Source organism: Eumetopias jubatus, unplaced genomic scaffold, assembly GCF_037043125.1.
Source record: "Eumetopias jubatus isolate StellerSeaLion01/CBP00866 unplaced genomic scaffold, mEumJub1_p1.0 scaffold_9, whole genome shotgun sequence".
In the NCBI taxonomy this organism is placed as follows: Eukaryota; Metazoa; Chordata; class Mammalia; order Carnivora; family Otariidae; genus Eumetopias; species Eumetopias jubatus.
In genome coordinates, this window is record NW_028274815.1 from 16,859,288 (window position 1) to 16,931,148 (window position 71,861).

General features: G+C 44.4%; 1 protein-coding gene across 1 annotated transcript; it reads right to left on the minus strand.

Moving 5' to 3' along the window:
• Positions 1–16,644: 16,644 nt before the first annotated feature.
• On the minus strand, positions 16,645–54,238 carry APOB (apolipoprotein B). Its single transcript, XM_028099515.2, has 29 exons — positions 54,172–54,238; positions 53,881–53,919; positions 52,751–52,866; positions 51,589–51,734; positions 49,405–49,558; positions 48,413–48,568; positions 46,771–46,895; positions 45,998–46,083; positions 44,386–44,605; positions 43,339–43,566; positions 43,002–43,119; positions 42,749–42,895; positions 41,846–42,057; positions 41,316–41,553; positions 40,571–40,747; positions 39,023–39,214; positions 37,770–37,937; positions 37,093–37,304; positions 34,061–34,243; positions 33,094–33,215; positions 31,139–31,349; positions 30,207–30,382; positions 29,896–30,083; positions 29,273–29,418; positions 27,937–28,310; positions 20,235–27,404; positions 19,506–19,620; positions 19,219–19,402; positions 16,645–18,276 (listed from the first exon to the last, which is right to left on the minus strand). Exons 1-29 carry the CDS (start codon positions 54,236–54,238, stop codon positions 16,645–16,647), a joined length of 13,302 nt encoding a protein of 4,433 aa, XP_027955316.2.
• Between the last annotated feature and the right edge of the window lie 17,623 nt (positions 54,239–71,861).

Below are 71,861 nucleotides of genomic sequence, written 5' to 3' on the forward strand. Positions count from 1 at the left end.
GCCAGCTTCCTGGAGGCAGGAGCTATCCAGAAAACTGGCTCCCTACCTTGACTCCTTCAGTTGATGTCCACCTGGAGGCAGGTGGCTCAAGTACAAAGGTGATGGGTGGTGGGGAGAAGAACACATAAGGATTCAGGAAAAGAAAGGGTCTGAAACAGAGACCTTGCCTTCATTGAGCTGATTCTGCTGGAGGCAAACACAATCAGTATGTTTATGGGGTCATTACTCTTGTGCCTGGTCCTGCACTGCGTGTGAAGATGCTGTGGGACATGGCCTTGGCACACAGAGAGGGCACAAGGGCACTTTCAGGCTATAGGCAGGTGGGTGGGTGGCCCCAGTTGAGAGTGGCTTGGTCCAGTGGTGGCACCTCTAGTAAACAAATCCTGGGCAACAGAAATTTGGCTGGAAGTTCCCCCAAACAGCCCTGTGGGTCTTGGCAGTCAGGTCCTATGCCTTCCCTTTATCAGCATCACCTCTGATGTTCCCAGGGGCCACTCTACCTGGAATGAAACAGAGATAGCAGATGTGCAGCTTAAAAGTGAGTGAGGACCATGGACCAGCCTTTAGGTGAAGTTCTTTAGGTGGTATGGGTTTTGTTTCAGGGCATCTTACTAAAGGGAGATACTCCCTGGAGAAACCCAAGCCTGGTGCCCTGCTAGAAGGGAACGCTCGCTGACACTGTGCTCACCCTGCTCAGACACTGCAGGCCTTTCCTTGGAGGCTCAGTTGCTCTCCTGGCCATGAGAGATTAGATGTCTCTGGAGGTTACCCGGCTAGACAAGTTTAACTTAGAAGGGATATGAGAGTTTCTAAGACCCAAATACACTGTAGAACAGAAGGGGAGTTTGTGGCCCAATAGGAGAAGTCACAGAGGCCAACAACCAAAATGTCACTGTGTTACTTGGGGATAAGGGCTTGTAGACAGAGCTACTCCGGACAGAATCAAGAGATTTTCTTATTTTGTTCTCTCCTAGAAGGGCAACCGGCACGCAGCAGGTGCTCATTCATTTTGCTGGATGAACAAGTACAGCCCATCTCCACTCCTGGGCCTATCTCAGCACCATACTGGTTCTAGCCGGAGTGGAAGGCAGGGAGCTGAGGGAGGCCCCCCGCCCTGCAAATTTGTGCTCAAATCAAGAGGTGTGGGATGACCTGCACAGGAGTTCATTTGAGAGCAAAGTGCTGTGATGCATTCTTGGAGATTTCCATCCCTTCGACAGAAGGTGACAAGGCCACCTTCCCTGGCTGTCTCTGAGCACCCCCTGGACAGCATCAGGCCAAGTGAGGAATGCCCTCGTCCCTCCCTGAAGCTGGCGTTAAGCTGGGGCTCACCAGAAGCTGGTAGAACCAAAGCCTCCTCATTCCCTCTGTGATAAGAAGCTGAACGTGTGTACTTACTGGAAGCCTGCAGACTGCTGGCAAGAGCACCTGCCTGCCAGTAACCGGGCTACTTCCCTTCTAGTTGAGGTGACGTCTATCAAGCAGAGCACCAGCGTATGCTCAGTGCGCCAGGCCAGGCTGACAAAGCACTTGCTCTCGGCTCCCCTTCATCTGACCCTTGTCACTGTGCTCCTCTCTGCCTCCACGTATCAAGTGGCACAGCCCTGGATTTCAAGGGAGCGGCTGAAGGCACCATGGAGCAGGAAAGAGAGAATTTCAGAAGCAGAGGCTGGTAGTAAGCCTGGAAAGGAGTGTGTCTGGCAGCTACAGGGAGGCAGCAAGAGGCATGAGCTGGGCGTATGTATGAGGGAGGTGCACCTGCTCATTTGTGTGTGTGTGCATTCCCGCAGATGTGTGTATCTGTGTGTGTACATGTGTGTGCACGCATGTGCTTTGGTGTCTGTACATAGACGCTGGGCAAAGGCCTGGTGTTAAAAGATAAACTGAGGCATATTAAGAATTATAAGAGTTTATGTGAGCAAAATCAATTCAAATCGGGCAGTGCCAAAGCAGAAGTGCTTAGGAACACCGCACCAACAGAGCTGGGGGCAAGACTTGTAGAGAAGGCCTGGAAGCAAAGCAAGGAAATTGTCTGATTGGCTATAGCTGAAGTGATTGCCTTCTTTGGGAAAGCCTAGTTGTTTGTGATTGGTTTGCTTTCAGTTTCAATTTTTTAACCTTGAGGCATTTACAGGCTGGTTTTGGTTTGCTGATGTAAGCTACGAAGGCATTGGAACCACCTCAGGCTGATGACTTCCGTGTTTAATTAATTTAACATCGGCACTTCTGATTTAACATCGGCACTTCTGAGTTCCCGGGTCCCCTGGGTGCAAGTGCATAGGGCCGGGTGTGTATGTAAAGAATGTGCCCCACGTGCCTGTGGATGCACGTAGGTTGCCGTCACCAAGGGGTGACACCCAGCCCGATGTGGGCACTGACCAATCAGAACACAGCAGCACTGGAGTCCAGGGGAGGCCCACAGGTCCCCTGGAAGTGGCGACAATGACTTGGGGTGGGGTAGGGGAGCCTGCGGGCAGCTTGGGCCAGTGGCTGTGTACCAACTGGCTCGGATGTATTTCAATATTTTAATAACTGGTGTAGCTTTCCTTGTGCTAATGGGAAGAACATCAGTTCTGCTGTCACCAAAAATCAAGCTGGGTCAGTAATTAGGGAAATATGTTCTGGCCACCGGGAGCTCCATTTTCATTAAAGGGAGTGACAGGATCAGATTGCAAGGGACACTCTATTGGCTCTAGATAAGTTATGTAATGCCCTTGGAAAATTGGGAGAACCATGACCATACCTACCTTTACTTAAGGTTGGTGTAAAGACGAAATGAGATCACATTCATACGGTGTACTGGGCATGGAGTTGTTAATACCGCTGGTGTCATCATTGTTACTATAAAAATGACATAGTGTGTATCTTACCAGGTATGATTTTGGAGATCACAGAGATCTGGATTTAACCCACTTTGCTGTTGATAACTTGTGTAAGTGAAGCTACTCAGCCTCTCGGAATCTCAGTTTCCCCCGTCTGTGGTCCCCACAAAGACCACAAAATGTTACAATGGGCTTGTTCTAATGATTAACAATGCCTTGCACAAAGTAATTATAGATGAGTCCTGTTATTATTATTCCTGATGATGATGATGATGATGATGGTGATGACGACGATGACGATGGTAATGGAGGGACCCCTCTGCAGTCTGTCAGAACCCGAAGGGCTTTAGAAATCACCCGGTTCAACCGTTTCATTGTACAGATGGGCCTGTTGTGGCCTAGAGAAGCGTGACATGTGACTGACCTCAGGCCTCCCTGGGGGCAGCAGCCTGGGGAGCCAACTGAGGCATCAGGCCAGTGGGCCTCTGGCTGGAACTGCCTTCTTCACTTTGCTGAGCCTGGGCTCCAAAGCTGCCCTTTGGGCTTTCTGAGACATGGCACCATATACAACTTTCATTACTTTCAATAAACATGTGGATTGTTGCTCCCATTCTCCACGTACCCTCCCTGGAGCCCAGGCTCCCTAGTGACTTTGAGAGAGGGGAGAAGTGGGGGGCGGCATCGCTGGGCTCCTTCCCTGCTGGGAGCAGAGGTGGCCTGGCTGGTTGTGTGCAGGTCCGTTGGCTGCACTGGCCCCATCCCCTGCAAAACCTCCTCTCCACATTTTGAAGCCTGCGTAGATGCTGCCTTTGAGTTAGTGGCAGAGGAAGAAACTCAGGCAACACAAGGCCTCCCCGTACCCTGGCTATTAAACATTATAGAAATTTATTGCCACTTTCCAGGGTTGACGAGGGAGGTAGAGGCTGATGGCCCATGAGGTGTTGAGTTGGTTCTCAAGGAAGAGCAAGTTTCTGAAATCAGATTATTAGATAATACAAGTAGCAAGTCCATATATAACACTTCATTGTGTCAGACACCACTCTGAGCCATTGACACATATGAATGTCTACCGTTTTCACCAGAACTCTGTGAGGGAGGTCCTATTATCATCCCCACTTTACGTATGAGGAATGGAGATACAGTGCCCTCAAAAGGCCAGGAGGGAGCTGGAATGAGATCCAGGTGGCCGGGCCCTGGAGTTTGTTTTCTCCGTGTCGTCTGTTGGAAGATGGGACTGAAGACGGGACAAAGCCTCGTCTTTCCCCTGGGGGAGATCTGGGCTGAGTGCTGGGAGACTGTGAGCATGGACATTTCTCTCAGCAAAGTGGGAAGGCCTGAGCTGCGTGGCGTGGTTGGGCCGCTCCAAAAGGCACTTGCTCTGCATTCCACGGTGGCCCCATGCAGTTGCTGGGAGAGCCTCTGGGGAAGATCATTAATCATGGTGTGGCCCCTTGTGGGGACTGGCTGCACCTCGCCCAGCCTCTCCCCTCTCACTTGCTAAGTCCTCACCGAGAAAGGTACCATGGCTTTCCTTCGGTGGGTAGGCTTCTGGCCTTGAAGGTGTGTAGTTGGGACCAATTCTGCCCCAAAGTTGATCTACAGTGTCTTGTCCACCCCTCCCCCTCCCCCACCCACCAAGATCCTGGGCCCCAGCAGTGGGCTACAGAGGGGACCAGGTGTGTGAAACTCAGGCCAAACCACGCAGTCAGGAGAAGAGAGGGTCGATGCCTCAGAGGACAGGTAGGGCCCTACGGGTTGAGGGACTGGGGTCAGAGATGACTTCCCAGAGGAAGGGGATAGACAAGGTGTGGCATGTCCCTGGGAAGGGGGAGGGGAGGGGTGGTGCTGGCAAAGCCCTGGGGGCCACATTTGCTGAGCCCTTTTCCTCATGTGTCAGGAGGTCTGAACCCCACCCCCCGGCACAGGCTTGTGTCATCATCTCCTGTGCTTGGTTCACCCTGGCCTCTCTGTGTACCCCTTGGGGCAGGGCCCCAAAGCACATGGTAGGCACTTGAAGGAACACGAAAACTAAAGACAGGTGGCTCCCTACCCTGACCTCAGTGCCCCAGCAGAGCACCTGGAGCAGAAGGCTGGCCAAGCCTGGAGGACTTCAGGTGGCCTTCACTTTGCCTTAGGTATGTACCGCCTTAGCTCGCACAACCTCTGGATTGGTGTCTGGGGGTAAGCTGGCCTGCTCTGGTGATGCTGAATCCTCCAGGACCCCCCACCTGCAGCCTGGGGGCCTGGTCTGAGGCCCTGAGGGGCTCTCAGCCCCCTTCCTTCCCAGAGTCTACCACCACCAGGCAGGGTGCGGGAGACGCTGGGAAGTGTCAGTGGGAGGTCTCAGCCCTGAGCCGCACTGACCTCAGAGCAAACACATGGCATTTCCTGGGAGCCAGGCCATGGAAGTAAGAAAGTCTCTCTCTTTTCCCAAAGGAAAGACCAGAGAAAATTCAGGGTGCTGTCTGTCCCCTTCCTCTTCGGAACCTGGGAGTCTCTGGGGGAGGGGCGCCATCAGGATTTGCATCTCCTGAGAAATTTTCAGTTTCATCTTCTGTCTGTGGGCTTCTGAGAAAGACTCAGAGGAGTTCCTGTGCCTGTGCGCAAGGGGCTCCTTCCTCCCCGGCCCTGGAGGGAGCAGGCCTGGGTCCAACCTCACCGGCCTGCCCCAGCCAGGCTGGCGGCAGGTGGAGGGAGTGGCTAGGTTCTCAGGGGTCCCCAGGCTTGAATTGTAACCTCTCCTGGGGCTGTTTTATATTCTCACCTCCAGGTTTTTATTTTGTTTAGAACGGCTCACATTATACTTTAGCACTTAATTCAATAGCCATAGAAAATATGCTCTTTTTACTTTTTTCATCTTTTTGACCTAAGATCATGTTGGTGCCAATTTCCTTTAAAATAATTCATTACCTGCAGGCCATTGGCGTGAAATCCCAGCGGTAGCCCCCACCGATCCTCTCTCTGTAATTCCAAGGCCTCCCCTCGCTCACCCTCCCCTCGGGGAGCCTTGGCCTCTATGTTTATACACTAATGTTTTTTCTCACACATTCATTGTGCGGCTTTCCTTAATTTGGTGTCCCACCGGGCGCCGGCAGGAGGCCACTCAAACATTATGTCAGTGATCTCAAAATTGAACCCCAGGGCTTTCTTCTGCCAGTGGCCTGAGCAGATGTGTGGCACACTTTATTAACTCAAGTACCCACGAGTTGAAAATTTCATTAGTTTGAGGGGAGGGCTAAGTCCCATCCAGAGACCTGGTCTGGACAGATTCTTTGTGTCAACCTGACCCCTAGCAAAACGGATTATTGTTCTAAGTGAGACAAGTGACCTAATGTTCTGCCTGTTATGCACACATGGTCTGTAACCTTTTAAAATATGAGTGTGGGAAAACAGCACATTCTGCCACATCCCTGACCGCAAATTCCTGACAGGTGTCAGCCAGGCTCTTAGCAACCCACAAGGAGCCTGGAATGATCCAGGGGCCACGGTGGTTCCCTTAGGCCAGGTATGGGCCAGGTCAGGAGGCTGCCGGCTGGGGGAAAGGAGGCCTCAGAGGCAGAGCCTTGGCCACCAGTGCCACCCTGCGACAGGCCAGGGCACAGCCTTAGCCCAGTGGTGAGCTGGGAAGGGCGTAGAAACAGCCCACCTCCCAGGCCCCCATGGCATGGGTCCTAGGCTTTCCAGCAGCACTGGGGCAGTGAGGGCGGGGTTGGGGGAGGCTTTGCCATGGAATCCTGGAGACTAATGCAGAAATGTTGGTTTGTTTGTTATAAAAAGAGAGTTTGCCAAGGCTCCATGATGAGCGTTGGGTGCAGCCACATCTCTGCTGAGAACACTCTGCACAAATCCACCTGCTCACATGGGCCCCCTCCTCTCCCGCTGTTCTAAGTAACCTCATGTTCTGCCTGTCAGGCACACGTGCTCTGTAGCCTTTCAAAACATGGGTGAAGGAGAACAGCACCTTCTGCCACATCCCTGACCACAAATTCCTGTCCTGTACCAGCTGGGCTCTGTGGAGAGAAGGAAGGACATGCTCAGCTGGGTTCAGTGACCTCCTGTGGCCTCCCCAGCAAGGCCCTAAGCTGGGGCCTGGGGAGGGGAGAGAGGTGCTCTGACTATGGCCTGGGTGTGTGCAACGGTAGGGACGAGAGGGTGGATGAATCCCCGGGTTGGCCTGGGAGGGACCATCTCCATGCAGTATGTGGCTGGAAGAGAAAAGCAGTTATAACCAAGGGACTTGGGTAGGACCCACAAGGGAGAAGGACCCGAGTAAGGCTTTAACAGACCAGAAGAATGGGCTGAGGAGGCTCCTGAGTAGGAAGGGGACAAGGCGTGGGTCTTGACTGGAGTTTTGAGGGTGCTAAGAGGTGGCTAAGTGGGGCCTGTCACAGAGATGCACCCTTTGAGGATCCCAGCTCCTGTAGCTGCATAGGAATGCCTGGAGACCTAGGGACATGGCCCCCAGGCCTGGCCTCGGCTCTCCCCAAAGTCTCTGTGACCTGGCCTCCCAGGGAGCCGAGGAGAGCGCTGCCCTGGCCCCTACCTTCTGACAGACACAAAGCAGAGCTGGTTGTAAAAACTTAATTAAATGAAATATTTTAACAAGAAATTCCAAGAACAGAGTGCCCTGCTTGTAAGCGAGCCTTCACAGAAATAAAAGCTGACAGGAAGCGTGTGTTCTGTCTGACAAGAGAAAGTTTCTGCAAGAATCAAGATGGTGCAGAGAGCTGGCCTGAGCTGGACCAACAAGTGAGCCAGGCTGGTTCCTGAAGTCAGAGCCCAGAAGGGGAAGGGTCACTGCTCTGGGACAGTATGGACTCCTGATCATCCTTCATCCAGTCAGCGCACGTTCATGGAGCATCTGTCCCATGGCCGGCGGTGGGCAAGCCTGAGCGCAATGCTGTCAGCCTTCGCCAGATGTTTCTGTGCTCCTGTGAGAGGGATATTACAAGATGAAGAACAGGAGTCTCAGGGAGGTGAGGTGACTTCCTAGCCTTAGGTCAGAGCTGGGACTAGAATCTGGTCCTCTTGATTCCCACATCAGGCTTTTCTTGACCCGACTTGCCCTTTCCACCACAATGGAATTGCGGGCTGGCCGGAAGCAAGGCCACCTCTAGGGCTGGGGGGTGATGCCACTCTTGGTGGAGCACAGCCAAATTCTGTCCTCAAAGTGGGATGAGGGGGTGCAGGAAACTTCATCCCCACTCTGAGGAGAGGGCCTGCAGACCAGAGTGACGCAGGCAGGTGCTGCTGAGGTGCCGTAGCATGCCCAGGCTGGGTCAGGCACAGAGCTAACGTCAGGCCTGACAGGGAACGGTGGACTTCCACTGTGAGCAGACAGATGATCAAGGCAAGGGCTGTCTGGTCTTGGAAGACTTCCTGGAGGAAGTTGGACTTGAGAAGACCTCAACTCTTTCCACAGAGGGTCAGGGAGGGTGTTCTAGGCACAGGGAAGGGAGTGAAAAAAGCCTGGAGGTGGGTGGCAAGGCATGCTGTGTAGCCAAGGGGGCAGGAGGAAACCTTGCTCTCATGTATGTGTCAGGGATGATGAGGTCACAGGAAGCGTCTCCTGTTCCTCTGTCAGTCTAGGGCCTCTGTGAGGACAATGCACAAGTAACTTGCTTGATTTTTCTTGACTGATTATTCCCTGGACTAGAAGAATTTCTGTAACAATAGAACAAAATCCTTCTTTCTACGAAGGTGGGTTTACTGCATACAGTCTTCCAGTGGCCTCAGTAGGACATGGCTTGGTACCAAGCTGACTGAAGCATACTCCATAAAAAACCTGAAATCTGCAACGAAGATTCATTTTAGGTAGAATGGTTCACAGGATAAGAGGAAACTGCTTTATAAGAATATTCCCCACCAGGTTCTCGTACATTGTAAATTTCAAATATTCTTTGATTTATCAAAGGGAATACCCAAATTTTATTAAACCTAGTAAGTGTGTATGGAAGCTGAGACAGAGCTGTGATTGGCTCAGCAATCAGCTTACAACCTCAGTGACTCTTAGATAGAAAATTGCCTGCATAACTGAACATAATAATAATAATAATAATAATAATAAAAAGAAATTCTGCAAATACTCCAAATTCTCCAAATTCTATCCCCTACCCTCTCCCATCTATTTCCTTCCTTTAGGCCCAGAAAGGGCACAGGCAAAGAATGTGCTATCAGAAACTTGAATCCATAGGACCCGTCTCTTAGAACAAAACCAAAGACTTTACTAATTTCCCCTGAGCAAGGTTCCCATCTCAACCTCTTAGGAGAAGGCAAGTGCATGTGGGCCTCTCTTTACCAATCTACCGTGTCCCAGGAAAACTGTATGCAGAGTTTTAGATCAATAGATTCTTTTAAAAACATGGTAGGATGAGTCATTGCCCTGTTTTATTTTGTGAAAGATGAAAAAAAGTGTTTTAAAGCTGGCTGCATGCAGCTGGAGCCTGGGTCCTGAAAGGAAGGCAAAATGTTTCCTAGTAAGAAGACTGCGTGCTTTTTCTTAAATGAAAATAGGTCAATGGGCCTGTTGGTTATAAAACATGAGACCCCACCCCCTCCCTAGATATAACCATCGAAGAGTCAAATTGCTCTTCACTCTGTGGTGACAAGAGTCTTCCTCTGTTCGGTGGAGCAGACAGGGTTTGGGGACCTGGGGAAAGTTAAATGGGGGACGCACAGGGAGACAGACCTAGACAGACAGGAGCAGACAGCTCACAGGACAGTCATGTGTTAGGGAGCCTCAGGAAAGCCACATCCTCCTTGGAGGACCTGGATAGTCTCCCTTTGAAGGACCAAAGTCAGCCTCATGGATCCTCAGCTTCTTCCTCCTACCGTCCAAATGCTTTTGTGAGAGGAAAACCTTGAAGTACCACTTCGATGAAATGGTTAGTCAGTTAACAAACAGCACATGCCAGTGTTGAGTGAGTTGTTTGACCGGACTTCATAGAAGGGAATGATTGTTTCAGCAAACTCAGTGAACCCCCAAGAAGGGATGGGTCCCTCATCTCCCCAGCCATAAGGTAAAACTTAGAAGAAAACTGACAAGGCCCTAGCTGAAGCCCGTTGCACATGGCCTGGTTGACTTCAGGGTTTGGTCTGGGGCAGCAACATGAATCAGCAAGATATAAGAGACCAATGCAAGCACATGGCCTGGGTGTGCTCCGGAGATGATCAGAGAAGACTTGGAAGACTAAGAGACATTGTTTGCTGGGCCTTGAAGGATTTCCCTAGTGAGGATAGAAGAGCCGGTTGTGGAGATAAGAAAGTACAGATATTGCAGGAGTACCCAGGCTAATTCAGTGCATCTGGAGTGTATTACTGTGGAGTTCTCATTTTGCAGATGAAGAAAATGATGGTCAGAGAGGTAAAGTGACTGTCCCAGGCCCCTCTAGCTAGTCTCACTTTCTCCCTGCCTGTCCCCATGGTCACCCCAGGGTCCCAGGGTCCCTGTTAGTCCTCTTCATTTGGGTCCCTCCCACACTGAGGGCCTCCCCTAGCTTCCCCCAGCAGTGCCCCGAATGCCTAGGAGAGTACCTGGCCCAGAGAAGGGGCTTAATAAACAGCTACTGAAGATACGAGATGATTTTCTCTCTCTTTTTTTGGTTTTGATTTGATTTTATTATTTATTTATTTATTTTTATTTTTAAGATGTTTAACATGGAGTTCTTTGAGATGATTTTCTCTTGAAAAGAGGGTTTGTCCATCCAAAAATCCTAGGTTGATACCCTGAAGGGGAAAGGGAAACACAAGATAAATTAAGTGCTTAATATGTGCCAGGCACTTAAAGGTTTGTCTTTTCTGTCTTTTGTTTTACATAAATAATCAACAACATAGTTAAAGTAATTCATAACATAATAAACACCCAAAAACTCATGAGCCAGCACAAGAATAAGAACATGGCATAATTCATAATGTCCTCTCCCATTGGGATGGCTAATTGTAGATGTCACCTTGACTGGGCCAAGGGATGCCCAGATATCTGGTTAAGTATTGTTTCGGGTTGTGTCTGTGAGGGTGTTTCCAGAAGGGATTAGCATTGGAAGCAGCAGACTGAGTAAAGTTGATGGTTCTCTCCAGTAAGAATTGGCACCATCCAATCTGTTGAGGTCTGAATAAAACAAGGAAGGGTGAATTGGCTCCCTTTGCTTGAGCTGGGACCTCTGTATTCTCCTTCCTGCCCCCTTGGACATCAGTGCCCCTGGTTCTCAGGCCTTTGAACTCAGACCAGGACTTACACCAACAACCCCTGGATTCTCAGGCCTTCCGACTTGGACATCATCAGCTGAACAAAACCAGCTTTCCTGGTTTTCCAGCTTGCAGAGGGCAGATTCTGCACCTTCTTATCCTCCATTTCTTAACCAATTCCTGTAATAAATCTCTCATATTTTACTGGTTGCATTTTCCTGGAATACTCTAATATACCAATCCTTTCCCCTGCCTGTCTCCACCAGATATAACCTGTCCTGAGTCTTGAGTTTATCATTCCCTGTCTTTAAAACTATAATTCTAGAAAACAAATTGTTTGGTTTTAGTTGATTTTAACTTTATCAGAAGGGTGTTGTGCTGCGTTTAATCTTACCTTTTCACTCAATATTATATTTGTGAGGTCCCTTTACATAGTTGTGTATAATTGTAACTATTTATCATTCATTTTTACTTCTGTCAATATGACACTATTAATTTATCCACTGTTCATGTGCCAGGCACTTGATATACATTCCCTCATTTAACTTAATTATTTAATTTATTTACGAGAGACCGAGCATGGGGAGGAGGGGCAGAGGTAGAGGGAGAAGCAGACTCCCCACTGAGCAGGGAGCCTAATGTGGGGCTTGATCCCAGGACCCTGAGATCATGACCTGAATATTCATAACCGAATGAGCCACCCAGGCACCTCTACATTCTCTCATTTAATCTTCATTACAACCCTATCTAAGAATAAAAGGAAACCACTTTCTACTACTGCTCAGAGCGGCACAACCTATTCTTTCATGATTTCCATTTTAAAGATGAAACTAGAAAAACCAAGTAACTTTCCTGAGGTTACAAAACCACCCACAGTGAAGCCTGAATTTGGCCCCAATGCTTAGGCGTTCTTGTGAAAAGAGACGAGTACAGGCTGCACCAGGATTCCCTCCTTCAGCGAAGTGGAGCTACAGACAGCACCCTGTCCTATTCCTACTGTGAGTTGTTTTCTTACTGTGAGTGAGTTTCTATGATCTTCTAGTACCTCCTGCAATTCCAGAAGTGCTCTAATGACCACAGGTCCCATCAAGCTAGCCCAGGCCTGCTATAAGGCTCCTGGAGCTGTCCTGGCACCCGCCCTGCACTATAGGGACCAACATGCCAGCTGAGAGGGGGTGTTGTGCACTTGGGGAACCAGGGGGAGTTGGTGGAGCTGGGTTGTTCACCGATTACCCTTCCCTCAGGCTACTCTCTAGAGTCTTAACTCTCAACTCCTCCGCTCGGTGTAGCTTAGAGCTCATGCAGCACAGCCACGGTCCTACCCATAGCTTAAAAACAAGGGTGGGGACACAGATCTACCTCTCATGGACCAGAGCACCTCCCGGGCCTGAGTTATCCCTCTCACCTGAAACTGGGCCTCAGTGGTGCCAGTCGACGGTGTAAAATTGACACAGAGGTCAGAGCTTAGCGCCTGGTGTCCCAGGCATCACTGACCTGCAGCACCGCTCAGACTTGAAGAGGGCATGAGCCAGTTTGTGTAGGAGGAGAAGGCAGGGCCCTTTCCTCACAGAAACATGTGCACCTACCCCACTAACTTTTATGAGGAACTGGAATGTTATTTGTTGGTGACCACCCAAATAACTCGGAAGAGAGTTGTAGCTGACCTCTTAATGTGAAACAGCAAGACAAAGAGATGAGCTAAGAGGTAGTGGTCTGTTTCTGCACATTTATCTCTGGTTATTAGACACTTTTAGAGGGAACATCTGTTTCACCACTCCAGCTCCCATATTGCAGGCCCTATTCGAGGGCTTAGGTTGGCCCCTTTTCTGACTGAATGGGGACTAAGTCATAAATTAGAGCCAGAAGGGGGACCTAGAATAAGAAGTTGGGGCAGGGGGCTTTGTTCATCTCACCAGTAAAGGGCCATTGGGCTCCTCAACTAACCAGCCTTCAAGTGAAAAGCAAAGAAAATGGAGTTTGTTCTAAATGCACCTGGTGGTGCCCACTCCCAGTGAACTCATTTATTGCAAGGTTTATTCTGGGGACAGCACCCCTACTCCAGGCAGGAACTGGAAGTAAAACTAAAGCACACAGCCTGATCATGCTTCCAAAGTTCCAGGGACCTGGGCTGGGCTCCATTATTTCACCTCTCCTTTGGTTTGAAACATTGGCCATTTGTTTTACAGAAAGAATATCTGTGTTTATAGTAGGATTTTCCATGTCACCTCATAGTATGTTTTTAAAAGATATATTTGTTGACTCACTTTCAAGATAATACCTAATTAATTGTACAAGAAAAAAACCCTCTTTGTTTTCTTGTTAAGTTTCTAAAGATACTTAAAAGTTCATAAAATTAGTGCAGTGTTAAAATTCTCCTTTGTCAGCACTGGGTGTTATGCACAAACAATGAATCATGGAACACTACATCAAGAACTAATGATGTAATGTATGGTGATTAACATAACAATAAAAAATAAAATAAAAAAATTCTCCTTTGTCTCTGTTCCTTTGAATATTGTCTCTCTAGCCCCTCTGTCCAGCTTAATAGCCTGCTAGTAATTTCTGCTTAGACACACTACTTCAACTTGAAACTTACCATAGTCCCTTTCCAGCTGTGATAGTCTATGAGTCTATGCCTTACACTAATAATCTGCCCCCAACACATTCCTCCTGTTTCTATGGATGCCCCATAGCTCTTCAGGTTATGCAGATTCAAAATTTTGTAACTCTCAAGTCTGCTTCATTCATTCTTCTTCCTTGCTCTTCTGGTGTCTCCTGTACCCTCTTCAATTCTTGATTCCAGTGATTTACCAAGGCAGCTCTCTTTCTGATAGCTTTTGCCCCTATCACTTCTGTTCTAAGCAATCAGCTTCTTGGTTCTGTCAAATATGCCCTCATGATGCTCTTCCTCACCATTCCTAGCAACTATGGCTTGGCTAAGGCACTTAGCATCTTTTATTTGGATGCTGGCACAGCTTTGTATCCATATTTATCCCATTACAATTTATCCTACATGAGTTACTATAGCAGTTTTCTTAAGTTACAACTTCTATCACTCCTCCTGTTCCAAAACTTTCTCCAGCAAAGAAGGTACCACCTTTCACTCTGGTTTTTGAGATCTCTGCAATCCTGCCAAACCCACCTTTCCAATCCTGTCTCCCTTTACTTTTCCTATGTTCTGGCTACTAGATGATCCAGTGTCTCTCTCTCACACACAGCCATCTTCCTTTCCACATGTTTTTCTTCATCTAGAATGCCCTATCTCCCTTATCACTTATCAATGCATCTTCAAGATTCACTCCAATTTCTCCATTCTTTCCTGTTATAAGCCCTCATAGTACTTAATACCCATCACAAGATAACACATTCCACCTTTGATAGACAAATGGACAGGTACCTATGAACTTCATCTTACTGACCTTGGTTTCCTCTATAGAGCTTTTGTGCTTAGCATACAGAAGCATTTAATGACTGTTCATTGAACTGGATAGGTCTCCCTGCTTCTATTTCCTCTCCTTTCCATAAACTCATTTAAATTATCATCTGAAAATCATGGCACTTTTTTTTTTTAATACAACATTAAAGGTTGCAAATCTCTTTCACATGTATTACTTCAACTGATTTTTTTATTTTTTTTTGTGAACAACCCTTCAAAGGCAGGCAGGATAGATATTAGCCTCACTTCATAGTTAAGAAAACGGGCTCACTGAGGGGAAATAAGTAGTCCAAAGCTACAAGCAAGTAAGGAATGTAGCCAGTAATTGAACCGAGGGAAGTATCCTGATTTATGGTAGAAGACCAAAGAAGAAATCAAGCAAAATTGAAGGCCTCCCAAGTATCCCTTATTCCAACTCTATCGAGCATAATGAAGGTATTCTAGGCCATCCAGGAGCACCTCGTAAAGGGATACCAGTGAGGGAACTGGACAGGTGGGCACTGTGTGATTACGTGATCATTTCAAATTTGTGTCTATTTTTCTTCCTCTTATGCCCTAGAGGCAGATATCATTATATGAACACCAGAAACCTTGGACTCCTCCTTTCCCTCCAAATTAAGCTGCAATTCCAGGCCTCCTTTCAGTTTGAGCACTTAGTACATTCTTGCTACTCAGAGCTCATCAGGGAAACTCTTCTAGGGCTGTGCCTAAAACCACTCATGTGATGCCCTGGGACCTGGGCCTAATTTTCCTCCTTCTATCACATTTGGAATTGACCCTTCATTTACCCACTCATTCACTCAACTATCTGTCCATTCATCCATCCATCTATCCATCCGTCTGTCCATCCATCTATTGATTCATTATCCAACAGACTTTCCTTCAGTACCAGATCCATATACTACCAAGTATTCCACTTCCCTAGGACTATTTCTGGCTCCTCAGTTCCAAAGAATCCAAGGGAATATGAAGGCTTTAGGAAATAATGAAGGTTGAAGGTATTTTTGGATAAAAAGAGTCATTTCCAAACAGACCTCATATAGGACTCAGAGGGGGTGCTAATCTCCAATTTCCTATTCCCCAGAGGTATAACTTTTTTTTGTTGTTCAATGCCACTGAAAGGAAACATAGAGCTCACCTTCTAAGCCCCAAGATATTAGTGATGGTTGTGCTGCACAGGTTCTTTGCAGGCTTCCCTTACTAGAGCTCAGCTTGGATGCTCTGACTGGAGGTTGCCAAGGTTTAAAAGTAAGAGTTTGAGGTGAGTGGATGTGGCAAGAGGCATCCTTAGGTTTTGATTATACTTGGACTTGTTAGATATTAAATTTGGAGGAATAAGGGAACTCAAGAACATAAATGTACACTTGGTCTCAGAAATGTTAGGAATATATGTCCCCATGCTCCCTCTTCCACCCTTACTTTCTGTGCCTTGAATGGATCTTGGCCAAGCTGCAGGGAGACATCTGAGGTCCCTATTATCATGAAGCCCTCAGGGCCAGGACTTCCTAGCCATCCTTTCTCCATTCCTGGCAGGCTGAGTGAAATCTCAGAATTAGACTATCTCAGAACCCCATACAGCACCTTGCCGGGAGAGGGCAGACTGGTGGATGAGGAAGACTGTGTGGCACATGAAGATGAATAAGCTGCTCCTTGGGATCAAATTACATGAAGGCCTTTGCAAATAGTTCTTCCTTTTCACTTGGCAAATACAATCCCTGATATCAGTTACCTTTTTTAACTTTTAGGTGGCAAAATATTTCCCTCCTCAAATTCTCCCTTTCCTCTTTTATTCTATTACTCTAAACTCCATGTGTATTCTTCTAGAAGTTTTGAAATGCCAGACATTTGAATCAATACCCTCATTTTGCTATTTTTCAATACAAATGAGTCAAATTGAGTGCTACAATATGCAATAAAGAATTCATTTATTTGTTCTCTCTCCCTCAAGTTTAGTAAAATAACTCAGATCCTGATTTTCTTTAACTTGCAAAAAAAATGTTATTTCCCAGAGTTGAGAGACCGTCAGAGATCTGATGCCAGCTTCAGTACAGATCCAGGTCATATGTGCTTCTGCCTAGAGTCCGCTGCTTGCCATAAGGCTGGCTCAGTGTGTGGTTATATCAGCACGTACAGTTTGAATTTTCCCCTACTATATGAAAGTTTAATTGGAACAGAATAATGAATGAGGATTGCTATAAACAATTAGAAAGTGATAGTAAATTCTCCCGGAGAAACCTTGATGTAGGGGATCATGTTATTGACTGTGGCCGATTGTAGCTCTTTCAGCAATTCAGTGATATACCTCAGAAACATGTGGTATTTTTGAATGGACAGGTCAATCAATCTTTTGGACTCAGTAATGAATTTTTCATAGTAATCAGAAAGTTGGTCTGAAAAATCCTGTAGTTTATATCTGAACTGCTGGCGGTAATCAGAAATGATTTCCTTCATTGCAATGGCCCAGCTTTTAATTATTTCCTGAGCACTGGTAGAAAGCTCTGCAATCTTCTCCTTCCCTTTTCCATCTGCATCGGTAAGGATGCTAAGGTATTCCTGGATATCTTTCTGCACAAACTGCTCAACTTGACTTGAGACCTTTGAAACAAACATAGTAGTACCGACAGTGTAATTGGAGTGCAAGTCCTTAAGGACATCCACTAGGTTCTTGAGCAAGCTGATGATCTTTTCTTCAAGTTCATAAAACCTTGCTGTCCAGCTGACCACACTTGTATCAACATAGTCTTTGTGAAGATCCTTTATGATTTGATGGTACTGCTGTAACTGTTGAGAAGCTTCCTGAAGTTGGCTTTCAACAAGTTCACTAAACTTGCCAATGTTAAGGTACAGGTATTGAAAAACATATGGAATATATTTGTTGAAGATTCTGTTGATCTTGTATTGAATATGATCAATGAGATAAGGAAATTTTATCTCCTTTAAGTATTGAATATCTTCTTCTAGCTCTTGGAAACTTCTTTGTAAATAGCTCTGAAGATCACTTAGCATTTCTGTAGTCTTGAGAGACTGAAGGTTGTTAAATATATCCTGTAGCTTTTGTGATAAAGGTATCAACAGTCTCCCAAACTCCGAGGTTAGATCTATTAGTTTAAAGGTCTGTGAATCAAAAGGAATTTTAATCTCTAGGTCCTTGATTAATTCAGATTTCTCTATCAGGTCTTGGAAATAGGAAAACATTATTTCTAACCCACTATGTATTTTTGAATATACCTGGGACAGCACCTGCCCTACTTCCCTCATGACCACAGTGCAGACTTCATCTTTAGTGTATGTCCTGGCTTTTCCTGGGACCTGGAATCTGGTTAACTTCAGGAAATCAGTCAGCGAGTCAATCTGATGACTGACTATGACTTTGTATTCCTGAGTAACTCCTATTAATCTGTCAAACATCTCATTCTGGTGTCCCTGGAAATCAGCTTGGTCTCCCTTAGCCAATAACAGTTCCTGGTACAGACCCTGGGCCTTGTCCTTCCACTGCTGGTAGGTTTTAGTGGTGCTTCTGGCTACCTTCTGGAGCCCTATGTCTGCCTCATCAATCTGCCTCATGGCGCCTTGATAGGCCCACTCAGCGCTGTTCTGCAGACTTCTTCTCAGTTTTAAAGAAGCATCTCTCAGATTGAGTCCTGTGTGCTCCTGGTGGTACTTGTTAGCATAGTCATAAAGAGCCCTTGTGGCCTTGGGCACATTGTATTTGAGAGAGCTTAGTAGTTCAGATGCTGCCTCCTCTTCCCAGCTGACTTTGATCTGACGTTTCTCACCAGATTCCTGGTACCTCCACTCAGTTTTGAATATGTTGAGTTTTTTATCTAGAGAGGACTAAAACCAAAAAAAAAAAAAAAAAAAAGGATGAAAAGAACATGTTTTCAATTATCCTGATTACATAATATACTACATTAAAACTTCATTAGCAGTTAAAAGTAAAGATCAGAGGATCTTTCATATTCTGAAGGGGATTTATCTTTCATATGTCAGTTCATGTGTTTGTCTTATGGTTAAACAAGTTCACTGTTGTTAATTCCTCTTTATCATATGTCCCAGGAAGTATAAAATTATGCATGGCATTTACACAGTAACACTTAACATTAAGGCCTTCTAAGGACTGAAGATTGGGAAAGGGAGAGGGAGATGGGGAGAGAGAGGGGGAGGAGAAAGTGGAGAAAGAGACAGGAGAAGACTACTTCAGAGAAAGGAGAAGTAGCAAAAAGGAAAAAGTCCAGAGTCCATCTAGCAGAGACCTAGAATCCCAGTACCAGGAGCCATTCATTCTCTAAACCTGTGACAAACTTTAGCAGTAGAACTTGATTGCTTCTTCTTCTCTACTAATGGCATCTTTGATTTGGCCCTGGCAGAGCTTACAAAGTACATGAGAGAAATTTGGCACATCTCAGCTAACGCTTCTTTGTGGGGAAAAATTTTGAAGCCTCAGATACTCTGGAAACCCTTATCTGAAAAATGTACTCAGGGGAGTTTCCTCATGATTTAGGTGATGAGGCACAACCTCATCATTCTAAATTTGCCATAAGGTAATAGAATAACAGTGGAAATAGGATGTCATGTGTGACTGTAATAATTAAAATCAATAAAATCATTGTAGTACATTCTGGAGAGTAGTTTCTCAGAGAAAAAGTTCAACCTGCTCATTTCTTGGTTTCCTCTACTTTGGGAAAGCCTTAAGAGAATACTTGGCATTAGATTGAATAGATTTTCCCAAATTCTCTACCCATTTTTGGGGTATGTAACCCATTAGATGGGACTCACCTGAGGGCGATAGTACAGGTTCCATTTTAAGGTACTGTTACTGTCTTCCAAGTCCAAGGCTACAGTGCCTATGGCTGGGGAGGCCACAGAGGAGGAGAGGCTATTCTTACTTAGTTGGTGGTGCAAATGGACATCAGTGAATGTTGGGCTGGTGATGTCAAGGCGAATCTCTTTTTTCCAGTCCCTGAAAGCAGAAAAGCAGATGAGCCATCATGAAGGGTATGGAGATAGAAAAAAAAAATCACAGTGATTTGAAAAGAGATGAGATTTCCATAAAAGTTCCATACTGAAGTCCTTGATATTTGCTATCTTCTTTATATTCTGCACTGATGTCATGGTGTGCAAATGTTCCCTTCGTCCTACAGGCTAACATGCCATCTTCAATTTTGTGTGTTCCCACAACTGTAGAGGAGAAATGTTATATATTTCATTAGATTAATAATTGCAGGATGTAAATATTTTCATTGTGAAAACCAGGAGAATTCTATCTTAACTACATGCTTTACATGTTTGAAATGTGCAGTCCATGTTTAACAAAAATAAAGTTAGAAGGAGACATTATTAGTCCTAAGATCATCACACAAAAATAAATACTTTCTTTGAATCTATTCCTCTTGAATGTTGTAGTTTTCTTTTTTTTTCTTTAAAGATTTTATTTATTTATTTGACAGAGAAAGACACAGTAAGAGCAGGATCACAAGCAGGGGGAGAGGGAGAGGGAGAAACAGGCTTCCCGCGGAGCAGGGAGCCCGACGTGGGGCTTGATCCCAGGACCCTGGGATCATGACCCAAGCTGAAGCAGACGCTTAATGACTGAGCCACCCAGGTGCCCCTGTTATAGGTTTTCTACAGGGTGGTTTTTACATGTGGGGTATATATCCTTCTCTTTCTCTCTTTTTAAATTTTGCTACAGAGAGTAATTTTACTTCCCATCTTACAAAAATATGCAATTATTTATTCACAACTCTCATTGCAAATATAGAGCATATAGAAGAGGAGTCAGGACATTTTCTTACCATTTAGATCATATTCCAGGAATTGAATGGTTGAATTGCACGTGGATTTCAGGAATGTTTCAACGTATTCTACTTTGTTTTTCAAACCAGCACTCCAAGTAGCATTATACAGGGGAGAGGCCACCCCAAAATGTGCAGTCAGTCCTCCAAAGGATGGAATAAAAATTCCAGCAGGTACAGAGAACTTAAGGGAAGGAATCTCAATAGTCTGCTCAGGTATGGTAATGGCTGGCAACTCAAAGTCTGCAATCTTGCTGGCCACCTCATTTAGATACCCAATAGCAATGCCAGCTGAAATACTTTTTGGAAGGGTGAATTGGGACACAGTTAACTGAGATGCAGGCACAGTTATCTCAAAAAAGGGAACCGAAGAGTCTTCTGGTTCAGAATATTTTGTTAACACATCAACTTCGGGGAATTTCACTTTGGGTAGTGTTGGTATATTGAGGGCAAATGGCAAAGTGCTTAGCTTCTTGTAGATTTTTATTTCACTGAAATCAAATGTGTAGGATGGAACCTGAAGATCTGTAAATGGGACTTGGAATGTAGGTATGACAAAACTTGAATTTAAATCACTTAGTTTCAGTCTGGGAATAATGAATTTATCAGCCAATTCTCGCACAGGGACAGAGAAATGATAGCCATTGGGGTTTTTGGTGTACACAAGGGCAGTTGAAGCATGAAGATGCTGTTTCCTATCAATGCTGGTGGTGACATCCAGCTTTAGGAGGTCCCATAAGCTCTTGTCATAAACTGGAAGGACAATATCTTTGAGGAACCATAGGGACAGTTTTAAGGAACTTGTAATGTCGAGGCGTGCCTCTTCTTGGTCATTGGAAAGCTGTATGTTGTTCTGGAAGAACTCAGAATGAACCTGGACCTCACTTTTCCAGCTGACCTTCTGGTTCTCAGTGTTAGCATTCAGGGACAACTCCTGGCCAAGGTAATTGATCTCAAGGAGGGAACTGGGCTGACTTGCATGGACCTGAACAAGGGCTGACATTTTCCATGGGGAGAGTTCCAGAGTGGCTTTGCTTGTATGCTCTCCAGATGATAAAAAGAAGCCCTCTAGCTGTAAATTGTTTTTTGTGTTGTGTTCCCAGATGGTATAGATGTGTTGCAGAGTGGCTTCTCCAGCAATATATTCTCTTACTTCAAGGTTCCAGATACCATCAACTTTGGAAGCCCCTTGCAGCTTCACTGAAGACCGAGTACTCTTGGAATTCAAGTAAGTGCTGGCCTCACTGGCAATAGTTCCTGAATATTCCCTTGAAAGTACTGAACCCTTGATATCCCCTTTGGTAGATGACTCAATGGAAAAGTAAGAGGTGAGGCTCTCTAAGTTGAGTTTGTGTTTGACTGTCCCTGTGGCAGTAGAGTACAGTTCAGGGGAATTGAGATCATACGTTAATTCAATGGATGAAGAGACAGTAGGCTTCGACTTGGTATTTCCATTAAGTTCTTGCTTGAAATTCATTCTCAAAATGGGAATTTGGACTTTTGCAGATGTTGTCACTGATGCCTCCATGTTTTTCTTGGTCAAACTAATGGTATTGTCATGATTGCCTTCCACGAATTTATTAGTCAGAGACAAAGCTGTGGCTAGCTTCAAGCCTCTTTTCCTTGTCAGACTTGAGGTGCCCTCTAATTTGTACTGCAGTGCATCAGTAACAGAAGAAGAGGAACTTAGGAAGTGAGCAACAATATCTGACTGGTTATACAGTCCAACATTGGTATTCAGGGTGACGACGCCTGATTTAAAAGAAAAGTCATAGGTAACATTGCCCATGGCTGGAATGTAAATATCATTTGGGGTACTCAATACCTGGAAATCTTTTGCATAAAAAGGAACTGGGATGATATGCTTGTCTTTATTTTTCTTATACTGGGCCTTTACACTTAAATCAAGTGATTGCTTTGTTGTCTTCAAGAAATCCTTCAAGCCTGTTTTTTCCCACAAGGAGAAATCTTTCACCTGGGGAGTTGTGAGCATTGTGTAAGGTAGAGTCATTTCAGGAATTGTCAAAGGAATGTTGAGGAAATCCAGGTTGGCTTCTCCATTTATTCCTATGTGGGCCTCAATGCTATTCTCATTGTTTCCAGCAGAGAAACTCTGATGGTACTTATACTGATTGAACCTGGCACCTGCTTGCCAACTTGCTTGCTGGGCACTAGGACTCAAAAACAATGCATAATTATTCAGGAAGTCTACCTTTCCTATCAATTTTAATGGAAAACTAACTTTCAAATTCCCTTCATTGTTCGTGGATACAGTAATCTCAAATGGCTGTGCTGTAAAGAAAAGAGAATTTTTCAAAGTTCCAATAACTTTTCCATTTAAATGAGCATCATGGTTGCCAGTTATCTCTGCCTTCCTTTCTCCAAGCAGTGTTGTGCCTTTAGCGGCTAGAACACTGCGCCCCACATGTTGGGATTCAACCTGTGACTGGATTTCAAATTTAGAAAAGTCGAGGAATCCAGATTCATAAATGAAGTTTTGGCTTAATCTTAGGTGTTTGCTGTTGATCTTATTAGACAATCCAAAGGAAGCGATGGGTCCTTCTATAGCAAAGCTAGCTTGTGATTCATGTGCTCCTTCATCTGAGAATGTGTGGCAGGCCCATTTCCATGACCCTATTCCAGAAGAATTCCATGCTATGCGTCCAGCTTCCAACAGGGTCTTGATTTCATTACGCAGCTCAGCCTGGCTGGAAAAGTCCAGTTTGGGGATGTTCAATTTGTGGAAGTACTTTGTGTTGCTGTCCAAGGTAAGCTGATTGTTTATCCTGACGAGCACACCATGACTAAGCTCTAGTGTATTTTTTTCTGTGTGTAAACCTGCCACTGTGTTTGATTTTCCCTCAATAGTATTTCCAAAAAATAGCACTTCACTCTCGTGCTCTGTTTTCAGGTACTTGCTGGAGAACCTCATGGATTGTTTCATAACCAGTGGATTAATCTCAGGGCCTGAAAGCTGCGCGTTGGCTTGAAAATCAAAATTGAGAACTTCTAATTTGGACTCTCCTTTGGCGGTGACGGAAGCTGCGATCTCTGCCCTGTTCCCTGAAGTAGTTACATTCTGAATGTCAGTATTTGCATCTAATGTGAAAAGGGGAGACTGGATTTTCAAAATGCTGTGAAGCTTGCCAAAAGTAGGGACTTCAACTGTGGGTGACATGCAGGGAAGCTGGAATTCTGGTATGTGAAGGTCAGGAACTTGATAATCTTTAAAATCGAGATTTGGGAGTATGAATTCTGGAATTGTGATTTCTGGCAAATGGAAGTCTGGCAGAGTGAGGCTAGCAAGAATGGTGTCTACCTCCATCAGGTCCCTCAGGTCCACTTCCAGAACTGGCCACTGCAGCTCACCGTGCAGCATTTGGTCAATGGTTCTGATGATCTTTGCTTTTATTTCTACCAAGTCAATTGTAAAGGAAGGCACGTGGAAGGTATTAAGGACAGTAAATTCTGGTGTGGCAAACTTGGATGGCATCTCTATATCTTTCAACCTTTTGAAATTGATCTGAACTGACGGAACCTTCAGATCTGTCAGGGGGACTATGAAGTCTGGAGTCTGAAATGTAGCTTCCTGAAGAGCACGGAGACTGACTTCAAACGCAGGCATGGTTCCGAAGGTGGTCTGGATTTCAGGAACAACGAACCCTTGTTCTACCAAGACTTTCAGGTTCTCAGCCCAGTCTTGGATAGAATGCTGTTCTGCAAAGTCAGTGAGGTTCTTAGCGGTGAGACTCCACCAGTCAGAAATATACGTGACAAGCGTGCTGTAAACCTGACTGACCAGGGACAGGTACCGTTGAACTTCCCACTGAATGTCCATTTGATACACCCGGTCTCGTATATCTTCTAGGGTCTCTTGGAATTTTTCTCTCATGTAGATTAAAGGTGTTGAATTTAAAGCCTCCTGCAACCAATCGAAGAATAGGTTTATTTGGGTGCCCTTTAGGTGTTCCAGATGGATTAAGACCGTGGCCTTGATGTCCTCTACAAACAGTGTCAGCACTTTAGCTTTCTGTGAAAGTTCCAGGGCCTGGATTTCACCATTGAGTCTCTGGGTCACCTCACGGACTTTGTTATTGATTTCATCTACAAACTGGTGGTAATCAAATGACCTTAATCTCTTTACCAACATGTCAAGGAATCTGTTTACTTGTCCAATGATTTTTTTAAAAGACAATGCTTTAAGTTGCTTGATAGCATTATCAATAAATGTAACCAATTTCTCAAAGTAATCTTTTATCTGAACTTGTTGTAGGACATTGCTTAGCTTTTGAACAGTCTCCTTCAACTTATATTGGTGGGCCAACTGTACTGATTTATCCATTAAAACCTGGATGTGTTGGTCTATTTCATACATCCTAATTAACTGATGGGACATGGCTCCAAGCGCATTGATTTTCTCATCTACTTCAAAATCTTCCATAAGATTTATAATATAGTATTTGACATGCTCAATTGTAATTCTTAACCAATGTAAAAGAACTCTGACATCTGTAGCCTCGACCTGTTGTTTTAACTGTTCAGCTAGGTGCTGGATGTCTATATTCTGAATCTGTGTCTTGAGCTGTTGCAATTTCTCTTGTATCTGGATTTTGATTTTATACTTAGTGTCCACATTTTGAATCCAAAATGCAGTACTACTTCCAATTCTGTTAAAATCAGTCTTTTCAATAAACAAACACACATCATGGATTGTTTTTACTAAATTTACATGGATATGAAAATGTTCATCAAGAATTTTCAGTTTTTCAATGATTTGATCAATAATTTTAGCAATAGCTCTTTTAAAATCATGTAAATCATAATTATCATTAATATACTGATCAAATTGTATCACATATGTTTTTAGTTGAGACAGTTTGTCATTAAGGGTGATTTTGGTATTGTCCAATGCGATTTGTAGATCATTTTCTGTAATTCTATAATTCTCTGTGAGAGCAGTTAGTTTCTCCTTGGCACTCAAAACTTGTCTCTCCCAATTGAGTGCATTCAGATAACCATCGACTTGCTGTGGGAGCTTGTCCAAGGCTGTTCTGTATTTCTTCACAAACTGATCAACATTGATGAGTTTCAGTTCTCTCTGTATGGTTTCCAGTGCTGTTATAATCACCATTCGTTTCTCCTCAAAATATTCTGGCAGGATTTCAAAGAATGGGAGGTTGATGGTGTGGACATTTTGATTCTTATCATATTTTACAGAAGCAACAACACTGAATTCTTGGGGCTGGGCAATAGCATCCCTCATCCCTAAAGTGTCAATTATGTTGGTGTGTTCGCGGAGTAAAAATGGCACTTGAATCGAGAAGTCTAGCATGGTGAGGTCAGCCAGGGCTTGTCCTCTAAGCTCTACACCAACTTTGTCTTTATTATTGTAAGCATCGAAGTCCTGGCTGTATTCATTTTTGTTCAGCTGGGTCTTGAGTTTCCAGGTGCCTGTCTGTTCAGCCGGAGTAAGCAGGGCACTGACTTTGTGATCAAGAGCAGTACTGATACTGCTCTTCAATGGGAGATGGTGGCTTGTGGATCCTTTGTAATCATGAGAGAAGGTAAGGGCCAGAGGTTCTGCTTTCAACAGGAATTTGCTATACACCTGCCCAGTATGCTCTCCCCAGAGACTCAGTTTCCCATTGCCATTTGTATGTGCATCGATGGTCATTGTAAATGGGGCCATGGCCGAGTGAACAACGTTGCTGAAATGGAGTGAGTCTGAGTTGTAGTTTGTACTGATGTCAATGGCTGAAGCCAGACCGGCGATGTTTGTGTTAAGCCGATGGCTGAACTCTGTATCCTGAACTTTAGCTACAGTGTCTGCTTTATAACTTGCTGATAAGTCAGCATAAGAAATGGTGTAGATGTGTTTTATTTCGTTGTTTTGGTAGACTCCTTTTATGTTCCCACCCACATTCAGCTTCAGGGGTTCTAGCCGTAATTTCCCACTGTTGGTCAGATCCAGAGCATTGAATTTCAGGTCATTGTTTATAGTAGTTACAAGAGAATAGGGCTGTAGCTGTATATTAACATTTTGCTTATAAAACTTGTCAGAGCTGTAAATGTTGTCAAGTTTTGAAGAGAAGTCCAGTGATAACCCTGCAATATTCAGGTTGTTCGTGTAGTCGAGCTTCATCTCAGCATAAGATCCCATCATGTCATTTGAAAGCTTCAGGCCCTCCCGACTGATTTTGAAGTTGAAAACATTTTTGCTGTCGATGCCCAAAATCATGGCCTGATAAGCACTTCCCAATGATACTTCTGTGAGGGCAGCTTTTCCATCCAGACTGAATTTTGCATGGTGTTCCCTGAAGCGGCCATTCGCTGTTAATCTCAGAGATGCTCCCGAGAGGCCCAGCGCCGCATTCAGCTCATTCTCCAGCACCAGAGGGCTATACTTCAAGTTGGTAGTTGCACTGGTAGACATTCCATCTTGGCCAATCCTTAGTGTTGCTTTGTGAGCACCACTATTAATTTTGTCAGTGCCCAAAATATCAGCATTTAATTCAAGGCCATGGGAATTTAGTGATCCAGAAAGCAGGGTGAAGAATCTCAATGACTTGTAATCAGCCTGATACTCAGAACGCAGCAATGCATTTTGCTTAGAGAAGGTCATATCCAGTTTGTTAGAAGTGGCAAAATCCTCATGCTTCCCATTGGTGTCTGATTTCAGGGTCAGCTCATAGTTCTCATATCTCAGGAAAGCAGTATTTTTAATGATGCCATCTTGTAGATCCGAGGTGGAGGTTAAGGAGACAGTTCCATCCTCATATCTTCCTGTTATGTGATTGGTGCCCTGGAGGTAGGAGGAGTTAAACCTCAGGTTGGACTCTCCACTTAACTGGTCAGTGGTAGAATCCCTCTGGTAAGACAGGCCATATGTGCCTTTAGCATAGAATGAAGAGACTCTAAACTGCCCATCAATCTTGGCTTCCTTGACATACAAATGATGTTTCTTTTTTGAGTCCAAATGTACTGAAGCAGATATCTGAGGTCCCCAGGCACTAGAAGCATCAAATGTTAGCAAACTTTTTGAGGCTGGATTATTTCTAATTTTTTCCACATGACTGAATTTCATATTTGAATCCAGTAATTTGTGGCGTAGATACCCATCACATGATAATGTGAACGTATTCCTGTGGTCATAGGTTGTTTCTCCAGATCCTGACAAAAAAATTAAAACACATTAGTTAAATAATAAATTCCCAAAGCAATTTCTATGTTGAAAGTCTTTCAGTAATAAAGTACCCCCCCAAATAAATAAAGTCCCCCTGATCTGGGTTAGTTGTGCAAGAGGAACTTCCTCCATCCATGACACAAGTATAAAATCTGACAGCAAAAGGCTTCCCTGACCACCACAGATTTTGTGGGGTTTCCTTTATCAAGTGCTTCTCTGTGCCTTATACTTTTCCATTATACCCTATCATAGCACCTCCTATGCTGAATTTTCATTACCAGTTTAGCTGTCTGCTTTCTCTGTTGTTGCCCAAGTAGAATGCTTGGTACATATTATATGTTTAGTAAATATTTCTATTAGTTGAATGAATGAATGAATGAATGAATGAATGAATAGGCTTCTAAATAGCAAGGAAAATATCTGTAAGAAAGCCCAAGTCTTTTCCTTCCCAGAGGAGGCTATCCCGTCAGAGCCTGCAATGAATTAGCCCTGTGTACCCTCTGCCCGACCATGGCTCACCTTGCACACTGTAGGACAGCAAGTCAACCACAGAGTCAGCCTTCATGTGGTACCGAGCCTGAAGCCTTAAGTGGTTGGTACTGGTGTTGCCGCCAGTGTAGGAGGCGGACCAGTTGTACAAATTGCTGTAGATATTTGTAGAGAGGTCTAGAACACCCAAGAGAGGCACTCGCAGTTGATACAACTTGGGAATGGTAAAGGTGGGGATTTGGAATTCCCGAGGCGGCAGGTGGAATCTCATGGACTTGAAGTTGAGGTCTGGTGTCCGAATAGTCTCTAACATCATTAGATCTTTGGAGGATTTTCCACCAAAAGGCAAAGGAATCTCAATTTTCACAATGTTCTTGTTCAACGTGTATTTGACCCGGCCATCACTAAAATGAAGAGCAAAGACAACATCCCCATAATCAGAAATCAAGAACCCAAAGTTCCCTACTCTCTGACCTTCCAAACAGTGGGGCATGTCCCCCATTCCCAAACCCACACTCTACGCTTTTCCTCAGGCTGCCCCCTGTGTCCAGAATGGTGCTTTTTACCTCCATCCATCAAACACTCAAATCCATTCAAAACCCTTCCAAGAGCCAGTCCTTGTGTCTATCTCAAAGAACACGCTGCAATTCTGCTTACATAATTAGCTGGTTCACTTGTCAGTGCCTACATGCTCTTCCTGGGAGGAAGGATGACACCTTATCTGGTTTTTATATTCTCAATGCACCTAGTGCGGCATTTTATGCACATGTGACACTTGATACTTCCTATTTGCTAAGCTGAAATGAGACAACTGGGTATGTGAAAAGAGTGTGGTGTGGGGAGCAGTAACCTTGGGCTGTAGTTTTAGTTTCCACTGAGTGGTGATGCTCTGTGTCTATGCCTCTCTGAGTCTCAGTGATGTTATCTGTATAGTGAGGATAATGGTACCCTTTCTGCTGATCTTACAGAGCTGCCTCGGATACCTAAAAGCCCTTTGTAAATCTTTTCAATACTATGCACATATAGTGGACTATTATGATAGTTCACTTATGATGGAGGAAAACTAGATGGCTTTCAAATTCAGGTTGCAGTGCGTAAAACCTCTTTGTGTGAATGTACCAGAATCCCCCAATTACTTTCTTAGGTTCTTTCTGACTCGATTGCTGTTCACGTTTGACCCCATGTCCAATAATGCAAAAATGGCATTGTGTTTATGTGAGAGTTACCAATCTCCTTAAGATGCTTCAATTATTTCCCTTAAAAAGGTACATTTAAAAAGAGTCTAAATTATGCTAAGTAAAACTTGCCATTTACTTTTCATGGTTCAAGAAATTTTTCTGCATTTGTGTGTGTGTGTGTGTTTTACCTTTTCAAGAAGAGGTTTTGTGGCATGTGAAAGTCTGGCAATCCCATTTTCTGGAGGTACAATTCTTTTAGGCCACTGAGGTGATCTTGCAAATTCTGGGCAAAAGGAAGACTCTTAGATGCCTTCTGAAGCCATGTATTTGTTGCCTACAAAATAAAAAAAGCTTTTAGAACAATGGGTATGGAGGGGCCTCAAAGTACAATTAACATCAGGTGATAATCTATATTTGACAGATCAATCATTAAGTAGAATGATGCACTGAAAGTTAAAAAGAAATCACAGAAAATTATGAATTTTGGGTGCTAGTCATTGATTTCTTCCTGTGTTTTATAAAAAGAATATATAACATAGTCAAACTCCTAGCCAGGGTCTTGAAGCTTCCTTTGATATTATAGGCACAGTAAACTTTTCTGCTTAGTAGTATTTATTAGGTATTTATCACATAGGGCCTTGTGTAACTGGGTAACTAATCATGCATGAATGTTTATTTGCTCCCCAGGAATTCCCTGAGGTCGGAAGCATACCTTATCCATCTTTGGATACTCTCCTTCACCTAACTCAGGGTTGAGTATGTAATTAGTCCTTATAACCATGTATTTATTGACTGACTGATTTATACTTACAACTATTAATTTGGAACCCATGTGTCGGAAAGTCATGTCTGTTTGAGGAACTCTGTGATCCAAGAGACTATTGGCATACATATGCAAGCTTTTAGGATAATCAGAGAAGTCCACAGGGAAATTAGAAGCCGCTTTTTTGGTATCCACGTTGGTGCCTGTGTTCCATTCAAATTCAATCTTCTCTTCATCTGAAAGTGCACACGTGAAATAGTCATCCATAGTACCAGGTCAGCCCTTAACCCATGGCTCTCAACAATACACTCATGTCCAGAGTGCTTTTGGAAGCACTCATGGGGAGAGGAGGTACATACCATAAAGCCATACTAGCTTCTTGGAAACTGTTGAGCCATAAGCTGTAGCGGATGAGTCCATTAGGAGGAGTAGTTTTGTGGGAAACCACTGGGTGAGGATTTCACTCCTGACTTCTGCTTGCAGACGGGGTATGGAAATAACACCTTTGATTTTGCCTTCTTCCCTTCCGTCATAGCTATTGAGAAGAAAGTCATTTGACCTCAATGACTATCCATTCCAAGGAGATACGTAGGATTAAACAGAAGTGTCATTGGTGGCGACAAAAATGAGATACATGAACAGTTCTGAAAATGAGCTCATTAACTTCTGAAGCCGACTTTGGCACAAATTCAGGACTTTCCAGGGTGATATGGGAGAAACAAATGATTTTCAAAAACTGTTTGAATCCCACTGTACCATTTACTAGCTCTACTGCTTTGGCCAAGTTATTTAACCCCTCTGAGCTACGATTTTCTTATCTACAAAATAGGGAAACTCGTATCTATGTTGCAGTTTACTATGAGAACTGAGATAATTCCTTTAGAGCGCCCAGCACAGTACCTGATGAACATTAAGTGTCCAGCGAATGGTAGGAAGATCCAACTGGACATGTGCAGAGGGTCAGAATATTGAGGGCTCTATCTGCCTCTTGGATCACAGACTGGGGATGCCCCTGGTTTGCTCAGCTTTTTTCTCCCCCAATTTTTAAAAAAGACTTATTTATTTATTTGAGAGAGAGAGAGAGCATAAGCAGGGGGAGCGGCGGGCAGAGGTAGAGGGAGAAGCAGGCCTCCCCGCTGAGCAGGGAGCCAGATGTGAGGCTCAGTCCCAGGACCCTGAGATCATGATCTGAGCCAAAGGCAAATGCTTAACTGACTGAGCCACCCAGGCGCCTTGGTTTGGTCAGTTTTGGGCCTGCAGTTCAGGTCAGATCACCCCAAGGCTTCCATACCTTATGTGGCCAGTGAGAGTGACCTCAGTGATTTTCTTGTTCTGAACATCCAAAGTGAGCTTGTAAGACTTTTTTTCCATAGTAGATTCATCACTAACTCTGAGGATTGTCCCAACGTCAACGTCCAAATCTGGAATTTGGATTTCACTGGACAAAGTCCTAGTCTGGTGGTTATATTTGAACATCATAGTAGCCTCAGTGTGCTTCACACCTAAAAAGGCGTGTACAAGAGAATCAAGGAACAGAAGCTATGTTTAGGAAGGAAGCAGAGGAAAAGGCAGAGAAACCCTCAGCATTCAATGTGCTCAAATGAGGACACAGTTTAGGATTTTACCTTAAATTTCTAACTTACACATTTGTTCACTCTGCAAATATTTATTGATTGCCTGTCACGTGTTTGGCACCGCTCTTGGCACTGGGGAGTCCTTGCCCTCGTGGAGCTTACATTCTAGTGGGGGAGTGTACAGACAATAAACAGGCACATTACTCATGTCAGATGATACTAGATTTCATGAAGAAAAGTAAAACTGAAGAAGACAATAAAGAGAGGGACAGAGAGGTGCTATTTCCTGCGTGGTGGTCAGAGTTCTCTCTGATAAGGCAGTGTGTGGGCAGAGACCGCAATGAAGAGAGGGTCTGAGCCATGCCATGTTCTGGGGGGAGAGCATTCCAGGCACTGGGACCTGGAATGCAAAGATCTGACATGGGAAACACTTGGCGTATTCAGGGAACAACAAAGTCTCGAGGTCCTTCTGTGCCAGGCAGACATGACATCTCTATGTGACTCTCTACCTGGGATACCCTTCCTGGTTCCTAGCCACCCCAGCCCTGGCTTCCCCTCTTCCAGACTTCTCTTTCCTTTGTCACGAGATTCCTAGGCTTTCTCCAATCCACAGGTGTGCCCATTTTACACCTTTGGAAAGTTGTTATGTAACCTTTCTTTTCAGCATGCACCCCCTTTCCTGTGGGTTTTGTTTTTTTCATTTAATTTTGTGACATACTATTCCTACATTAAAAGATCTTCCAAAGTGAATGTCTAAGTTTGCCCCATCCCCTAAAACCTGCTTCTCCACCAGCGTTTTGTATCTGGGTAAATGGCAACTCCACTCTTCAGTTGCTCAGGCCAAAAAACTTAGAGCCATCCTGATTCCATTTTCTCTCTTACATTCAATATCCACCTTATCAGCAAATCCCGAGAAGCCTATACTTCAAAATATGTCCAGAATCCAACTACTTCTTAGATCTCTTTTGCCACTGCTCTAATCCAAAGCGCCCATATCTTTGGTCTGGATCACTGTAATAGCCCATATACTAGTTTCTTTGTCCCTGTCCCCCTAAAGTCTTCAGCTCAGATCATGGAAACTCTCCAGTGACTTCCTAGTTCACTCACAGTAAAAGCCAATGTCTTTGCCATGGCCTACAAGCCCATCCTTCCCCTACTTCCCCTACCTCTGTGACCTCATCTTCTACCATATTCCTCCCTGATCTCTCCTCTTCAGTCATACCAGCTTCCTTCCTTTTCTTCCAACCTGGCAGCCATATACCTGCCTCAGGGCCTTTGTACCTACAAGCCCCTCAGCCTGTAACACTCTTTCTATATGGCTTATGCCCTTATCTCCTTCAAGTCTCTTTTTAATGTTCTTTTACCAGTGACATTTTCCCTTATCATGTCAAATGGCACTGTCTTCCTCCACCCTTTCTCCTTTATGCTCTATTTTTCTCCGCAGCACCAATTTGGCATTCTGAATATTTACTTGTTTGGCTGTTGGCTGTAAACAGTATGTGGGCAGAGTTTATCACCACTGTTTATTGTTCTAGCCTCAGTTCTTAGAAGTGGCCTGACACCTTTCAGGCATTCAATAAATTTGTTAAATACATTAAATTAATCAGTCCTCCTTGTGAGTCCTGGACCTGAGACTGAGGCAGAGATGGAGGAGCCCTTTCTAGATACTTGCCTTCTGTCTGAGTTACAAAGGTTAGTATGTCCACCGGGTCTCCAGCCTCTCTCTGCAGTTCGTGGGTTATACTGGCAGAATACTGGTCTACTTCTCCTGTGGGCTTCAGCTCCAGTTCAAATCTAAAGATATCACAGTGTAATGTGGTGCACAATGTTAGAGCTTTCAGTGATGATGTTAACCGCCCCCAAAACAACTCAGCCTCCATGGCAACCAAAATACAGTCCTTATTTTAATATCGTCGCTTGTCCCTAACTAAGGAGGACCTTTCTGATCCCTTTCAGTCCCTCCAAGAGCCCAAGGCCAGGGGAGACCCCAGGGTGTTTGGACAAACTGGGCGGGAGTTGGCTGATTGTATCAGCAAAGCTGAGAACAAACAGTGGAAGCGGAGAGAGTTGTGGACAAAGAGCCCCCAAGCATGGCTGATGCTTCGAAAACATCAGGGGGCTCCAGGAAAAGTCCAGCTAATGTGTCTGGAGGCTCAGAAACCTGGACACTGAATTAGGAGCAAATTGGAATCTGTGCTGTGATTCTACCTTCTAATGCATACGGGAGAAAAGAGGGACACCATCTATAAAGAGATACTTTCAAAGGAATATTTCTCATGGGCAATGGCTTTAGTTCCCTGGAGGGAATGTGCTAGAATCACCTTGGTTGTTTATTTTTTGAGCTAAGACCTCCTTTAGGAGTCATGATTTACCTTCCAGTCGCAAGGCCGCACCCACCCCCTCCCGCCCCGCCGCCTCACCTATGGAGAAACTCAGTCCTACTCAAAGTTTAGGTAGGAATGTTAAGAATCTTCAGGTGCACTGGACAGAGGTAATTTTAAATAATCAAAGGATGGTGCAAACGCCGAAGGCTGGTGGCACAGGCCTCTTAGAACACACAGCAGATTTCCCTTTGCCCTGCCAAGCGGCCATAATGTAGAAGGTGAGCAGATGCGGGTGGGACACTAAGCAACTCTGACCTGGTGTCCCTGGTCAGCGGATAGTAGGAGGCAGATTCTGGGGAGACGGTGGTGGAGTAAGCGCCTGACGTACAGTAGTCCAGGCCAGTAAAGAGAGGCTTGCAAGCCGACCAGGACTGCCTGTTCTCGTTGATAGGTGGAGCCACTTCGGTCTTGGTGGTGGAGAGGAAATGCAATGTGTTACTGGTGAAGAAAGAAAAAACCTGAGTTACCTTCAAGTTACCAGTTGACTTGAACATCACTGGTAGTCGCATGTCGCAGTGTCAACATTTGCCCCCTTAACCTGCTCTCTGTCTCCCTTCTGTCCACACCCACCTCAGATTATCTGATTTACTCAGAAACCATGAACAGTACAAACATCAACAAGGTGAACAAACACTGTGACTCTTCTGTTTCAGACATTGCACTGAGTTGTTTACTTTTGTTCGCTGTGAACCCCACAACAGCAGGCATTAGGAGGCTCCTTGTTTTACAGAGGAAACAGAGATTCAGATGTTAAATAAGAATCACTGGGCCCTGAACTCTGGTGTGCCCCTTCCCTCCCATGAAGGGAAGCCTAGGGATAACTCTGACTTTACTGGCTTCTTTCCACTTCTTTCCCACATTGAAGAAGTCCAAGTCACCTCTCCCCTTGCAAGCCTCTCCCTTTGCATGCCTCCCCCATCTCACCCTCCCCCATCACACACCTCCCCCATCTCACAGCTCTCCCAACACACACCTCCCCATCGCAAGCCTTTCCCTTTGCACACCTCTCCCTCTGCACGCCTCTCCCACTGCACACCCCTCCCATTGCACGCCTCCCCCGTCACACACCCCTCCCATCGCATGCCTCCCCCATCGCATGCCTCTCCCATCGTGCATACCTCTCCATTGCACACCTCTCCCATTGCATGTGTGCACACGTGCATGCGTGCACTCACACACACACACACACACCCTTTTCTTTCCCTGCTTGCCCCTCTTGTCTCCCTCACAATCAAGAAACTTGTCGGCCTCGTGGTCTCCACTCTTTCAACAAGCTTATCATGAACTGTGATCTGATGCCATACCATCGTGCTTCTGGGACTGCCGCCATCAGCATCTCCAATCACCTTCTTGCTCCTAACTCCAAAGGACCTTCTTAGGCCTTATCTTCCTTGATCTCCCAGAAGCATTAGGGAGAACTGCTCACTTATGGCCAGATTAAGACTTTAGAGTCCCTAACCTCTGAAAGGATTTTAGAGTCCTCCTCCCAAGTATGTACTTAAAAAAATTAGTTAAGTGCAACAAAGTTCAACAATGTCCTGATTTCATCCAAGGATTTTTTTTTTTTAAATATCATGTTCTTTTCTCTATATTATTTCCGTCGTTTTAGGGGTGCCCTAAATGCTAGCTTTGCTGGTGGGCTGGAACCCTAAGTGCCAGTTTTAGCTACCCATGGGGCAATCCACCACGGGGGCCTCTCCTGGGCTTCTGTGAGCCTTTACGGCCAGGGCTCTTCTTCCGCCTCTCTGACCACTCCTCCCCACTCTTTGCTGCTTCTCCTCCTCCGCCTCACACATTCACATTTTCCCCATTTCTGTCCTAGTCTATCACGTCTTACCCTACACCAACTGCTGCTTGACTTCAACCACCTCTATCTGCAGATGACGCCCAAACCCGTAGTTGTAGCTCCAGCCTGTTTACTGAGCTCAGACCCATTGGTCCTGCTGCCAGCTCTTTGAACGGGTGGTCTCACAGGACTTCAAAGGTGGTATATCCCAAACCGAGTTTGTCAGCTTCCTCCAAACCAGCCACTTTCCCTGTTTCAGTGAGAGACACCCCCACTGCTCTTCTTCTTCTTCCTCCCCTCGCATCTGGTCAATCACCAAGGGCTCTTGTTTCCACCTCCTAAGAATTTCTGGAGTAGGCTCGCTCCTCCCCGCACCCTCCCTGGCCCTCACCTGTTTCAGGCTGCGAGCATCTCTCACCCACAGGTGGGTGTGACAGACTCCAACCAGTCACCCTGTCTCCAGTCACGCTCCTTGTCCATCCATGCCCCACTCTGGAGTCAGAGCATGTCCTCTAAAACACCGGGCTTGCCTTATTTATGCTCCCACCTTAAACTCCTCTGCCTTTCAGAAGAGTACAACATCCTTCAGATGGTTCAGAAGGCCAGCCTCTGTCACCTCCCTCCATGAGCCCTGTGCACTTCACCACACTGAGTTTTGACTTTCTTGCAGCTCCTGAACTATTCTTTTTCCTTCAAGCCATTCTCTTCTTTTAGCCTGGGAACACTCATTCCTTTCTCCTTGGTCTGCATAACTCTGACAGCCTTCAGGTATCAGCTCAAGCATCACTTTCTTCAGAAAACTTTCCCCGAGTGCCACAGGCTACATCTTACAGAACTTCATGTCCTCCAGTGTTTCCTCTCAGCCTGCACTTGATACTTAATGGCTTGCTTCATTGTACGTCCTTCCTGTGAACTAAGCACTAGAAGGTCAGGTGTATCTCATTCCACGTGCTTCATATATATTAGGCACTTAAATACTATTTATACTCTTTTTGAATCAACAAATTAGTGTGTCCAAGATACAGAAACTAAGATAAATCAGTGTTTAAGGATATCATTGAAAATGGAGCTCTCCATATATGCTGCATCCCATAATCTTGAGATTAGGACCTTTATGCTCTATCCACTGAGCTAGCTACCACAGATTAGTATGTCCTCTGGTATTTTTCCTGTGGAAAATATGTTCATTTCCCAAGGATGATTTCTCTAGAGTTCGTGTTTCTTCATTCTCAAAACAAACAAACAAACAAACAAACATAACCTAATAACAAGTGACTAATCAGTAAGTCCTAAATGTCAATTTGGTAAAACCTGGACAGTCGAGGAAATTGTAATTGTTTGGTGAGTCTAAGCTAGGTTAAAAGTAGGTAATTCACTACCTTCTCTCCCCCCACACCCCCAGGCTCACAGGGTCCTGAATTATCTCAGGCAGTCAAGTCCTACGGATCCAGTTTCAACTCTCCCTCTCACACTGGTAGTCAGATCTGGCAGATGGAATTACCTGCCACTGAGCAGCTTGACTGGTCTCGTTGGAGAAGGAATGATGAACTTCAGCTGCTTAGTTTTCAAGGCAACTTTCATCTCCAGGCCCGTCTCATGGAAGAAATTGGTGTTCATTTGGATCCCAGTCCTTGAAAAGTCTGGGATGATGATGCCCATGTTTGTCACAAACTCCACGGACACAGAGGGCTTTGTCACCAGCTCTGTCTGCAACTGTAAGTCAGAAAATGACCTGTTCAGCTTCATTAAATATCTCAGTCCCTGTGTAGGCAGATCAGCTGCGCTTCCCCATGCCTGGGCAAACATCTCTGATCACTCACACCTCAGGAAACATTATTGTGATTTCTTTGGAGGAAGAAAAGCCATGTTCTCAGTTCCCCAGAGCCAGATTACACTGATACCCAGCACTAGGAAGTGCCCGAGTTAACTGCTTAAAGTTAACATAACAGGATGAAAAGAGGACAGGAATCCTCATTTATTGAGAATAGCTGTCTCCTTACTGCTCAGAGCTAGCAAGGTGGAGCCTCCTAGTGGAATCCTAAAGTTTTTCATAAAAATGAATAAGGCAATGACAATGATGATATACTTCATCTTGAACTACACACATTTTAAAATCGTACAAGAAACCAATCGTGGAGGAGACGAACCTAAGGAATGAAAAAGTGAAGAGGGTCTTACATTGGCTATTGCAAGCTTCATTCCGGCCTTGATTCCAGGAGTGATGACTCCAGAGGAGGAGACTTGCAGTTGTAGCCCAAGTCCAGTGGGGAGTTCAAAGGCGTTGTCCATGAAGATGTAGTGAAGAAACAAGTCATTCATTGAGCCTTTCCTGATGGCCTCTCCAATCTGTAGATCCAACAGGGGACAGTAACTACAAGTAAGCCTCATCGAAGTGGGATTTGTGAAATGCAACCTCCCACATATCAGACAATAACTGTTCTTCTTTATCCAGAAAGGAACAGACTAGTATATTTTGATTAGCTATTTGATAAAATGCATGATTATTGCTTTCAACAGATTGGGATATAAGAAATTGCCCTAGACAGATACCATGTCATTTTGATCTAGTGGTTCAGTCACTTAAGAATACTGCTGTGCCTCAGAGCTTTATGAGCTTTAAGTAGCCTTGGATGGCATAGATTAATTCTGGTTATTTGGAGTCTAAATGGAAATGAGGGTTTACTTAAGTATAATCTATTATGATAAAACCACTTTTTTAAAAGATTGATTTATTTATTTAGAGCAGAGGGAGAGGGACAAGCAGACTCACTGCTGAGTGCAGAGCCTGACTCAGGGCTTGATCCTAGGACCCTGAGATCATGACCCGGGCTGAAACCCAGAGTCAGCCGCTTAAGTGACTGAGCCACCCCGGCACCCCAAAACCACTTTTTTAAACTAAAGAGATATTGAATTGATGGGCATATTAGTATGCATTGTTTTTTTTTAAATAACATTTTTAGAAAATAACTTGGAATCTGGTTTTTTAAAGCCAACATTATTATTTATCAAATACCGGGGAATAATATTTGGATATTTTCTCCCTTATTAATAAATTAATAATGATGGAAACTATAGCTCATATTTAGATAGTGGATTACAGTTTGTCAAATGCATCCTTTCATAATCATTGTAGCATAGACATAGGGAACTTGTAGCATAGATAATGGGAGATACACTTAATATTGTTTTCCAGATGAACAAATGGATGCCCTTGAAAGATACACCTAATATTACCAAAGGCCTAATTTCTAAATGTTACCAATTCTTTGCAACCCAAGAATCTTCCTCTCTGAAATTCAAGGCAAACCTGCTTCTTTGAAGGAAGTACAAGTACTTTCTCTGGTTTGTGGGACAGGATCTTAAGGAGTCTGGGGGATCTAAAATGGGCATGGGCTAATCTCATTGCCCGTGATGGTGCCTGGCCCACTTACCATCTGGGGGATACCAGGAAGAGTGTGAACACCATTCAGCAGCAGCCTTCCCAGGAGCTGGAGGTCATGGAGCCTGACAAGGCCAAGCTCCTCTCCCAGGATGCGGAGGTAGGCTCTGGCTTCTGGGAATTCTCTGGATTTTAAATCTTTGATCAGCCTCTCAACATTGAGCATAATTCCATTGACCATGTCCTGGGATTTTAACGACAAAGTGTCTAATGAGATGTCAGCATCGTCAAACACCTTTAGATTCCTGATGTGGGGCCCATATGCTGCAGCCATGATGCGCTAAATATAAGTACACAGGTGGGGATATAGGGAAGCCACTGAAATCACTCCTGCCTTTTACAGAAAGATAGATAGCTCCTCCAAATTGAGATGAAAAGAGAAACTGAGGTCTTATCAGGGATAGTGGGTGCTTCCATGCTGTTCTTAACTTGAATGTAGGCATAGTAAGAGGGACCTTTGTTCTCTGGGATGCCAGGATTCCTAGGCTCACCAAGAGCAGAAGATTGTCTGTCCCTCATGTCTCCCCTGATTATCCCTTTCTCCTTTGACGAGGGATGAATACTAGGGGTTTCTTGAGAAAATGTAGCTGCTATATAAATTGGCCAAAAGCTTGAAAAACACCCTATCCTAGACAAGTTCTTTTTAGAGATTAGAAGAACTCCATAGACTGATGCTTAAACATGTGAAAGAAAAGAGTGATTGAGAGACCCAGAGCAAAGACCCTCAGCCTCAGGTGGAGGTGAGTAAATTAGAAGGTGGAGGTGGGGCCATCTGTGAGCATCTAGGAGTAAATTATTGCCCTGCTTTTCAAACTGAAATGTACATACAGGTCACCTAGGGAATGTCATTAAGATGCAGATTCTGATGCAGTAGATCCCAGTGGGGCCTCAGAATCTGCATTTCTAACAAACTCTGATGTGAGCCAATGACTGAATCACACTTGGAGTAGCAAAAAATTAAAGAATAAGAAGTCCAGATTATATGATCTATTTTCTACTCCTTAAGTGGGGGCTTATCCTAGCTTCAAAGTAGATTTTGCTCCCACTATATGAGTGAGTAAGAGCCAAAGAAAGCAGTTAATAATGAAAATATGAACTCAAAAATTAAAATAATGTCCGCTATTGAACAATCAGTACCAGTCATGCACTCTGATTAGCATTTTACATACTTTATTTCATTTAGTCTCTAAATAACCCAGTGAGTTATGGACTATCAGCACTCTGGGGATGTAGAAGCAGAGTATCAAGCAGCTTTCCCAGGTGTGCACATTTTGAAGACAGTAAGGTCAGAGTTCAAACCCATGCCCCAGAGTCTACACTGTTAATCAGTATGGGAGAATGCCTCTAATAAGTGTGGCTCCTGGGCACACTGAATCTCCAGGAGGCTTATAACTGCAGAGGACCCTAGTCTTTACCCCCACAGGACTGGTAAATAATAGACATAATTATCATTTCAGCTAGATAGCTCCTTGATGACTTCTAGGCTTGGAGAAAAATATTTTTGCACTGAGATCCAAAGCTTTTCTTAATAGAAACATACCTGCTCACGTTTATCATCTTTGGTGTAGCCGAAGTGGTCCACCAAGATCTTGGAGACATGATCAGGAGCTTGGTCATCAACCCAGTACAAAGCCTTGTTGACACTGTCTGGGAAAAATCCTTGCTTTCCAAAAAGAGCTTCCAATGTTGGCTCAAAACCTTTCCCTTCCAAACCAATCTAAGAAAGAAAATCAGGCAAGAAAATGCCGTCAGGTTGCTTTGTTGCATGTCAGCCTCCAATTCCTCTCCTCATGTCCATTTAATTAAACAAGTATTTAATGAATACTATGGGGTAAGAGCTGAGCTCAGCCACCACAGGAGTTGTTTTATTTAAATCTTACTGGAATCTTGAAAGGCAGAACTTATTACTTGTCCTTTTCCAGAAGACACTAAGGTCAGAGAGGATAAACAATTAAACAAGAGATTCAGATTGGTAATGAATTTGGGGTTTGAACCAGATCAGTCTGATTGCATAGCCCATGTGTTTTGTTGGATTCGGTTCTAAGGGCTTCCCTGAGACATCTACATTTCCCTTAATACTACAGAGTCATGCTTCAGGTGACCTTTAGCTAGAAGGCAGGAGGGCAAGGAAGGAGGGAAAGAAGAAGCCCTCAAACTGATGGTAGGAATGAGCTGCCTGATTATAGCTCCTCCCCAGGCTGGCTCATGACTCCCTTGACTTTCTATTTATGGTGTTGTACAGAACAGGAGAGAGGACGGGAGCCTCTTCTTAGTCTCACACATACCTCAAAGAGGTCCGCTGGAGCAAATCCAAAGACAGTGAGGGTTGTTTTCAGCATGCTTTCTTTAGGAAGGTAATTATTTGGATCAAATATAAGATTTCCCTCGATTTTGACTGAAACAGGGTCAAACGATGGAAGGGAAACAGATTTGGAAAACTGATAGTTCCGGGAAAATTTTGAGAAGTCCATGATGGTTGGGAGTTGAGATCCTTTCAGAGCTTCTTCCACTAACTTTTTCAAGCTAGATGGAAAGAAGGAACATAGTTTTAGCTTACACATCATGTTAAGAGTCCATTGTCTCTCTCACCCCAAGGAAATATGGATTGCTGAACGCTACCAAACTATCTGGACTTCATTTGCCCAAGAGCTTGGCTCAGGTCTGCTTCTGCTGCATTTTTGTGTGCAGGTTGCCCAGAAGAAAGAACACTCCATAAAGGGCAGGCAATGGCCTTTAGGAATGGGCGGGGGTTGGGTGGGGTGGTGGATTACTCTTTGCCCTTTGTGGCAGATGGGGGAAAATTACTCTTACTTACTTTTTGATATACAATTCTTCTGAGTTTAAGATGTTGGCGATGTGGGAAGCCACAAAGTTCTTTACTTGCTCATTCTGTTCCCATGGAAGAAGCTGGATGATTTCGTTAATATCTGACTGGGAAGGGTCCCTCATCAGCATGAGATAGGCAGCCAGTCGCTTATCCCCTGAAGAGGCATCATTGAGGAAAACCTGAAGAAGAACTTCCCGGACCTGTAGCCAAAAAAGGAGACTGTTACCACTGTCATTTGGTCAGAACATAGAACATGCCTGGCAAACACTGGTGTGGTCTACTGGTGGTTTACTACATGCAAGTCAAATTTCTTTCTGATAATTTTTCAAATGCTGGTATGGTATCTTCTCACTAGTGTCTCTCAGAACAACCAGCTCAAGGAAGGGTCTCAGAAGACTATTAAATGCATGTTACATTCAACTGCATTAACATACTCAAGTTGTGACTTGAGGAAGATCTGCTACTATAAGTGAAAATAAACTTGTTTTAACATAAATTATTTTAATGCGGGAATGAAGGTGGGAAGGGATAGTGAGAATTTGGGGTGAATAAATAAGGCATTTTCCAAAGTTCTGGAGTCATTTGCACCCAAGACAGGGCCAGGTTGACTATCCCAGTTTGGGAAAATGGGGGAAATCAGTCATGTTTTCCTAAGATGAGAGTGACGGTTGATCTGGTAGGGGGACAGCATGTAGCTAAAATCTCATATTCGAGGCTAGAGTGGTAGCACGGTCTGATATTTCTTTCTTCTCCACATACTGCTAGGCAGTCAATAGGCTTGTTAAAATTGGCAATTAGAAAGCAGTAGAATGATGAAATTTAGAATCTCATTCCAAGTCCTTGTTAATCTGAATAAAGTTTTTACATTCAGACTTCCTCTGTGAACTTCACCTCATCTTTAAGTTCCATTTTCCGCAGTGCCTGGATGGCGGCCTTCTGAATCATCAGGGATGGCTCTGTACTTTTGATACATTTCAGGATTGAAGACGTAAATCTTGGGGTTACTGTCTCCATGGTTCTTCCAATATTTCCAATGACCTGCATTGAAAAGAAACAAGGGCAAATCAGGTGCAGAAGGAAAACTAGGGGGTGTCCAGGAAAATGCTTCTGAAACAATGCATATCATACAAAAGACTGAAAGTACCCTCAGAATCAAGTAGGTGTGATCTTTGTTCCCAGTGCAGTCATCGCGAATCTGTTCCAACAGGTAATCAGCAATATCCAGCAGGTCCTGGGTCACCACAGGGTTTGCCTTATGATAGCTACAGAGTAAGAGTTAGGACTTAGCAAGCATAGCTAAGTTTACTTTAAAATACAGGCTTGTGTGTGAAGATTTCTTATTGCAAGTCTTTGCTCTCAAAATGGCTAGTGGAGAAAACAAGAGTATGCAAAAGCCTGAAAGTGGAGGGTGGGGTATAATCTTAGTACAGGGATGTGGGGTCTTCCTCAGCTCCTAGGAGGAGAACCAGTGTGAAACTCACTTGTTGACCACGTGACTCAGAGCGTATAAGGTGGCCCAGCTCTGCTGCTCCTTTGCTGTGCTGAAGATTTCCTGCAGCCTCTCGGCTGAGGGCTCTGGCATCAGGGCCACCAGGTAAGTCACAGCATCTATCAGGAGGGGGTTGGCCTTCTCACTTCTCAGCCACTGGAGGATGTGAGTGTAACACTGGGGCTGTCCACACTGAATCAAGGCTTGTAAGGTGATGGGGCTAAGAAGGAAAGAGCAGAGAAGGTTACATAGATCGCCTTCAGGCAGCTCCAATATCCTTGGCCCATGATGCTCCCTCTGACAGGAGTGCCCTGATTTCTTTTCTATTCACTCTCCAAATCCAACCATCTTCCAAAATCCAACTCAGATCCCAGGGAGCCTTCCCTACAAGCACTGTCCACTGGAGAAGCACCATGGAGGAAAGTCTGAAGAAGGACCCCAGATTAATCACCAAAAGAGGACTGTTACCACTGTCCTTCCTTCAGAACATAGACTGTGCCAGGAAAACATTGGCATGGCCTAATTTTGGTCCTTAGTCCCTCCTCCGACCTTTCCAGCACTTAGAGCCAATGCCTTGAAGTATAGAGAAATCACAGTATCTCTTTGTTTGCCTAGCTCTCTCTCCACTAGCCCAGGCTTCCAGAGGACACAGACTTCTTTTTCTCTAAAATTTTCCAGGGTACTCATAATAGAATGAGGAATTAGAAGATACCCATCAAAATGTGAGAAATATTTCTCTTCCCTTTTGACACACAAATACATATCTGCCCTGAATGGAGCGTGTGTGCGCGCGCGCATGTGTGTGTGTGTGTGTGTGTGTGTGTGTGTGTGTGTGTGTGTGTGTGTATGTGTGGCCCATGGAACTCTAAGCACGTTAGTTGATATTTCTCTATCCAGCAAACATTAACTGATTGACTAGTGGAATAACTGGATTGATATTTCAGTGGCCTCTGAGATTTTCTGCTTGGCCATGGTTTGAAAGTTCAGCCACTTATCATAGGTCATACAAAAGATATAGCTGCAACCATTCAAGAAATACCTGGACACCTCGGTCAGCTTTGGCAAGAGGGATGTGAATGCCTCATCGTTGAGACTTCTCAGCTCAGTAACCAGTTTGTTGAAGAGGTTAGCTCTCTGGGCATTCTTTTCAGAGACATGCAATGTTTGCAGCTCCTGGAGAGTCTTCACAATGGCCTCAGCCTGCTTTGGAGGTAATGTGGATTTGGTGCTCTCAAAGGCAAGACCCACCTCCTCAGCACCTGGAAGGGTGAAAGTGTCAAAGGGATTCTTGCTTACCTCCACATTTAAACCACCTCCTGGTCTACTGAAAACTGGAAATTAGGAGGTATCAGCAAAAAGAAAAGAAAACTATCCTATACTCAATGCCTGTTATGTATCTGGCTCTGTGCTAGGTGTTTGACTTCAATGTTTTTACTGACTCATCACAGTATCCTTATGGGTTTGCTATTATTCCTCAATTTAAAAACAGGGGAACTGAGACCTAGAGATGAGCAACTCACCTTGCCTAAGACCTCTCTGAGTGCAAGAGGCAGAGCTGAAATTGAATCCAGGTTTGTCTGAATTTGATATCAGATAACCTCTTTGCTAGAAGGAACTAGAGGTAGTGCTGCCACTGACACGCTGTGGTTGAGGCAAGACCCATCGATGCTCACCTGTCATTTTTTCCAATGGGATCTATAAGCAGCTTATTGGGGGGGGGGGAAGATGCTTCTCTGTCTCCTCCATCACCCTGAACAGGACAGGGGTTAATGTGGGAAATGTGGGGGAATAATGGGGGAAATGTGGTACAATGGAAAGAGTCCTGACTTAAATTAGACCCAAGGTCTGACCTTGCACTACTTCCAATATTCAGAGACCCTGGATACATCACAAGCCTCTCTAAGTATCATTTTCCCCCTCTGTAGAATGGGTATAAAAGCACACATGGCTACCACCTGACATCATAGGTTGCTGAGAACAATGAGGGAATACATATGGCAGATTTTTTTTTTTTATAAATGTCTTTTTTTAAAAGATTTTATTTATTTATTTATTTGACACACACAGAGAGAGAGAGACAGCTAGAGAGGGAATACAAGCAGGGGGAGCGAGAGAGGGAGAAGCAGGCTCCTGGCTGAGCAGGGAGCCTGATGCGGGGCTCGATCCCAGGACCCTGGGATCATGACCTGAGCCGAAGGCAGATGCTTAATGACTGAGCCACCCAGGCGCCCCACGGCAGATTTAAATATAAGACAAATGCAGGGTTAGGGTTGGACTAGAGATCATTAAGGTTTTATCCTGCTCTAAAGACTGATTCCTGATCCCAAAGGCCCTCTCCCACTTGCCCCAACTCGTCCAGGTCCCAGGCCTATTATAGGGTGTATAAGGTTGTCAGATCTACCAAAGGTAGACTTATGAGGCCAATTTCCTATTTACAAAAACCCAGGTAGTTTGGGGATACTTCTCCTTTTCCTTTATCCTACTGGCACTTGACATTTTGAAAGGGACGTGCTTTCTCACTGGAGCAGCCCATAGCCAGAATGTCAAAGCCCACTTGACTCATCAATCAGCAGACATTTCTTAGCCATGGTACATGGTGTGTCTTGGGCAGATTTCCCAGCCCTGGCAACTATGTGCATATAAAATCTTACCTTCATTAAAGAAGCGGCTGTTGATCTTAGGTGTGTCTTCAAGTTTCAAAGTCTGTGTAACTTGTGTCATCATCCCATACTTATTCCTGGTAACGAAGGAAGCACATCATGTCATGGATGGCCAGTTCCCTAGAGCGTACTATTCTTTTCATGTTGAATGTTTTCCTCTCTACTTCTACCCAAATCCTGCCTACCTTTCAAACCATTAAATCCAGCCTCCTTGACTTCCTTCCCTGCCAGTGAATAGCCTCCACCTCTTCCCGGTCATGCTAGCTGTCCTTGCACAGAGGGACATCTGTACCTTATACCTTTCACCAATCTGGAGTGTCCAGAGGGTAGGGACTAACACCGTGCCTTGAAATTCCTGTGTTATCTCCCTCAGCACAATGCCAAGAATAGAGCAATTAATCAGTAAACACTAGTTGATGGATCAGGTTTCAAAATGGATTGGGTATACAAGTCTCTGGTACCAATCCCAAAACTTCCATAAAGCCTTTTTAACCATGGCAGCCTGCAAGGATCCCTGGGTTTCCTGATCCATAACCCTTAAAGTCTGGGTCTCAGATATCTTTGGTTGGTCTCAAATTGTTTTGTATTCCTAAGATTTTCCTGCTAAATTGTCTGTTAGCTTGAAATGGAGACAGGGATGGGCTCTGCTTTGTACCTCCTCATAGCCTCCTCCAGGCACAGCCTTGCCTAGAACAGGGCATTGAGAAGCATTCATCTCACATCAACTCCATAAACGATGAATCAGGGTGCAGAAGGTGACCTACTTGGAGGAGAAAGGCAGGAACAGGTGTTGCTCCTTGCAGATGGCTTCTGACACATGCTTCTTCTTTGGGTCCAGAGTGTACAGGCAGGACTGATTACTGCTAATCAGAGCTGACAAGGGGTGGAACTGTAAATGAGATTGGAAAAAAAATATTTTGATCAGTTCCTGGGGCTTGAACCTGATTCTTCTGCCATGGGCATTTACCTTCAAGGAAGATGGGAGATGGGAGTTCTGCACCACTAGATAAACTCAGTTAAAGAAGGTAACTTGGTACTTGACATTTAAAGAAAGGGATGCAATAACTCAGGATACCCAAAGCTGAGTCAAGCTGTAGACTCTTCTTGTTCCACCCCACTGGATCTCTCATCTTGCACAAAGTGTATACAGCCCGGTATCATACATATACCCGCCCACCACACACTAACACTTCACACTGCTTCTTAAGTTTTCTTTGCCTGGAAGCCTGTCCTTATGTCTCTCTTCCACTCTCATGTTCTTTGTATCTTTCAGGTTCATGGTCCACATCCTCCATAAATCTTTGAGGCTAGATTGATGGATGCTCACCCGCCATTCTGTCTAATCAGATCTACCGCCAGCTTTGCCAAATGAACTACATGAGTAGTGCTTTTCCTCCATGGTCAGGCCTAGGATTGCTTGTCTGCACTGCTCAGTTTATAACTTTATCAAGTATGCCATTTATTGTCCTTTACTGGCATGTGTAGGAACCTTGTTCCTGGATTAGACTGTAGGTACAAAGGAAGGTCCATGGTTCATCTGCCACTGCCTCTGGCCCTCAGTGCTGCCCAGAGTGGGGCTAAGCACACAGCAAGTGCTCAGAAAAGAGACATAAGCCAGTGCCTTGGCCTCTTCTGATTATGACCCTTGTGGCCGTCAGACGTCATATTTTCAGCCTCAAGGACAATGACCAGGAACATTGCCAAGCATGGCAGTGATTGCTCAAGTCCTTCCTGTTTATTGAGATAAGCTGTGATTCATGTACCAGAAGATTACAAGGCATTGGGCAAGCTCTGGTAATATGGTGCCACATGACCCCTGTTGAGGTACAGGAGAGAAGGCTAATACCAAGGGGCTGGTCTAGGCAGGAGGTAGAGAGGCCAGGCATCGATCATGGTCGTACATAGGATGAAAGGACACAGGACATTGGAATTGCTCTTGGTAATGTCACTTCATGGGAGTGAGGGAGAGGAGAACAGAACACAGGTCTTGGGCCTTCCTCAGAGGTTGGATGCCTGGAGCTGGGGACATCCAGCCCTCTTACAGGAAACAGCAATAGATGGCTTTGCTGCCTTCCATTAAGCCCTAGAACCTTTTCAGGGATAGACAGTCATTATTCTCCAGGGATGGTGGAAGGTTTGCTGCCAGTGACAGAAGGACAGCAAGAAGGACAGAGCTGTGGACTGGGGAATCCGGAACCTGATTCTCGTCTTGGCTCAATTAATAACAGGCCATGTGGCCTTGGGCAGTCCTTTCCTGGTCCGGTCTTCAGTTTCCTGCTATAGTCTAGATGAAGATGAGGCTGGGTTGATTCTTCTCTAAAATCCCTACCAGCTCTAACATTCCAGAATTTTAATAACCAAGAGGACAGTGCTCGGTGCAAGGAGCAATGTAGATGTGAAACTTACCATGCCTTTGATCAAAGCAAGTGGGCTGACTCCTGTGCTAATGGGCTTGAAGTGATCACACTTCTCCAGGTTCCTTTCAATGGCTATTCCTGTTGCCACATTTGCCTTCCTTGTTTTAACAGTTAAGTCACTGGAACAGTTTCCATGCACAGTATCCTATGGGAGTAGGAGATAGAACAGGTATGTTCAACGTGGGAAAACAGCCGTGGGTGCTTTAGAGGGCCTGGGAAAGGAGCCTGGGAGAAAAGGCAGGAGCAGCTTGGATTGGGAAGGGACTTTCTTCTTCCTAGGCACAGGGTGGGCATTGCTGGCTGGCCAGAGGTGAAGTGAGAAGGCCAGTGAAGGATGGTTCTGGACCCTCCTAGGACCCAGGCGACTCTGACTTTGCATTCTGTGCTCTCAGAAGATTTTCTCTATTGCTCATTTACGGCATGTATTCCAGTCTGCCCTGTGTTCAGTGTGTCTTGGTTCTCTCCCCAGATCCCGAGAACTCCCTGAGGAAAGTTCTGGGCAGGACATGTCTCTGTCTTCTCCAAGGGTAGTATAGTATCGAACCTAGAACACAGTAAGGGCTCAAAAATGTTCATGGGACTCAAATAAGTTGGATTCTCTCTCAGATCGAAACTTGAAATTCTTGAGAGAGGCTGGCAACAGATTCAATTATTTTCTGTGCTTAAAATACACACCAACTTTACTGTGTTATACCTCGTGGGGACACAAAAAAGCAAACAAAAGAGTAGGGTGGTCAGGACTCCACATACACTGCTTTAAAATTAGGCTGACCTGCTCCACCTGCTCAGGAGGATCCATCCGTGAGCCCAGGGGACAGGGAGAGCCTTGGGTACTGGTGCTTCATACCAGTACAGGGCCTCTTGTGTGTAGCTAGCCATGTAGCTAAATCAATAATCCACTTTATATACACAGTGGGACCCGGCTCAAATATGTGAAGATGAGTTCAAAGGGCCACTGTTTTCAACCTTCTGAGTTCTCACCAGAAACAACTCTTGTTTATCCGCTTCTGTCTCCAGGGGAACCAGGAGGGCAGAAACGATGCCCCTCTTGATGTTCAGGATATGTTTAGGCTCTTCTTTCTCTGGGTAAAGTAAAACTTGCTTCCCTTCAGGGATGGCCAGCCTGAGCTCGTACCTATTCCAGAGAGAGTGCGGTCACAGAAATGTCCTTTCTCCGCTGAGAGCCTGTTGGACGTAAGCTAGGTAGCTTTGCATTCTCCCTTCTACTCATGGTTTTTTTTTTTTTTATCTTTTCTTTATAAATGTACATTTTCCAAAAAAGTATACAAATATGTGTATGTTTTTGGCATTCTCGTACTTTACTTGTTTTGCTTGCCTCATGCGTCCCCATGCTGTTTTCTACCCACACCAGTCTCTGCTGTCATGCTTCTCACAGAACAACCCACTGGGTTTTCCGTTTCTATCTCCACACTCAGGCAATCCCATCTAGGGGCGTGGGGGTGGAAACATTTGCACATAAAGATTTTTTCATTGCTTGTTTTACACAGATGACATTGTATTTTCCACATTTTTTTCTATCTTGCTTTTCTCAATTATACTCCACAGAAATCCTTTGACTCATTTGGTATAACTCTAACAGATTTTTTTTTTTAAAGCTATAGAGCTTTCTCATTTTATGGTTATATGTAATTGATTCAGTGTGTCCCTATTTGATGGGATTCCTATTCCCTATTTGATGGGATTCACTTTCTTTCTGGATTTTTTTCCCCCCCACATGAACAGCACTGGAACAAACACCCTTATGCATATTATCTTCATACATTACTGCTTTTCTTTTCATGGGCTAGAGTCCCAGCATTTTGAAATTGCTGTGTCAAAGGCAGTAAGTTTTTGATTATGATATTGACTATTGGCTCTCATTTCCATCAGCAATGCTATAGGTACCCTTTGCCTCAGAGGTCACCAGCAACAGGTGCTTGGCGGTTTTACATTTTTGTAATCTTATGGGCATAATGTGATAAGTATATTGTTGTTACATTAATTACACTTCCTGACTACTAGTGAATTTGAACTTCTTTTCATACATTTGTTGGGTAGTCGCTCTTTAATATGGTTTGAGACCATGTCTAAAGCCCATATCAACTATGGTCTTAGGAACTTCCCTTTGGGGACTTCCTTTTGGAAATTCAGGGCTGTACCTGCTCTAGTTAAGTCAGAAGGAGGAAAAGGAGACCAGGCACATCTCCTACAGATCTACATCCTCGCAGAAAGTTCTAGACACTGCAGTGTAGGCTTGGAAAGCCCGTGGTCGTCAAGAGCAGGAGTCCCTTTTGTTTGGAGAAAGGTAAAGCCCAAAAAGTAACTACCAGTCCCTCCTGTCACTGCATCCTTGTCCCTCATACACATTTAGGTCTCGGATAAAATTTCGGCGAGAGACAGAAGCATCAAGGCTGACTGCAGAGAAAGGACTGGCTTTCATGTCTAATGTTTAACAAATCGAAAGACGGGCGGGGAGTTTCTGATGCTCCCAGATCAACAAACCTATTGCTGCCTGTATTTGCACACACTTAGGACACTACTAACTGTGATTTGGACTTGAGGCAGGGGCGATGTTCAAAATACTTACAACAGGTGCAATACAGACACGGATCAGTCGGAAGACAGGCCAGCTGCAAACACCAGGATGGCCTGGTCACTATGCAGGCAGAACGCCGGCCCTGGGGGAGGATGACTTGGCATTCCCTGCACTCCCTGAGGTTGGGCCTTGCCGCCCCCATGGAACAGACCCTGCACCACACCAAGTCCTGCTGGACCCTCCCTGAAGACCGGGGGCTACCGGTCTTGTTCAATTCTTTAAACAAGAATTCACTTGTTTAAATAAACCATCTCACCTTTATTGTCTCAAGGAGTTTTAAAGCATGGACGTTTTTTAGAAGCACATTTAAATGATAATGAGGGGCACTTCACTAGGGAAGGGTAAATAATTCTTCCTTCTTTTTGACTTTTGTGACAACTTAGCAATTCCCTGATCCATGGTGAATACAGAATAAAATACTTATCCTCACACACATGCCTCATATAAACGCATGCATTCCATCCCTCCCTGGATACACACACAGAGACACACACGCGCACACGGACACGTATGTACAACACATCCAGTGAATCCCAGAGCTCAGAAGTTCAGACAGGCCCACGCCTTACTTGGACATGGCAGCAGCAAACTCCTCAGAGTTCTTGGTCTTATGCACTGAGGGCCTGCCCTTGGGGTTGAAGCCATACCCCTCCTTCAGGGTACACTGGCTTGTCCTGAGGATGAAGCTACAGAGTTGGGGGACCTCCAGCTCAACCTGAGAAGAGAGTAGCAAGCAGTACATGAAGACTCTCCATCAAGAACATGAGACCCTTCACAGCCCAGGGCTTACTCTCTAATCAGGACACCAAGGGAAATACTGTTGGGGACCCACTGTCTAGAGGGAATGCCGTCTAAGAGCTAGAAGAAGGACAACGGGGCAGGAAGAAGGCCATTGTTGGTTTCAACAGCAAATGTTTCCTTAATGTCACCCCAAAAAGCCAAGCAACCCAACTGTTTGTATCTCTTGGGGCCCATTCAGAGCTTTATGTATTGTTGGCGTTTGCAGAGGTCCCTAACAGTCATCTAGCACTGTTCAAGAACTTTCTGCAGTGATTGAAGTGTTCTACATCTACTGTGTCTGATAGAGATCTGCTGGCCATGGGCACTTGAAACGTGTCTGGTATGACTAAGAAGTTTTACTCAATTTAAACAGCCACGTGTGGCCAACGGCTACCTTATTTGACAACACGGACTACGGGGCCCTAGAAAGAAGTCAGTTTTCCAGCTTGACTTCTCTTTCCCACATGGCCCCTAATAGCGGCCCTTAGATCTGTTCCATATGAACATTGACATGAATACAGTCATCTCAGCGATAAAGTTTTGAAAACAAACTGCATATTTAAATTTTTCTTTTTTTCCCCCTGTTTGTCTTAAGCAAATATTCTGTTTGGCTCAGAGTATAAAAACTGCACTCCAGAAAGCTTTCCTGAGATGCCCACCTGCCTTGGCTTACCCACTGGGCCTCTTTCATCATGTTAAATCTACCGTCCTGCAATGCTGATATTCTAGATCATGTATTCCAGTTACACCTTGGAAGCTAATGGAATAATAAATCTGGTTGGCAATTTTTTTTTTTTTTTTTTTTTTGCGGCAGGAAACTCAGCAGAGTGGCTGACTTTCAAACCCAGGGACAGTCCCTCACTTTGTGATTACGGCAGTCCTGGCAGGAGCTGGGTCTGCAAGGATGGGAGCCCTGGGTCCCTCCAGTGGCTCTTCCTGTCCCCTCCATACCTTGCAGTTGATCCTGGTGGCACTCCTTGAATCAGGGGTCTCAGGGACCCCAGTGGAACTCTCAGCCTCATAGCTGTATACATACTTCCTGAGGTGCTTGAATCGAGATGCACCCTCTAAAATAGGGAGAAATAGGTCAGCTACATAGGACATAACTCCCCCAAGGGTAGTCTATTCTGGAAAGAGAGAGGTAGTGGCAAAGATCACACACACAAAAAAATGGTAATGAAACTCAAATTATTTTTAATTGACTTTGCATTATAATTTCCCTTTACACATTTAACTTCCCCGCTATGTTTTGTTGAGGATAATGTTTACGTTTGCCAGTATTTTTTGAATGTATCATCTGAGGTGCAAGGAGGGGAGTGTGAAACAATGGGGCTCAGAAGGTCTATAGGAGAGACTGGCAAATTAAGAGCTGGCATCATAAAGCAAATACCTCTGATGCCTTTTCAGCTTGAAAATAACACAATCCCGTGGCTCTTTTTTTGGTTCTCCCAAATCCCCGAGGCAAAGTTCATTAAGTATTATGGCTATCTGACTGTCTTAAGAAAAACCCAAGAAGGAATTCTGGCGTTTTCCATCGTGCTTGAGAGGAATTTGCCGAACAATGTGAGAAAAAGAGCACAGGTGCAGCGATGCCAGATGGCCACAAGATGGCACTGCTGCCCCATCAGAGGCCAGCCTCCCGCTCCGAGGCGTACACGGGGTACCACCGCGAGGTCAGCTCTTTTGACCCCCGGAGGTCAGGTAAATATGAAGGAGTCGGGGGTGGGGGCGTCTGGATTTCTCCACAAAGGTTAAAGTCAGCATTTCCTCACCCTCATGTGCTTCGAATCAATGATTAGCCACTGATAAACAATGGGATGTCTCTTTAATGTGTCCGTGGGCCGACAGAGTGACAGTCCCTCCCCCCCAGGCCAAGCTCTTGAGACAGAATAGAAATACAGGTAGAAGGAACTGAGAGCCCTTGGAGGTGGGCACAGTCTCAAGGAACTGGCTTCTTGGGGCTCAGAGCAGAGCACATCCATCATAGCGTCCCAGCATCTTAGTGAGCTGAGGTGCAGAAGGAGGGGCTAGGGGCTAGGGGTTGGGGGCGCCCTTCCCCGCCCAGTGGGGAAAAGCCTTACTTGGGCAGCTGGGGCTGACATTCTCCAGCACCTCATCTTCTGTAAGAAAAGGAGAGAGACAGCGGTTGCTTTCTCCCGTCTTCCCATGGGGCCCAGGGTCTCCCCGGGAGCCGTACCGCTTGCGCTTTCAGAGGAGAAGCAGGTTCTGGAGAAGCCCCTCCCCAGCCTGTGCTGCCCCCCCCTCCCGTGTTGTGCGGCGGGACCAGCCCCCGCTGGCCCGGGTCCCCGCCCCCCCAGCCCCCGCCCCGGGCCCGGGACCCCGCGGCCCGCAGGCCGGCCCGCCCCACTCACGCGCCCAGGCGCGGGCGGCCCCCAGCAGCAGCAGCAGCAGCAGGAGCGCGGGCCTCGGAGGGCCCATGCCGACGGCGCGGGCGGCTCCCTCGCTGCGCCTCGTGTCTCCTGGCCGACGGGCTGGCTGGCTGGCTCCTCAGGGACTGGCACTCGCAGGCGGCCGCCCGGCACCGTTGAGGAGGGAATGCGCGGCCCGTGTCTGCGCCCTATTTATACCAGGCCGCCCGCCCAGGCCGCAGCGCCCGGGCTTAGAGAGCAAGCCCGGCGAATTGCAAAAGGTCCAAAGGGCAGCCGGGCCTGTTTGCTTTTGCACACCTGGCTCCTGTAGCCTCCGAGCTCGAGGCGGGGCTGGCGAGGGGGCTGAGACCAGATCCAGCCAGGGCCTCGGTGGGCCCCTCCTCAGGCCTGTATAGAATGGGGCCCTGGAGTGGGGGGTGGGGGGCGGGGGGCTTGGTACCTGCCCTGACCCAGCGGTGCCTTCAGGAGATGACCAGGCGCCTGGACAAACCCCACCCCTCCTCCCTGCTCTGACTTTGTAGCCATTTCCAGAACCAGTCCTTAACAGTCTCTTGGTTGAGACATTTTCTGTTCTGTTCCGTTTTAGTGGACTTTGGGGTGGCAGGGTCCCCTCATCTTGATCAGTACCTGTGTCTATGGGCCACCTGTCTGGGATTCAGCCCACCAGGAGGGAGCAGAGGGAAAGAGGAAGGAGGCCTGGTGAATGACTGGGTGTCCTGAGGGACCGAGTCCCATTCCCAGCAGGAGTCCAAGTGTCCAAATCTTTAAGAAACCCCAGTGAGGTGCCCCTCCCCATCTTCTTGGGAAATTAGGGAGAGGAGGCTTTTCCCTGCATGCACCAGCTCCTGGGTTTCCTCCAGGGATGGGGAGGCCAGTGAGAAGCCCAGCAGTGGATGGACACAGCCCAGAGCCTCCTCCACAAATCCTTCCCTTCTCCCCACAGGAGTCATCTGACAAAGGTACACTCCTCTCCCAGCTGTAGGGTATCTCGCACAGCATCGATATTTCAGCTGCACGGACTTTACTGACCCAGCGGCCGACCTCGAGTGTGATAGATGGGATGGACCGACATCCGACACTGGCCTGTCCACAAGGCACCTCCAGTCTGCTGGGTGACACAGATGCATAGACAGGAAACAGCTGGTGGGCCCTGAAGGTAGGCTGTCAGGAGCATTAAAGTGGGTGCGGTGTAAGGGCTGGAGGAGTGCAGGGCAGGGGTGGGGGCAAGGAGCCTAGAGCTATGACACAGGGACAGGGGACTACCAGATACACAATTGCCTGTTGCACGGGCCAGTGCTTACTTGTCACAAGTCGGTGCTTCTGTATCCAGATGGAATAAACTACCTGTGAAGTGTTTCAGTCTTCTGGTGGTGAAGAAGGATGGTTCCAGAAGGGTTCCTTCCGTGCTCTCAGTGGAGACGCACACTACAACGTTTGCCTTGTTCCTGGCACTCATTTTCCACATTTCTCCTCATTCATGTATGGTCGTCTTTAGCCAGGAACTCCTTGGGCAGCTGAACTCCCTGCTGTGATCAGCTGCTTGGCATCCACACTGTATTAATAATGTTGTTACTAGGCTAGCTGTACCTGAGCCACTGAACTGTGGAAAGTCTGAGAAAAGTATCCTCCTCCAAACCCCATTTCTCTGAGCATTTTATTAAAACGATTTTATGACTGAATTTCCGTAGGAGGAGCTGCTGTTCGTATTTTGGGAAACCCATATTCACTTTAAAGAGAATGGTGAAAAATTTAGGTAGGAAGAACCAAACAGAGATGATGAATGAAGTGTCTCTGTACCATTGTCCGTGTCAACAGAGAACATAATTTTTGTGATTGGGGAATCAAAAATGAATCTGATAACTTGGATGTAGGGAAAACTTGTGGGATGTTTGGATGCTTCTGAGCTGTCACCATCCCTAAAGGAGAAAGCCCAAGACTTAGAAACATGCGGGTCAGCTTCTCTGTTTCCCTCATTTCCTCTGGAGAGTCACCCTGTGCTGGGCTCCATTCACTGACAGGGCCCAGACACAAGCACCACAGAGCAAATGTTGAGTCATTGAGTTGACCTGAGTGCGCTCACAGCAATACTGTGAGGATTAATACATAGACTTTTCTTTTTTTTTTAAATGTTTTATTTATTTATTCATGAGAGTCAGAGAGAGAGAGAGAGAGAGAGAGGCAGAGGCAGAGGGAGAAGCAGGCTCCCACCCAGCAGGGAGCCTGATGCGGGACTCGATCCCAGGACCCTGGGATCATGACCCGAGCCGAAGGCAGACGCTTAACCATCTGAGCCACCCAGGTGCCCCAATACATAGACTTTTCTTAAATTACAAATCCACTTGGACCTTTTGTCAACAGCTGTTTGAAAACATAGCATTATTTGTGACCACAGGTATCACCCCTCATCCCTTTCCTTTGAGTAAAACATTCCTCAGTTCCCGCCTCTCAACAAGTTCTAAGTTTCAAAGGATATTAACTAGTTTCCATAGAGACATCAACAGAATTAAGATTCAGGAAATCGTATGATATAAGCTACTCATTCAATGGAAAACATACTGGCCCAGAGAGGTCAGCTGATGTAAAGGAAACCACTGTGAGTATTAGACTGAGGAAGACCAGAGATTGAGTTCTGGCTTTCTTGGGAAGTTTGTAACCTTGAGCGAGTGACTCTACCCTCCTAAGCCTCTGTGTAGTCATCCCTAAAACAGGATTAAAAATATCTACCTTCCTCCTAGCTATTTTTGTGAGAATTAAATGAAACAATTATGTAAATAATTGCACTGATAGCATGATATCTGGCTAAAAAAGAAAAAAAAAAAGAAAGAGAAATAACTTACTTATTATGTGTGTATCAGAGCAGAAGTATCTTTGTAACATACCTATTGAACTAGTTAACCCTGCTGTATACAGAAGCAAAGATTAATAGAACACAAATAGGAAATCAGGGCTGAGGAAAAGCAGAAGCATCCAGGAGGGCTATGCATAGCTGTCTGTTTGTCTCTCTTTTTTTTATTATGTTCAGTTAGCCAACATGTAGTACATCATTAGTTTTTGATGTAGTGTTCAACGATTTGTTAGTTGTATATAACACCCAGTTCTAATCACATCACGTGCCCTCCTTAATACCCATCACCCACTTACCATATCCCCCCAGCCCCTCCCTTCTGTAACCCTCAGTTTGGTTCCCGGAGTCCAGAGTATCCATTTGTCCCTTGATGATTCCTTGCATTTCTGAGTGTTTGAAATCACTGCCCTTTCTGAGGCAAATGGGGGCCTTCCTACAGCAGGTGGACTAGTGACTCTAGCAGAGATGCATTCTGGTGTCGGGAAGAACAATCCCAGCCAGTGGCTGCGATTCACCAGCTCCTAGATGCAAAGTCTAGGTGAACCACGAGTCTGTTGTAAACACAGAGCTCTGGGTCCCCATTAGAAAGCCACCTGACCAGTAGAATTTCAAGGAATTAGATAATGTTGAATATTCCAGTTGCAGTCTCCAGAAGCGAAATTCTGCGTTGTGTTTATCTGCAGGTGACCAGAAGGGTCCTGGCCAAGTTCAGGGAACTATGGAAGTTATTAAAGGCCCCTCAGAAGCCTGATATTTTGAATTCAGTGCAGTTCACATACTGATATAGATGTTCCATACATAATTTGCTGCATACTAATGGATGAATCTGTGCCATTCATTTATACCCCATTGATTCCAGGATATTTATGTACAGTGACCATGATGCCAAATAAATCTTCTCAGTGACATAAAACAAGGAAATACCATCTGATACAAATTATTCCCAGCTATGCTGTTCAAAAAACTCATCTGGCGAATAGGGACCAGTACTGACAATGACTAATTAGCCTATCTCTTTTCTGCCTATGACTGCATTGTAATTGCAAATGATGCCCAGAAGCTGGAAAGGAAACCTCAAGAATTGTAGATGGAACCATGCAGGCCCAGTGTGGTCGGTACATGTGTGCCTGCACACACATTGCACACACACACCATGCACACACACATACACACACACACACCATGCACACACACATACACAAATGAGAAATGTCAGAAAATGTCAAAAAATGGGGCATGCATTTAGGTGGATGGTATAGGTGGAAGATAGTGGGTAGGGCCATTGTCAACCAAATGAAGGCATTATTGTTGGATAATTAAACTCCTGTGAGGAAGCAAAAGAGAAATTTTCTTACTCCCTCATTCTGCTATCCAAGAGATAAGGTCAGAATGTGGAACAGCAGTTCTTACAAGGGGAGGGACCTCAGAAGTCAGCACTGTTCTACGTGCAGTGAGGTTCTATGCGTGGGAAGTACCACTTCTTGGATTATGCACAAGTCATCCATTTACCTTCCAGGGCAAGCTGTGGCCCCACCTACTTTAAGGAACCTTTCTCTGGGTCCAGCCCAGCTGGACCTCAAGACTTCTGACCCTGGTCTCTTCTCAGTTTCGTTTTAGAACAATCGACCATGAAGAGCCTTCATACAAATCTTCTACTATTGCCCTGAATTTATATTTTCTCTGGTAATATGATTTAATTTTTCATGTGTTTACATATTACCTTGCCAACCAGAGAGATAAGTGAGGAGGGCAGGGATTGTGCCTGGTTTTCACCTTTGTATCCCTTGTCCCTCTTGCTCACCAATACCTCCTGTTAGGCTGGGCAGATAGTAAGTAGCAAGAGTATACTTCCCATGATTATAATGGGAGATGGTACTTGTGAGACAGGTAATTCTTTATACACGTACTTCATTTTTACTCCTGGGTGCTCTCTACATGTGTCTGTATCTTTTAAAAAATTTTTATTATATTTAAATTCAGTTAATTAACATACAGCGTATTGTTAGTTTCAGAGGTAGGGTTCGTTATTCATCCGTTGCATGTAACACCCAGTGCTCATTACGTCACGTGCCCTCCCTAATGCTCACCCCCCAGTTACCCCATCCTCCCACCCCTCTCCCCTTAATTTAAAATGTGTGGCGCGTTTGAATCTGTATGAGAGAGAGTTGCTGCTATGAAGCATGGTCATGGGACAGTCTCCAAAACTCTGAGTGTCCGTCCCTCACCTGTGTAATAAGTGGACAGGACTAGGGGACCTCTAATGCCCACCACAGCTCCAACTAATTTGATTCTATGAAGACTTTGCAACTTAAAAAAACAATTTATAAGTCACGCTGGGCTCCAACCTCATGGTGGTTAGGGGCTGGGGCTGAGGATTCAGAATCATTGAGAAGGAAGGGTTTTCTGGGAGGCCGTCTACCTCCATAAGGACTTTCATTCTTGCATCTAGGAAATAGAACCTTCCACTCATCTTAGACGGGATTTCCAGATAAAGAGAGGGCACGCCTTCCTGGGGGTACTGGGGAACGCTCAGCGAGTTCTTCCTTGTGTCTTTGTCTTTGCCTTGACTTCAGATAAACCTTCTTAGATACACCTGAGTTTTTCTTTGAAAGGCTTTTTGCTGACTTTTGTCAGCTGCTCTTTACTGACTTTTTTTTCCCCCATAAGTTTTCTTTATGTTCTCATAGGACTAAGGACTGGAATATACTACCCTCAAAAGGCTGAGACCAGTGCTGATGGTAAACAGATGGCTGGCTTGCTAACAAGCCTCTCCATTCCCACAGGTCAATTGATTCTCAAGTATTTAGGGAGGTCGTAAGCACTCCGTGCTTGAGGGCTTACAGATGAAGAGAAGGGCATGAGAACACATCACAGCTGATAGCCAGTGTGTATAAAGTGCCCACTGTGGGGTCTGCGCAGACTGCTCTGGTCCAACGTGGGTTTCAGAGGTCCTGACTTGAGCTGCGTCTTGGACGTTGGGGTGGATTTGGGTAACTGTACCGGGTGACATCGCTGAAATAAAAGGTAGCAGGAAGCTGAGACTATGACGTGCTCGAGAGTCCATAACCCAGCCAGCCAGCTGAGTCCATGGAGAAGGCTGGGGAGAAAGGGGGCTGGGGGATTGGGAGGGAGTAGTTTGTTGTGACCCAGGCAAGGACTGAGCTTTCTGGCTAATTCAGTCGTTGATTTAACCGAGAGTTACTGTATAAACTGCACAGTATATATCTGGTATTAAATATAGTGCATATGCCACTGACACCCTAGGTTGTGTAGAAGGCCATGAGAATAGGGCTGAGTTCTTCCATGTGCAGAGCTATAAAGGGGGGATGGAAGAGCAGGGATTTAAAGAGGGTTAGATGCAGAGATCTTAAGAGACTGACTCTAGATACATAGGGAAACTGAGGCCTAGACAGCCTGTGGTTGTGGTTGTAGTGTCCAAGACAAGGGCAGAGGCAGGGCAAGAACTTGGGTCTCCTAGATTATGATCTAGATTATTCATTCTACTCTAATTGCACTAAATCTATGTTGACTACATAAAATTGCTTGGAGACTGTTTTATGAAGGTGACTCCATGATATCGAGGTGTTTCCTTGTAAGCTACTGCTCATTAAAAGTGAAAAACTTAATTTTTTGTGGATTCATATTCAGAATACATATTGCTACGTAACTAAGTATATAGAGACTCAGGGTCTCCAAAGGCCATTAAGGACATTGAATCCTATTTGTCTCCCAATATAGGCGTCTCATCAGTCTGAGATCCTGGTCACCCATTAGCACACTGCCTAACTGGTGCAATTTTGTGAAATTAGATAATGCTCCGGTCAGCATAGGAATTGAGAGTCCCTAAAAACAGAGCATTCTAGCCTGTTCATCTACAGATGGACAGATGGTCCTGTGCATGGATGGCAATGTTTGTGGCCATATCTAAGGTCTCTCTCTTTTTTCTTCTAAAGATTTCATTTATTTATTTTAGAAAGAGTGAGCAAGCGGGGGGGGGGGCGGGGGAGGAGCAAAGGGAGAGGGAGAAGCAGACTCATGACCCTGAGATCATGACCTGAGCTGAAATCAAGAGGCAGACGTTTACCCGACTGAGGTACCCAGGGAGCCCATCATGTCTCTTCTGTTTCTGCCCCCTGTCCAGGTCACAGACCAGCCACTTCAGGGAAAGCTGAGAAAGGTACCAGTCTGGGAGTGGAAGTTTCCCTGACAGGTCTTACCGATATTCTGAAGTCAAAACCCAGGAATTACCAGATTGCCTGATGGTTTCATCTTATCTCCTTCCTCTCTATTAGCATAGGGGGTGGGGTTAGGCCAGCCCCACAACCCAGGTTACTTTGATTTCTTGGTCTCCGAAACAGAAAGTGGGTAGAAACATGTATCTGGGGTCCCTTGTCTTTCTTTCTTTTTTTTTTTTTAATGGTGGCACTCAGCCTTAAATAATGTTACTTTGAAAAATATTGACCACCTTCAGTGTTCGGAGATCTGCCCTCGGAAGAGACTTCTTTAACAGCTTTGTTAATACACACTCATTTAAAGTGTACAGCTCAATCATTTTTACTATATTCACAGAATTGGACAACCTTTACCACAATACATTTTTAGGCATTTTTATCACCTGAAAAAGAAATTCTGCACCAGTTAACCAACACCCCCTAAATTCTGCGTTCCCCCAGCCCTGGGCAGTCACAGATCTATTTCCTGTCCCTATAGCTTTGCCCGTTCTGGACATTTCATATAAATGGGATCATACAATGGGTGGTCTTTTGTGACTGGTGTCTTCTCACTTGACGTAAGGTTTCCAAGGGTCATCCATGTTGTAGCATTTCATTCCTTTTTATTGCCGAATAATATTCTATTGTGTGGATATACCGTGGTTAATTTATCTATTCATCAGTTGATGGACATGTGCTGTTTCCACTTAGTGGCCATTATGAATAATGCTGTTATGAACATTTGTGTATCAGTTTTGCATGACATCTTTTTTTTTTTTTTTATCTCCCTTGGGTAAGAGTGGAATTGCTGGGTCATATGGTAACTCTATGTTTAATCATTTGGGGAACAGCCAGACTTCAGACTTTTCCAAAGTGGCTGCACCATTTTACATTCCCATCACTGGTGTATGGATGTTCCAACTTCTCTGCATCTTTGGCAACACTTCTTTTTATCTATCTCTTTGATAATAGTCATCCTATTGGGTGTGAAGGGGTATCTCATTGTGGTTTCAACTGGTATTTCCATGACAGCTAATGATGTTGGGCCTTTTTTCATGTTCTTATGGGCAATTTGAGAAATGTCCTTTAGAGGAATGTCTATTCAAATCCTTTGGGTTTTGAACTTTTTTTTAAAAGTATTTTTTAAATAATTCTTTTTTTTATTTATTATGTTTAGTTAGCCAATATATAGAACATCATTAGTTTTTGATATAGTGTTCAACAATGCATTAGTTGCGTGTAACACCCAGTGCTCATCACATCGCGTGCCCTCCTTAATACCCATCACCTGGTTACTCCATCCCCCCCGACCCACTTCCCCTCTGTAGCCCTCAGTTTGTTTCCCGGAGTCCAGAGTCTCTCACGGTTTGAACTTTTTAATTGAGTTGTTTTGACATTTTGTTATTAAGTTGCATGGGTTCTTTATATATTCTGGATATGAATCTCTTATCAGATATAGGATTTGCAAATATTTTCTCTCATTCTGTGGATTCTTTTCACTTTTTTGATGGTGTTTTTGAAGTACAAAAGTTTTAAATTCTGCTGAAGTCTAATTTATTTTTTCTTTTGTTGCTTGTCTTTTGGCGTCATACCTAAAAAAATGTTGTTTAAAACTAGGTCAAGAAAATTAACTTTTATATTTTCTCTTAAAAGGTTTATAGCTTTAGATTTTGTATTTGTGTCTATGATCCATTTAGAGCTATTATTGTGTATGGAAGATTCCTTTTCAGCCTTATTTTTAGAAATGTCTAAGTTTTATAAGCCCGTACATGGCCCTGAGTAACCTCTCCTCCCTCCTGCTAATAGGGCGTGACCTGTTCCCCACGAGGTTGACATCAGTCATATTGCTCAAGGAGAAGGATCAGTCCCTTATCAGGGTGCTGCTCCTCCCTGGTGCTTTCCAAGCAGTGACCAGTCACCTGGGACTGAGAGTCACAATCCCTGAGGGGACAGGCCCTGAGCCCTTACCTTTTCAGAAAGAAAAAAGATGTTTTTGGTCTCTCGAGCTGAATTCCAAAGCTCCTGGTATAGTCCAAAATGCCATAATGCTGTGAGAGCCATTCTTCCTTTTTCTCCAGAAAGGATCCAGAGGCTAGAGAATTAGAGAAATGAAGTTTTTGTTGTTGTTGTTTTTTGCACCCAAAACAGTTCAACATGTTTAACAAGGAAACATACAAAACTAGTAAAAAATAAATAAAATAAATGAACTGACATCAAAAACCTTAGAATGGTACTTTGGGGGTGAGGAGGAGAAGAACAGGAATTGAGAGTGGGGGTAGGGAGTTAGAATGGGGAATATACAAACTAAGCCAACAAACCAATGATAACAGTATGCCAGACCCTGAGAGGGGAGAATGCCCGTCTCTCTGCCCCCTAGGTGGCAACAGAACAATAGTCATATCATTATAAATAACTTAAAACCCTAATATATATATTTTAAAGATTTCATTTGTTTGCGAGAGAGCGAGCGAGAGAGAACACAAGCAGGGAAGAGGGGCAGAGAGAGAAGCAGGCCCCCTGCTGAGCAGGGAGCCCGACATGGGGCTCTATGCCGGGACTCCAGGATCATGACCTAAGCCAAAGGCAGACGCTTAACTGACTGAGCCGCCCAGGTGCCCCTAAAACCCTAATATTTATCAAGCACCAAAAATGTACCAATCCTTGTGATAGTTAACTCATAAGTGGTCTCATTTAATATTCAAAAGAAAAAATCTGCAAAGTGGATACTTTAACCACCAATCTTACAAATAAGGAAGCCAGAATATAAATTCTATATCACTCACCAGATTCTACTGTCTGCATTGTGTTTAAGCACAAATACCTACAAGGGCCAGTCACGAATGTGTCAGAGGATCAAGTAAGCAGCATAAGGTTGTATCTCAGTGACTCTATTCATACACACGTTGCCTTCTATCTGAGGAAGTAAGCTAGTGTCTTACTAGGAAGAAGTGCAATTCCACATTGCTTTGAGGTTTGTTAAGGGCTTTGGTATTCATTATTTCTTTTAATTCTTCTAATAACCCTGTGTGTTTTATGTTATATATCACAGGTGAGGTATTTGAGGATCCTCAAATCCTTTGGGATTGAGGAAATGGCATTAAATGACTTTCCAGATTGCCTGGCTTATAACTAGCTGAGCTAAAACTCGAACTCAGGTGTTCTGACTTCATATCCCAAGTAGTTTGTACTCTGTCATCTTGAGTCCAATGAGAAGATGGGGCAATCCTGAACTCTTCATGGCATTTGTTAAGGAGTTAAGGCATGGGGTTTTTAGATCCTGCTGGCTCCCAACGAGGACACTCAGGGAAGCAACATGAAAATATCCTAGCACTGGGGCGCCTGGGTGGCTCAGATGGCTAAGCGTCTGCCTTCTGCTCGGGTCATGATCCCAGGGTCCTGGAATCGAGCCCCACATCGGGCTCCTGGCTTAGCAGGGAGCCTGCTTCTCCCTCTCCCTCTTCCTCTTCCCCTGCTCATGCTCTCTCTCTCTCTCTCTGTGTATCTCTGTGTCTCAAATGAATAAATAAAATCTTAAAAAAAAAAAAAAAAGAAAGAAAGAAAATATCCTAGCACTCACGACTAAAGAAGGAGATGGGGCTGAGTGGCATTTCCTAAGGTAGGCCTTTGATAACATTCAGGTTTCTGATGCAGTGTGCTTGGGGGGATGCACAGGTATGCTGGAACACCGGTGGTCACTGCTCTTCGGATGAGATCTTCCTGTAAATGCTGTTGATTGCAGTTTCCCCTTCCATATGCCTTCGGGCATTTTCCCCAAGTAGGTACATAAGAAGCTGGCTCAGATACCTCAGTTCTTTTTCCATACTTGTTCTGCCTTTGCATGGCTCATCCTACTGGATTCACGCTCTAGAATGTGAGACACTGCTTCATACCCAGAAAATACCTCTGAGAATGACTCAGTATGAAATGATATGTAAGTCCTCTGCTTCCAGACCAGGTCTTGGGACTGGAGTCCCTTGAGGCAACACTGCTGATAACACTGTCTATCACTGGCTGACCCATGAGCACAGCTAAAGGTCATCTTTGTAAATTACTTTGGACAAGTCCAATATAAAAAGGTAAATTGAGTCAATTAATTCAAATCAATCTATTCCTCTTGACTCTTACACCTTCTTTTACCTGAACATTTTAGTTGAAAATGGGGATGGTTGTCTGAATTATCCAGATAATTACTTTGTTCTCACTTCATTAATAATAGGGCCGTGTCTCCTTGTTAGAGGGCAGATGAACTATTTACTCCCTTACTGCTCAGAGAAGCTAGAACCTTCCTGAGGGGAGCGGGGTAGACAGATGGCAGAGTCACAAAACTAGAGCAGCTTCTGAGTTCATCCCTCTGATGACTGGACCCCCATCTATTGCTCTCAGCCGGCTCCTGTGCTTCATTCCCTCGTGTCCCCCTGCCTTACCATTCTTCTTCCATGAGTGGAGAAGGGGTGCTCCTGCGTGCGACCCCTCCCCCATGCCCTGACCTCACGTGGGTCCCTCTCAGTGCGCTCACTCCCTTGCCCTGCTCACCAAGTCTCAGGCCTTATCACCACTTCATTAAGGTGTCTCTCTTACTCCTGCTCCTTCACATTTTCTTTATCATACCCACCATTTTGGTACGCCATATCTCTGAAGTAATTACTGTTTTGAGTGACTTTATGGACTGTGATGCTGGCATGTGTGGAATATACCACAATGGCTCCCCCAAGAGTATTAGTTTTCCTAGGACTTCAGTAACAAAGTGCCACAGACTGGGTGGCTTAAGCCACAGAAATTTATTTTCTCATAACTCTGGAGGCTAGAAGTCCAAGGTCAAGGCGTTGGCAGGGTTGGCTTCTTTTGAGGCCTGTCTCCTTGGCTTGTACATGGTTGCCTTCTCTTCCCTGTGTCCTTACATGGTCTTCCCTCTCTGTCTCCTAATCTCCTCTTCTTATAAAGACACCACTCATATTGGATTAGGGCTCACCCTAATGACTTCATTTCCCTTCATTACCTCCTTAAAGGCTCTTTCTCCAATATAGTCATGCTCTGAGGTACCGGACGTTGGGACTTCAACATATGTCTGTGTCTGCTTGGACTCCCATAACAAAATACTGGGTGCTTAAACAACAGAAATTTGTTACCTTACAGTCTGGAAGCTGGAAATCTGAGATCAGGACACCAGCATGGTTGAGTTCTGGTGAGACCTCTCTGCCTGGCTTGCAGGAAGCCTGTGTCTTCACGTGGCGGGGGGAGTAGGGGGGGTGGGGAGAGGAGAGGGAGAGAAAGAGACTGAGAGGAGAGAGAAGTGCTGTGAATATTGTCACATCGGAGATGAGGGCTTCAACATACGAATTTTGGGGCCACACAATTCAGTCCACAGCAACATGTGAATTTTGGGGGTGGTGGTGGACACCCTTGATTGAGCCCATAATAGTCTGAGCAGGGACCACAAACAGAAGAACATGATCTCCTTATAGTGGGCTGTGATACAGACCTATACTTTCTGTGTCTCCTGAGAAGGGAGTTTTTGTTTTGGTTTTGTTTTGTTTTCCTGAGAAGGGTCCAGGAGATCCTGATAGCTGATTACCTGACTGTGGACTATGATCCAAATGGTCTTGTATCTGCCTCACAGACCTATGTATGGCTTCCTTAGTGTCCAAGTGCTTCCCAAGATGGGTTTTGGCCATGGTGCTTGCTGCAGTGGAAGGCTATTGTTGGAAAGTGCATCTAGGGCATACTGCTGGGCAGCATTGCTACTGCACTCTGGGGCCATACAGCCATGAAATCCTGGGGTATTTATTCCAAGGGTAAGACAAATCCAGAAAGCAACTACCCTGGGACATTAAGACAGCCTGTCAACAATAGCAAAATAACCCAGGAAGAAGGATGATAAAGCTTGTTGACTTTTACTCTCCAGGGGCTAATTTTCTTCTAGCAGAGTAAACTCGTCTCTAGGGGATTAAAGATAGGCTCCCAAAGAGCAATGGACGCCCTTCTACCTCCAGGCCAGCAATTCACTTAGCTCCAGAGACAACGCAGCCGGGCGACCTTGGCCTAATCTGGAAGGGCAGATTAAGGTTTGACACTGTGGAAGCTTTGGGTAGAGAACAGAGAAATAAAGGTGTCTCTGGCAAGAAAAGATTAAGTGCAAAAATTATGAATTAAAAAAGAATCATTTATGTGAGATATCAGGCCTCTTTAAGGAAGTGCTGGAAGAAATATTTTTGGCTATTTAGGAGATTTAAAAAGTGACACTTTTGATATCAAACAGAAGAAAAGTATGGTAATATTTTATTTCATAAAAATGATATCAAAATAAGGCAAAAATAGCATAATGTTGCTTGGCTGAGTAGTTTGACTGAACTCAACCATAGTTTGATTCCATTATGGTCAGAGAATTTATGCTGTGTGATTTCAATTATTTTAAATTTGTTAGGGTTTATTTATGACCCAGAGTTTGGCCTATATTGTTGAATATTTCATGATTACTTAAAAAAAAAAAAACGATTTTACTGAGTTGGCTGTAGTTTTCTATAAATGTCAATTAGATCATGTTGGTTGATGGTGCTGTTGAGTTTTTTCCACAGCTTTGCTTATTTTGTGTATTGGTTCTATGAATTGCTGATAGTGGGGTGTTGAAGTACCTGACTATAAATGAAGCTGGGGCTCAAAAAATAAAAGATTAATAAGGCTTCCTCCTATCAATCAGTCAATCAATTAATCAATTAGCAAAAAGCATTTTGAGATACAGGTCCAGTTTAGATAACTGGATGTTTTCATTATGTATGAAATCAGCCTGTGTAGGCTGATGCTGATATGCTGAAGCATTTGTAACTTCCCTTTCTAAAGATTTTATATGTGTTCGATTAATTCATCTGGTTAGCTAGATTTGGTTCAAGGTAACCTATGGACTAAGGAGGACAAGCTGATCACAGGCAGACCCAGAAACCCACCATTTTTTTTCAGAGCTGGATACTGGTGCTTCCTTTGCTCACATATCTTTTCTATTTAGGAAGTGGACCAGCAGAGGGGTTAAGGACACACACTCCTGAAGTCAAAGGCCTGGGCTTACACTGCAGCTGTCACTTTTTGGCTTTGTAATAGGGGGCATATTTAGTCTCTTGTCCCTTCTGTTTCTCTATCTGTAAAAAGGGTATCATAACAGATGTTCCTGCCTGATGAGGTTTTGTGATTATTAAATGGGTTAATGCAGATAAAGTACTTGGCTCAACTCTGGCACATGGCAAATAGTCTAAGTCTGTCAATACATCCTTTCAATTTAGCTCCCTTTCTTCTTCCAAATGTCTGGGATCTTCTGATGTGCACACATGTGTCTACCTCAGACATCTCCCCAAGGTGAATCAAAAGGGCTTCTTTTCTGCTAGTTTACACTCTTAGAGAGGAAGTAGTAAGAGCTGTAAGAACAGCCAAACTATAAGACCTACTATAATTGCCTTAGGAGGGATGCAGCAACTGCTGGGGTCACATGAGGTGGGGAAGGGAGGTTAACTGCTATGAGGAAAGCCCCAGTCCTATGAGGAATTTTGCAAAGAGTTCCTTTGGATGCCAGCTGAATGGCCAGTTGACATTTTTTTGTGATACTTGTGTTTTATTAAATATGTCCATGATATTTTCTTTACTAGGTAGATTTTCTTTTTTGAAGTAGAAACTAACTTCTCAGTTTTATAAAAATCTATAGAGCTTCTTATCTGGTATCTTTATGTTTTCAGTGGAGTTTCTGCAGAAATCTGGAAACTCTTAAATTATTTTTCAGGGAAGCTGTCCTTTTAATATTTATGAAAAATTTTTTTCCTATGCAATTTATAAAATTATAATATGTATCATTATAGAGTTTTCAATGCAATTAAAGTCTTCATGGTTGGGTTGAAAGTTGGGTTGCCTTAGAACCTCCTGGACACCGTGGGTGGGAGTAAATGGGGCTGCCTACGTCTCTAGTCTCCAGTCAGGGGTGGGAAGTGAATCCTCACAGTTAAGTCCTTTGGAGAATATTCTTATGTTAAAGAATTTAGAATTGGAATTCATGGTTTTATTTTTTTTTTTTTGGTAAAATAATCAATATAGAATTACAGAGGGTAAGAAGAGAGAAAATAAGGAATCATAGAATTTTGGATTATTTAGTCATTCCCTAGACTTTGGAGTGAGATAAAAAGAACCTTAGAAACTAGGAGACTTACCCAAGGTCTAAAAGTTCTTTTTTTTCTTTTTTAAATGGCTGTATCTGGGAGAATCACAGCTTTAAGTAGCTTTGGAAGAACTGACCAAGATTAGGAGAAAACTAGATGCATTTGTCATCAATGATTATTTACTCTTTCATTGAAATTGGGAAAGTATTCCCCTACATAACAATTCACAAAACCATGAATTCAAATTATGAATTATTTAATCTTAGAATACTCTTTAATAGACTTAACTGTGAGTGTTCTAAGGAGGACAGAAATTACTCCAACTTGGAATGGTTTGGCTGATATTTTACCCTCATATTATAGTTATAACATAAGACATAGATCACACCTGATAGTCCTTGCACTCCATATGCCTCATCAGGGTCCCTATCTTTGAAATTCTAATGATAATTTGTCTAAGTGACAGTTGTCAACTTCCAGTTTAACATTAAAACATTTATGTATCTTGGGGCACACAATAATGACTAATACAAAAATCTATTCTTTCCACACCAACAGAAATATGGCAAAGCATATAAACAGTTCACAGAAAAGGATATCATTCTTAAACATGTAAGAAGATGCTCTTTATTTCTTATAATAAAAAAATATAATCATAATTACACTAAGATTCATGTTTTCACCTGTCAGGCTAGCAAAGATAAAACAACTTTGAAAACACACTGTGCTGTTATTGAAGGGAGAACTGTAAATCCATCCGAGTTCTGTGGAGGACAATATGGCAAGACCAAACAAAATATAAGATGTACATACCTTGAGTCCCATAAATTCTACCTGTAAGCACTTGTTTTAGATAGAATAATGTATCTGTAGATGTATGTAATAGACCTCATCTATAAAACGACATGTGTACAAAGATATTCTCACAACATTGTTTGTAATAGCAAAGTTTAGAAACATATTAAATGTCCATCCATAGGAGACTAATTCAATAAATTACTGAACAGGGGCACCTGGTGGCTCAGTTGGTTAAGCATCTGACTCTTGATTTAGGCTCAGGTCATGCTCTCAGGGCCGTGAGATCAAGCCCCATGTTGGGCACTGTACTCAGCGCGGAGTCTGTTTGTCCCTTTCCCTCTGCTGCTTCACTTCACGCTCTCTCTCTCTCTTTCTCTCACAAACGCACCCACAAATGAGTAAATAGATAAAATCTTAAAAAGAAATTACTAAACAAATATACAATGGGAAACTATGCAGTTCTACATGTGCACCAATATAGAACAGTCTCCAAGATAGACTGTTATGTGAAAAGCAGGTGAAAAGAATGGTTATAGTTTGTTATCTGTGCGAAACTATGTAACATGTACAAGGTAGCTACAACATACAAATGTATGCTTGCATATGCATATGCCCTTTTTAGTAGTCAGAGTTCTTTAGAGAAATTGAACCTATAGGAACCTATATATGAATAGGTATATATACATAGGTATGTTTATGTATATATATATATATATACAGTATTATATATATTAAATGTATTTTACATCAGGTTTAAGTATTATCTATTAATAAATAAATAAAATATAGTTTTTAAAGAGTGGTGATGGCTAAGATGGTGATGGTGTGGCTTGGAAGGTGGAGAGGAGAGTGTAAACCTTATTCAGAATTTACTCTTATGTAGGGAGACAAAGAGTAGACACCAATTGCATCAAGTGAGCCTCATTGTAATCAAGCACCCAGAAGCATATATGTTATAGTGTGTATCTTATATATATTTTTTGACACAAGAAGATATGAATGGTAGAAAAAGTTTGTAGACCTATGAGTCACACAAAGTACCTGGGACATAGCAAATGTTCAACAAATTTTTGTTGACTGAGAAAACACAGAGGTGGACCCCCTGTCTGGTTATAGCCGATAAAGCTCTTGAGAGCTTTGATGAGGCAGTAAGGTGAAATAAATAAACTTTCCTGGAGACCTTAAGGGCTCTGGGAAATCCCCTTGGCCTCTGTGCATTTTGCAACCATCTCAAATATGATGTGTTTGTTCAATGAATGAATAAATGAATGAATTTGTTGAACAAATCTCTTCCTTCTTCTGTATCTTGAGTATGGGAAGAAGCTGTCTTTATATTTGGTGGCCAATATCCAATCACATGTCTTGATTGCTGGAGATTCATAACTTATTATTTCTCATCTATCATTCACAATTTGTCTTCTTTCCAAGTCTCAGTAGCCTATGAGATGTGACAAACAAGATGGTTTTTCCTCCAAGGTAGTTTTCATTGTTCCATGGAAAGATCATCTTTTGAAATAAGCACAATGTTAATAGGAATGCTTCTGGAGACTCAGTTGGATTTGAAAAGGACATTGGACGTTTTAAGAAAGTAGGCATGCATTTTAAAAGATCAATACGGAGGGGTGCCTGCTTGCCTCAGTCTGTTAAGCATCTGACTCTTCAGCTCAGGTCATGATCTCAAGGTGGTGA

Coding starts and splice junctions, on each gene's coding strand:
- APOB (XM_028099515.2), bottom strand. CDS start 54,238: ATGGGCCCTCCGAGGCCCGCGCTCCTGCTGCTGCTGCTGCTGCTGGGG. Junction 46,896..48,412: donor TTGCTTTGATCAAAGGCATG/GTAAGTTTCACA, acceptor TCTCATTTACAG/TTCCACCCCTTGTCAGCTCT. Junction 30,383..31,138: donor ACTCTCACTGGCCACATAAG/GTATGGAAGCCT, acceptor TCTTCTCAATAG/CTATGACGGAAGGGAAGAAG.